Source organism: Garra rufa, chromosome 8, assembly GCF_049309525.1.
Source record: "Garra rufa chromosome 8, GarRuf1.0, whole genome shotgun sequence".
In the NCBI taxonomy this organism is placed as follows: domain Eukaryota; kingdom Metazoa; phylum Chordata; class Actinopteri; order Cypriniformes; family Cyprinidae; genus Garra; species Garra rufa.
The window spans coordinates 1,168,826-1,240,914 of record NC_133368.1 but is presented as its reverse complement, the minus strand read 5'-3'; the positions used below and the strand labels follow the sequence as shown (position 1 = coordinate 1,240,914).

At 38.3% G+C, this 72,089-nt stretch overlaps 3 protein-coding genes across 3 annotated transcripts in view; 1 reads left to right on the top strand and 2 right to left on the bottom strand.

The window, feature by feature from the left end:
* The window catches only part of LOC141340328 (guanylate-binding protein 4-like), an 8,503-nt gene extending 2,726 nt beyond the window's left edge, over positions 1-5,777 (bottom strand). Inside the window, exons 1-4 of the mRNA XM_073845258.1 lie at positions 5,587-5,777; positions 5,350-5,477; positions 4,716-4,825; positions 3,093-3,283 (exon numbers count right to left, since the gene is read on the bottom strand). Coding sequence (XP_073701359.1) covers positions 3,093-3,283; positions 4,716-4,825; positions 5,350-5,477; positions 5,587-5,761 — 604 coding nt within the window. The 5' untranslated portion in view covers positions 5,762-5,777. The remainder of the gene's footprint in view (positions 1-3,092; positions 3,284-4,715; positions 4,826-5,349; positions 5,478-5,586) is intronic.
* Positions 5,778-14,294: 8,517 nt separating this feature from the next.
* On the bottom strand, positions 14,295-20,974 carry LOC141340610 (guanylate-binding protein 4-like). The gene is made up of 9 exons (XM_073845654.1): positions 20,788-20,974; positions 20,546-20,673; positions 20,196-20,305; positions 19,726-19,913; positions 19,346-19,588; positions 18,487-18,767; positions 16,732-16,944; positions 16,488-16,590; positions 14,295-16,203 (listed from the first exon to the last, which is right to left on the bottom strand). Exons 1-9 carry the CDS (start codon positions 20,960-20,962, stop codon positions 15,761-15,763), a joined length of 1,884 nt encoding a protein of 627 aa, XP_073701755.1. The 5' UTR covers positions 20,963-20,974; the 3' UTR covers positions 14,295-15,760.
* A 21,203-nt stretch (positions 20,975-42,177) lies between these two features.
* LOC141340645 (uncharacterized) lies at positions 42,178-53,681 on the top strand. Its single transcript, XM_073845695.1, has 2 exons — positions 42,178-42,640; positions 51,332-53,681. The coding sequence occupies exons 1-2, from the start codon at positions 42,556-42,558 to the stop codon at positions 52,306-52,308; spliced, it is 1,062 nt and encodes a 353-aa protein (XP_073701796.1). The 5' UTR covers positions 42,178-42,555; the 3' UTR covers positions 52,309-53,681.
* Positions 53,682-72,089: the final 18,408 nt, after the last annotated feature.

Sequence of the window (72,089 nt, the reverse complement as noted above, 5' to 3'; positions counted from 1 at the left end):
AGAGGATTCCCAGCTTGAATCCCAGGTTCACCTTACCAATTGAAGATAGCACAACGAAAAATGGAACGCAGCTGTAAGAAAACAAAACCAGAGGTTTTCCGTACAGCCTGGCGTGAATGTAACATATCCTATAGAAAAGCATTAAAAACTGCTAGATCAGATTATTTTTCATCTTTCTTAGAAGAAAACAAACATAACCCTAGGTATTTATTCAATACAGTGGCTAAATTAACGAAGAATAAAGCACCAACAGGCGCTGAATTTTCCCAACAGCACAGCAGTAATGACTTCATGAACAATCTTACTACCAAGATAGACACTATAGAGATAAAATTGTAACTATGCAGCCATCCGCTACAGTAACACAAAACGTTCAAACTGGCTATTATTAAGCCTCTAATTAAAAAAACTCAACTTGATCCCAATGAATTAAACAGTTACAGACCAATTTCAAATCTCCCTTTCTGTCAATGATACTAGAAAAGGTAGTGTCCTCACAATTGTGTTCTTTCTTAGAGAAAAATGGTATCTGTGAGGATTTTCAGTCAGGTTTTAGACCGTATCATAGTACTGAGACTGCTCTTATTAGAGTTACAAATGATCTTCTCCTGTCATCCGATCGTGGATGCATCTCTCTATTAGTGTTACTGGATCTTAGTGCTGCGTTTGATACTATTGACCACAATACTGATTAAATAGACTTGAAAATTATGTTGGCATTAGTGGTAGTGCACTGGCTTGGTTCGAATCGTACTTATATGACTGGCATCAATTCGTAGCAGTGAATGATGAGGTATCATATCAATCACAAGTGCAGTATGGAGTACCTCAAGGCTCAGTACTAGGGCCATTACTTTTTACACTTTATATGTTACCCTTGGGAGATATCATCAGGAAACATGGTGTTAGCTTTCACTGTTATGCTGATGATACGCAGCTCTATATTTCTTCACGGCCCGGCGAAAACATACCAATTTGAAAAACTAACAGAATGTATAGCTGAAATAAAAAATTGGATGGCAAGAATTTTTTACTGCTAAATTCTGAAAAAACAGAGGTGTTAATTATTGGACCTAAAACCTCTGCATGTAATAACCTAAAACACAGTCTAATACTCAATGACTGCTCTGTCAATTCGTTGGCATCAGTCAGGAACCTAGGTGTGCTATTCGATAGCAATCTTTCCTTTGAAAGCCACATTTCTAGCATTTGCAAAACCGCATTTTTTCATCTAAAAAATATTACGACCTATGCTCACGATGTCAAATGCAGAAACGTTAATCCATGCGTTCATGACCTCAAGGATAGATTATTGTAGATTATTGTAATGCTTTATTGGGTGGTTGTTCTGCACACTTAATAAACTCCAGCTTGTCCAAAATGCAGCAGCTAGAGTTCTTACTAGAACCAGAAAGTATGAGCATATTAGCCCGGTTCTGTCAACACTGCACTGGCTCCCTATTAAACATCGTATAGATTTTAAAATCTGGCTAATTACTTTTAAAGCCCTGAATGGTTTAGCTCCTCAGTACTTGAGCGAGCTCTTATCATATTATAGTCCTTCACGTCCGCTGCGTTCTCAAAATTCTGGCAATTTGGTAGTACCTACAATATCAAAATCAACTGCGGGCGGCAGATCTTTTTCACATTTAGCACCCAAACTCTGGAACAATCTACCTAACACTGTTCGGGAGGCAGACACACTCTGTCAGTTTAAATCTAGATTAAAGACCCATCTCTTTAACCTGGCCTACACTTAATGCATTTCATAATTCAAATCCGTTAAAGGATTGTTAGGCTGCATTATTTAGGTCAACCGGAACCAGGGACACTTCCTATAACACCTGATGTACTCGTTGCATCAGAAGAAGAATGGCATCTACGCTAATATTAGTATCTTTCCTTCTTATTCCGAGGTCACCGCAGCCACCTGTATCCAGATCAGACGGTCACTGCAGTCTCCCGGATCTAGTCCGTGCCCATTAGCACCCAGAGATATCCTCTACAGCCCTGAATGTCAGCATGAGCCCCAGAGACAGATCATCAGTGAAGACCTCATCACTTAGACAGCTATCGACACAAGACAGCGAAAACCAGATGAGTCCTCTCCAATCTGATTTTGTGGCAATTTGGAACTCTTGCATCTACATTAATATTAGTCTGTTTGTTTCTTATTCCCAGGTCACCATAGCCACCAGATCCAGTCCGTATCCAGATCAGATGGTCACTGCAGTCCCCCGGATCCAGTCCAAACCAAGAGCAGATGGTGGATCAACACCTACAGCCGAATGTCAGCAGATACCATGTCAACTAGATGAGCCCCAGAGACAGATCATCAAGAAAGAACTCCTACCCTAAACGGCCACCAGCACAAGGCCATGGGAACCAGATGAGTCCTCCCCAATTTGGCTTTGTTGCCATATGGAACTCTTGCGTTATTATTGACATTTAACTTTATTATTTTAATACTGTAAGGTTGCTTTGACACAACTTGTATTGTAAAAAGCGCTGTATAAATAATCTTGGCTTGACTTGACTTGACAATTGTTGAAGTCTCCTTGGGCAAGGCACTGAACAACACTTGCTCCTGATGGTTGGGCTATGGCATATTGCATAGTAGGTAGATCTGACTTTTATGTCCTATAGATGTGACTTGATTCATTTCTTTCAAAATGTATTTTTGACAAAAAATATAGATCCTAACAATGTTCTCTGTCTATACAGACTGAAGTTACGCTTTTTGCTTTTCTTACCTGCTCCATAACACTGGCTAATTATTAATGGCTCTGTACAGGAATTAAAAAAAAAAAAACAGAATTTTAACCCCATGCGCAATATACAATTAAGACTTTTAAACTTCAGAAATATTGCAAAGTTCTATCCTATGCTATGATTTTCAAGAGCAGATAAAACCCTTTTGAAACGGATAGCTTTGTCTTTTTTAGAGAAGTCAATTTAAACTAATTGCTGTACACCCAAAACTCATTTAAATAAGATCTGTTGGCAAACCATTAGGTTTGGAAAAATCCATTACAATTCAAGAGCTCCTTTTGAATAAATTAAGTAACGAAAATAATATTTTGTTAATTTACCAAGTTTCAGCTTCAGAGCAAACTCTAGATAATCATTCTCTGTTGCATCTTTGCCATCAATCTTTCGCTCCAGAGTGAAGTCCCTCACAGCCCAGATGAAACTAGGGAAGAACTTTACAAACTCATTTGAGTCATCAACATCCTCGTCTGATGATTTGACCTTGATGCACTCTGTTAGTTCTGTAACATATCTGGCAGTTTGTTTAGGTATGAACACAAAGTGACTGTCCAACATGATTCCAGTAGTATTTGTATGTATTGTATGTAAAGTGTGGTTCTAGCATGTACCTTTACATAGACAAAAAAGTATAATATTGATTTAATAACATCTAAAACATCAATTATGAACTTTGCAGATTTACACATTTGTGAACACTTATTTAATCTATTTTGTTGTATTTATGATCAATGAGATTATGTTTTCTATTGTATTTAATGCAGTTGAGTCATTCTCATTAATACTGGGGTCCCTAGAGCTTGTCTTCTCACCTATTTTGTTTTCCAAATACACAAATAATGCATAATCTCAACATTCTGTCACTTTTGAAAAATATTAATGACATATCCTTAGTTCCTAAACTCTGCAGGATACCCTCCAGGACAGAGTGTGCCAATGCCTGCACTATATCATATAAGCTACTGGAAGAGGTGCTTCCGGAAGTCATAGATTCTCTTCTCAATATTATTATTTTGTCAATGTCATTAGGATATATTCCAAAAACCTTCAAACTTGCTGTTAAGCCTTTCATAAAAAAAAAAAAAGATAAATTGATTGTAGAGAATTAATTACAGACCTGTCTCAAATCTCTATTTTGTGTCAAGGAAACTCACAACTATGTTCTTTCTTGGAGAAAAACAGTACTTCCAGTCAAGACTTAGACTGCTCTTATTAGAGTTACAAATGACTGCTTTTATCATCAGATCGTGGTTGAGATCTCTCTATTAGTGCTGCTGGATCTTAGTGCTGGATTTGATACTATCGATCACAACATTTTCTTGAATAGACTAGAAAATGATGTTGACATTAGTGGAATTAATTCATAGCAGTGAATGAAGAGGTATCATATCAATCACAAGTACAGTATGAAGGACCACAAGGCTCAGTACTGGGAGCACTGCTTTTCATGCCTTAAATGTTAATGTTGGGAGATATTATCAGGAAACCTCAGGAAATAGCCTCCATTACCACAGACCCTGATCTTTAATAAAATAATCCTTAATATATTAGTCAGTCAAGATTAGTGAGTAGTTTTACTGTTTTTGCTTTTATTGTGTGTATTTGATTGTTGAAGTGCAATAAGTAGTGAAAGAGATCTGAATTGACGATCGCATGCATCTGAGGTGGCTTTACATGTGCGTGCATCAGGTTAATTGTGCTTAATACCTCTTTAAAACATCAAACATGCAGTATTGTATTGTTAATTTTTTTGCCTCATGATTTTTACGTTGTTAAAAAGTGGTTATGTTTGGGGTTTGGGGATATGATTAAGGCACCTAAGTAAGAACTTTTGTACATGTGTGAAATGGTAGTCAACATCTGAATAACCCCTACCCCATTCTCTGTCTCTTACTCTTTCAAAATAAATAAATAAATAATAATAAAAGTAATGTTCAGAAGGATACTGCAGCTCCTCTACAGCCCTGTTGTCGATCGTCCCTCGACTGTTGTAGACCAGAGTGCTGCTCAGTAACACAGCCAGACAGAAGATGTTGGTGTCATGCTTCGAGTCCCCCTGAAATGTAGATTCACATTCATTAAGTAAGAATACAAAACTGGAAATAGCCTTGAATTTGCATTCACATTCTACTCAATAAAAAGAAGGGCCATGACATTTAACACACCATTTAAACAGGGCTATTTCAACACATTTCCCACTTCCACTTTACAGTAAACTGGCAAGTTAGCACAAGACTGAATACATCTGTTTTTTTTTTTGGTTTAGTTTAGTTTTTTTCTCAGAAGCCAGCAACATGCTGAATGCACAACCTAAATCTAAAGTATAAAATATGTTGGGTTCGGACCACTGATTTGTGCACTGGCCTAGTTGACAGCTGTTAGTCTGCGTTTTAGATCGGCTAACTGTAATACTGTATAAGTTTAACATTCAAACTGTGAGCATAAATCTAGACTATGCACTGGTAATTTCAGAGCAAAACATTGTATGGGATTAGTTTGGTATCTCTGCTCCAAAAGTGAAAGTGTTATTGGACCCTTGAACACTAGTTCTTTGGTAATTTGGGAGATTTGTTACTTCACCTTGTCTACATCCCCGAGTCCCTCAGTGTCCAGCAGCACCAGAGTGGTTTCTGGTTTAGTGGGGTGAGGCACACACCACATCCAGATGCCCTTCGTTTTGGACTCAATTGTGCTGCCCAATGCAAACCCTGATAACAACAAAATTCCCACAATTACTGACATGCATGTGAGCTCATTCATTTCAATGGCATGACGTTTCTCTCAAGATAGCATCTGTACTGCTTGTGTGAGTCTAACCTGTTTGTTTCCCTGCCAGTCGATTCATCAGGTAGGACTTCCCGGTGCGGTAGAGACCCACCACAGCCACCACCACCACGGGCTGCTGGATCTGCTCCAGAACCTGCAACGCTGACTGCTGGACAAACAGCTTCCCATCAGACGCCGTCTCAATCAAACATACTGGTTTATCCATGACCGCTGGAGATGGACCTGTTCAACAGATTGAAACACATTTAACTTCATTTAATAAACTGCAGTGCACTAGAAGTGAAAGTTTGAGGACAGGGGGAGGGGATTGAGAACTTCTCTATTAGACAATACAGTGATTCCCCAGATGAGCAGCATTTCCTTTTTGTCTTTGGGCAAGTTTGTGTACAGTTTTTCATAGTGCCTTAACAACACATTCAGAACAAATTACACAAGCAGGCTGAAAAAGACTCATAACAAATTCAGTTTGTGCCCGGCTATGAATTAAAGCTGCTCTGGTCTATATCCTAACTGGGTTTAGTTGATGCTGGTTTCTACTAGAGAGGTAAAATGCAAGTGCATAATGTAATATAAAGAAGGTCCTTTGAAACTCTAGCAAAATATGGTCAGAACATCTGTCAAGACAAGTCAGGTTGTAGAGTTTGCCAATGCACACACATTGAGTGCTAAAATTAAATCATCGACATGAAATCTCAGTCATGTGTAGTTCATTATCATTACACAGGCAAAAATAAACACGAACAATCTGCTGTGTGCTGATGCTGACTGTAAAACAATGTTTTTGTACAACTGACATTGTATTTTTTGCAGGTATAAGAGCAGTACAGGTGCTATAAATGATCCAAATGAAGGAATGTCCCTTACCTGTTTGCTGTAGTTAACTGAAGTCTAACTTCAATCTGAGTTTTGTACATGTTGTAGCTTCCTGATATTATACCCATATTTCTTAGACACACCTTTAGGGCCAGACTCTTAATGCTGATTGGTCTAGAGTGAGTTAGGGGACATCCTGCATCTCTCTCAGTATGTCTCTGGTTATTCTCTATTTCTGACTTGCACCCCCTTCTATTGACAAAGCAAACAATGTGCAGTTTTCAACTTCTGATTTCAGTTCCAAAATCAGCAACTGCAAACTGCAAAACAACTGGCTGCAAATATAAGAAGCTTGAATTGTTTACATAATGAGCAACCACTTAAAGAAAAAAATGTTTTCCTTTTTGTGGTATAGGGCACAGATTGGAATCACATCCTGTCTTGAGCTATGAACAACAAAAGCTGAACAGTAATGTTCCGGAAATAAGAAGAGCAAAGAAGACTGTCAGTTTTAACCGGTGGTAAACCTTGTTTCTGATGAAATGGAAAATCCCAAGAACTTCTCCCTCCAGTGTATCAGACACTATGAAGAGAACTGGGAATTTTTTATGTGTACTCATGACTCCATTAGTTATGCATGACACTAACTACGCAAGAGTTCAGAGTACAGGGAACTTCTCCCTGCTGAAAAAAAAAACAGCATATGCTGGTTAGGAATGTTTTGGTGCTGGGATGCTGGTCCTTTGCTGGTTTATGCTGGTCCTTGACCAACAACATGACCAGCATCAACCAGCAAAGGACCAGCATAAACCAGCTAAAACCAGCATCCCAGCACCAAAACATACCTAACCAGCATATGCTGTTTTTTTCAGCAGGGCTTTGTTCATAAATTGTGTACTTTTAAATTTCTTTAATAACTTAGTTGGGATAAAGGTATCTAGGGGTGGAGCCGAACCCGAATACGGTATTCGGAAAGGCACAAATAATGTGTTTTTTACGAATACTTATTTCGAACAAATACTTTAAAAAATATTTGTATTCGGGAACAAGAAAAACTTTATATCAAAAAGCTGTGTTTCCTAATGAGAACACAGTCAGTGTATGCAGGGCCAGATTAACACTTTGTTGTACCCTGGGCAACAATATTCAAGGGCCCCATCATCACGACCCCAGGATCACCATAATATGGTCAAATATAGAATATATTACTGTAATATACAGTAAATATACTCAATACTTCAAATCCTAACTGTCATCATATTTTGATTTACAAATATTTAAATGCTCATAGAACTACAAATGCACTACTATGTCCCCTATCAAAGACATTCACTCACATATGATGCTATGAAAACAAAACACATCAGCATCTGTACAGTATAATCTGGTAAAATTGACCCACTACATTGAGAGGGAGGGAAGTATCCTCCATTTTCACAAAAAAATGAATAGCTAAGCAACCACTTTCAAACCATTTGCCAGTAGCCAACGTTACTTTTTTTCCCGGTACTTTAGCCTACTTTGTGTAAAAACGAAAACATTTATTTCAGTGAAAAATAAGTCCAAAAGAAGAAAAATTATATTCAGTTTAAAACGTTTAAATAATAATTGTAGTATTTTTTTCTACAATTAAGTGGTTAATCTTGTTGTAATATTTATTTTTTATCATATATATTGTTTTATGTAAATTATTTAAATAAGAATATATAAAACACCTACATTATACTGTACAAAAGGAATACAAGACTAATATTGTTGTTACATGTTGAACCGTATTTTTATTTTGACAGGTTGCCGTGAAGTTTCTGTGTGTACAGTATGATATGATGCTAGTTTTCTTAAATGAAACGGTAAAAGTGACACTCACAGCAGTTTTGGAGATTGAGTTTATTTGTTCATGTGAGGTGCAAAAGCAAAAAATTACCGTGAGCGTCACGCGTGCTTCAGTACGCGCGTAGTAAAAAAAAAAACGCGTCTCCACCATTCATATTAAAATGTTTTTTTTGCATTTCAGTTTTCACAGACACTAGTCCATATCGCGATTTGAATTAAGTGACAGACCAACTTTTGATTTATTAACCCAAAAATCGACGAATTCCTTGGTATTCCGCGCTATAGTAAATTCCGTATTTATGAATGGAGTGCGCGATCCCGTCCGTGTTTTCGCGGAGGAGACATTGTAAATGCGCGACTATGTAGAGACAGAAATGACATGCCTTCGTGTAAATAAGATAAATAACATAAGGCAATTTATTTTGCTTGTGCCCTTGCTGTCCTGGGCCCTTTAGATGTCGTGGGCCCCTGGGCAATTGCCCAGTTGCCCGTATGGTTAATCTGGGCTTGAGTGTATGCCTGCATTAGTGAGTGAGTGACATTCAGGAGTCGGGGAGTGGGGTTAAAAGAGGTGACTGACACAGGCTGCTACACACAGCAACAGAGAAGACTCGGCTGAGCGAAAAAAAGACTTCACTGCATCACTATTTTTGTTGAATAGATTTTTGTACCTTAACTGGGTTCCGGAGGCAGTTTATAGCTTTTGGGAAGCAGAGTTTGATCGGGAGATTATTCCATTAGGGGCCGTTGCGCGCTCAAGTTCGTTGTTTCACATGTAGACGCGCGGTATGCGCGCTCATAATGGAAGCGACGCGCACACGGTACCACGCACTCGTTTTTTCCAGGCGCGTCCGCGCCGCATCCAGATAAATACATCTCAACTTTTCAGAATGCCACAAGCGCACGCAGGTCATGTGACAAGAACCAACCAATCAGCTTCACCCTTTCCCTTAATAACATTGAAAAAACAACCAAGTTGGAGGAACAGCTTATCATATCTGTACAGGAATAACCATTTTTAAATCAATTTAATAGCAGAGCTACTGCGATTTTTAATGCGATTTTTAATGCTGGAAATCCATTTATGCTTTTCTGAAACTTCAGAGTCTTCATTGAGAGATCAGGTCATGGTTGCTTAGCAACGGCAGACGCCACGGGAAAGAAGTTCATTCAAAAGAAGAACAGTTCTTTTAAGTATTATTTGTTTTTATTCCGTTTGTTCAGCGGTGGTGGGGTTCATAATGTTCACAATGGTATTTTATTAGTTGTTGGTTTAACCATGGATGAGGTAATAGCTATTATGTTATTTTCTTTTCAATGACGTTCCTTGTTACATGTTCAAAAACATCAACCAATATTGCATATCCATAATTATTATAATGGATATAATTAAAGAATACTTACACTATAACTTAAATTATAAGTGTAACGCACAAAAAACAGGATTTTTACACCTATTTTGAATTTTACTCGAATACAAATACAAATACAAATACAAATACTTTTCTCCCCTCAACAAATACAAATACAGATACAAATACCGGCTGCTTTGCACACCCCTAAAGGTATCTATAGGTTTAAAAAGAAATGACTGATGATTTTTATACTGGACTGGGCCTCATTTTGATTGGTTGTTTAATGTTGTAAGGTGTGCAGTTATTTTCAGTGAAACGCACAGCTGAAGTAGTTCCAGCCAAGTCTATACCTGTCACATTACATGTCACTTCACCAAAATCTGTTATTTTAAAGGTCCTTACAAAAAAAAAAAAAAACCTCACTACGACACTGACTTCGCATAAGACTTTTGTGTGACTTCACAATATATGTATACTGTGATCTGGTGTTCACATATGTCACTCCTCTAGGTGCAGTTTTATCCATTCACCAACTTCTCCCATTACTGTTTTTATATTTCAGTGTAAAGCTAAGTTGTCATCTGTCTCTTAAATGGTTATTTAATGCACATTCTGTGAATAACAAAGAACTGGACCTTGTGTGCTTAACAGAATCATAGCACAGATTACTCACACTAGTTATGGACTGTGTGATGTGACACGAATCTCTGGCAGAGGTGGGAACATTAAGAACCTACAGTACAGTCTCAGTGACTGTACCACATTTGAATGGCTCGTTCTCAGTGTCTCTGGCCCGTTCACTACTGTCATTGCTCCTCTGTAGTCTGTAGACCTCTTGTTGGTTGTCAGTGCTGTGCATCGAGTTTTTAAGAACTCTCATTTTGGGGGACTTTAACATTGAAAAACTCTTTGTTTCAATATATTGACTGTTCTGCACATATCAAAGGTCACTTATTGATTTTGTCTTTGCTTATTTGTCTTTTGTATCTAATTTTATCTTTGTTTTATGACCAACATGCCATCCTTTTAATAGGGAATTATTATTCTCATATTCTGCTTTATGTGTTTTTCTTTGTAATTTGTAGCTCAAATTAAGATGCCTTATGTAGGAATCTCCACATGTGATAATTTAAAAGGGTTATACATTTCTGCAAAACTGAAAAAAAAAAATATATAAACGTACCTACATATAAAAATTACTGCAGTTTTCAGTTGAAATGAACACTAGAGGCAGAAACAACTTTTATTCCTTTTCACACAAAGTGTGATTTACACAGAGGTTTGATAATAAAGTTTTTAATAAAGCCTAATTTCCACACAATTACTTGCAGAACATTATATAATGGCTTTAAAGCGGGATTTGAAAACTGATACTTTTAAACATATCATCATATTTAAAGCTTCATATGCATACATTTTTAAATTCAGTAGGTTTGTTCGGTAGCTCAGGCGCTACAGCGATGCACTTGAGAGGTGACGAGCTCTGGTACGAACCTGTGAAACTACAGTTTGATAAAACAGCTCAAATTACATGGCTGCCTCAACAAATGCATTTTTATATTACTTTTGCATTTGTTAAAGGTTTAGTTCACCCCAAAATTAAAATTATCCCATTATTTACTCCTAGGTGCATCCTAGATGAATATGACTTCCTATATTATAACTATATTATATATTATATTATATATAATAAAGGTCACCTGTAGCGAATCAACACGGAATCAGTCCTGGTTGGACAATAACAACCAATAGCAGCTCTTCTTTGTAAATTGGCAATAAATATTGTTGTACAGATTGTACAATATTGTACAACTGCGGTGAAATAAGATGTTTTCATGTAATATGTCAGTAAAAAATATTTATATAATATAATTTTTATACTGCGCTCGTAGCACTTGCTCTTCAGTTGCAACAAATGTGGTGGCGCGGACAATCATGTTGTATTAACGCAGAAACTACAAGCATGTAATGTGGAATTGAGAACCACTGATCTAACACACCCTATTCAACTCTTCAGCTCACTAGTAGACTTTAAAAGCTGAAGCATGCGAGAAAAGGTAAAGAGAGTAATGAGAACATACGTATCAGATCTGCATCACTTTCAGCAGTGGCAGCTCTTAAAGTAATAGCAGCCAAATAACCTAATAACTCTGTTAACCCTCAAAGACAGAGACAGCCGCCCGCGGCTAAAAATAACTATTGTTCTTAAATGTTTAATAATTTTTGAACCGCTAATCCAATTTGAATGCTTTAAAAAGTCTCAATGTACAGAGTCCACTCTTTTCGGTGATATCACGGTGATATTGTCTCATTTGGATATTCAGAGGCTCCTTGATGAGCGTGATTACATCATCGCATTTCCTCAACGATGGAAACTGATTTGTCCTCAGCACTGATTTGTCAGATGAAATCAATACGTTTCGATCATCTGAGCCAAACAGGAACGATTGTCAATGCTTAGTCCCACCCCTGTGCCCCGATTGGTTCAAACTGTCATCTATTCAACAAATAAACATAGGTTTTGGTCTTTTGAACCACCGATTAGTATGTTTCTTTGCAAATCTGAACAAACCCAAAATGAAAGCAAAGTGCGTCTTGTGTGCATGAAAACAAAAGCAAAATAACACATTTGCATGACAGTATTCTTTGAAAATGTACAGAAATCTTCACGACTGAGCCCTTTGACATAACACAAACCAGAAACAAGGATAAAACAGCAGGACCTATCAGATAAAGCACTGGGATTTAGGTTTTCGCGTCACTAGGCGATCCCCCGGTAAAATAGATTCTGACGCAGACTACAGTCAGCAGATCCATCTATTCGGTTGTTATATTATGCAACTAATTCTTATATAGTTTGTAAAGATTATTTGCACTATTTTTTGGGGTTGCACTCTGTATATTTCTCTCTCATTTTGTGCGAATTTTGTGAATAATTTGGATTGTTTATTTTTATTTTTTTGTTGCACAAGACAATTTTGTGCAATTTTTCTTGTGCTACTTTCTACCCTGTTCGTGTTTATTGTTCATCCTCGGATTAAGAATATATTTATCTGAAAAAGTAACTCATTTTTACTGTTTTTCTATTATATAACACTGTTTCTGCAATGACTTTACTCCTGAAATGTTTTTGGACAGATCTATATTGTCAATAAACTAAATAGGCCTGTTTTTCCACTGAAAAGCGCCTATAATAATATTGTAATAAATGGGTATAACTTGCTTGGGGAATGTTATATATAGACAAAATTTTATTTGGAAGTGTAAAACACCTAAATACAGATTTCTAAAGAAAAAGAAAAATCAAAAATACAGAAGTTTTTGTTTGAGTACACACAAAAAACACCCAATTGTTGCTAGCGTTTTTCCTAAAATTCTGGAAATTCACAAATTTTTAGAGAAAACAATTGGAAAATTGTAATTTTAAATAAGCTAGGCATAAATTTAAGTTATGTTTATAATGATATATGACAATTGATGCTGACTGCTAGAATAGGTCTGAAAAAAAAAAACAAAGAACTATACAGGTGCCTCGGGTGCCCCAAAAATGTTCTAGGTCTTTAAGGGTTAATCACATAACAAAAGAGAAAGAAAATCTATATCTTTTGTCACTTCAAGGATTCATATATTTAATTTAGAAGTTAGGGTTTGATAGACTTTATTCAATTTCTATTTATTTCATACTTGTGGGAATAAAATATGCGGGGGTTTTTGGAATAGTCTTCCTCTATCTCTAAGATTCAGAATTTAAAGTTAAAAACATACCTTTTCTCTCAGGCTTACAACTGTTCTTAATTTTTATAGTTGAATTTTCTGATTGCTGTTTTTGATGTAAACTCCCTTTATCATTGTTTTGCAAATATTTTATTCTCTCTTGACTCCTTTTAGTTATTTATCCTTTGTACAGCACAATGGTCAACTATTGTTGTTTTTATTGTCCCATCGTTATTTGTCCAATGCTAACGCAATGTAACTATGGGGGCCTGTTCTTCATATGTGGATTACTCAGTTAGCTGGATTTTATTGTTGGTGATTTGACATAATCCAGGATTGTTAGGTAAACTGGATTCACATATACAGGATTAGACCTTGACATTGTAAGTCATTTTAAGTATTCTTTTACATATTAAAAAAATAAATAAAAATTGTAAACTTATTTTTAAAAAAATTACTGAAGTAATCCATATTTTTATGAAGGCTTTCTTTCTTTTAAGTCTTACCTTTGCTCAACCTTATATCTATCCCTGCTCACATTCATCAATAGCCCTTGATTTATCTTATCTTCTTTCTTAGGTTTGACTAGTACTTTTGCTTAAGACATGATTACATCATTGTCATTGTTTCTGTGACCTGTGTGTTTTAGGTGATATATCTTGGTGCCGCATCCATGATGTTAGATTGCGTATGTATCTTATCCTAGTGTGTGTTGTGCTTTTCTTAGAATTGAATATGTTAGGTACACTACTAGAGGTGCTTTTTCTTCAAAGTTTGCACAAGTGTGCAGATACGAGATGTGCTTGCTTTTCTGGAGGGTGTCAACATTTGTTTTTCACATTGGAGTTTTTTTCATTTGTTTTTATTTCTTGTAAGCATCTTTTTCAGTATTGTGTTTTTTGATGTAGTTTCTGTCATGACTTCTTCACCGACTGGATCTCACTGCATCATTGTATAATAACAGACACAGCAATTTTTTCTCATTGAGAGATTTATTCATGAAGGAACAACTATATTAAAATTTTAATAGAGTCATACACACATTACATACAGTTTGTCTGTCATGATAATTCATCTGAACGTTGAGCTTTAATGCAGGTGGCTTTAATGTATCGTAGGAGATGCAGACCACTTTTTAAATCTCCAAATGTTTTTAAGATGCACAGTTCATTTAAACAGTCAGTTATGTCTTGAGGGAATAATATAGCAAACCTGCAGCTCAAACTGAGCTGCCTTCAGACTGTCACATTCAGCAAATTCAATTATACAAATTTAAAAAAGTTATAATTTATCTTGAAAAATCTTGTTGAAAATCATCCTTAATCTTGAATATGCTAGCTAGAACTTTTTTTATGTTTCAAGTCTTTTTCCTTTTGTTATATTGGGATAAATCACATCGGGATGTATGCTACAATTGGTTGATGTTGCACCCTACCCAGAAACATTTTCCACCAGCTGCCACAGCTGCTAAAGTATATTGAGCTCTGTATTGCTTGGCTCATGTCCATTTGCTGATTTAATGATGTTAATATCCAATCATAAGAAACTAGTCTGCTAACTAGCTAAATTATATCTTTACCAGCCACACTTCTATTCATGAACCTTTGACAGAAAATATGTAGCTAATATTTTTCCTCCTTGAATAAGGTTGGTTTATCTATGACTCACAAGGTCATTGAGCTGTGAAATTCAGGGCACCAATAGACTCACCTGGCCAAAGCAACTGAGTACTACTAAGGTTAACCCTGCCTGGTTTAAATGCTTGAAAATAAATAACAGTTGAAAACATTCAATATACATTTAGAAAGTACTCAAAAAGCAACCAAATGTAATCAGTTACATTCCTTTAATAAAGGTTTAAAGGTCCTAAGGTTTTTTTTCTCGATTCCTGTCACGGTGTTTTGGTTCCTTGCCCCTGTTGCCTTTGGCTTGCTTAGTTGGTGACACTTAATTTCTGGCAATATTTTTGACTTGACCACACAGACACTATTTGAAAAGAACTGAACTGAACTGAACTGGACCTCAGTGAATTAATGATGAACTGACTTTAACTGAACTGAAAAACTTACTGTTTACTATTGTCCTCTTGCATTATGGCAACATTTTCCCCCTGTTTAACACTGCAAAGCTGCTTTGATGTGTATTGCTTTGTATCGTATAAAGCACTATATAAAAAAAAAAAAAAAAAAGGTGAAAAAGTTAAACAGTTATGCTACTTATTACATTGTAAATAGAGTAACTTGTAATCTGTAACCTGCTACATTTCTAAAGTAACCTTCCCAACACTAGTCATTGCAATGTTGTTGCTATCAAATACATAATTTAGATAAACGGGCGATCAGCTATTACACATTTCCATACAGCAGAACTTGAAACAGTTATGATGTAAAATAAAAAGCTTTGTAACTATAATGGCAAAACACACCGTGAGATCATAGGCTGTTAGTTATGTTAATAGAGTTATGAATTCAGAATTGTGTAAAAGCAGTTCACTGTATAGTACAGGATCGAGATGCAGGTCTCGGTCTCCTGTTAATTGCTTCTATCTGCTCTCTGTGCTGCTGCCTCAGCACTTCCATGTTCTGTGTATTTCTTTGCTCCTGATCCGCTATCATCTGTGCGAACTCTCTGGACTTTGTCTCCTCTGCCTCTTTATTCTTCCTCCTCAACTCCTCTATCTCGCAGGACATTTTGTTAGCTTTCTCCTGAAAGCCCTTCTCAATCAGGGCAGCCTGTTCCCTCATTTTACTGTCCATGGCGCGCTTTGTCTCCTGTTGTTGGAAGGACATCTCCTCTTCCATCCTCTGTATGACTTGTCTTACCCTCTCCTCATTATTCTGTTGTTCAGTCTCCATCTTCTCCTCCAGCTGACGCTGCCTCTCTTCCTGGGTCCTAATTTCTTGTTCCAGAAGGACTGACCTCTCTCTCTCCTCTGGTCAGCCAAAAAAAAAAAAAAAGTGGTTGAAGAAACGGGTAAATAAAAGTAAATGTTCAGTAAATGTAACAGCCCACAACCTCACCCACATTTTTTGATACACTGAAAACAGAGAGAGTCAAAACTGTCATAAATGTGGAATAAGACCACCTCTGATTCTCTTGCCCATTGACTGGCATCCATCCCCTTACTTTAAATGACCATACAATACCCTTTCATTTACACTAGCCCTAACTGTACACTTGGGTTGATTCTGTTTGTTGAAAACACAAAGCTTTTACCACAAATCCTTCTTTCATTTTCGGTTAGTTTATCATCAGCCTGCAGAATGGCTGTGGTAACTGCAATCTTCTGTTGTAGAAATTTCTCCAACACCTCAGCAATCTAAGAAGCAACACAGAAAGAGTAATCCTGATGTTAAAAATATTAATAGCTGAAGACACTTAGTGCTACAAATGTTGTCTTCACTATCGCAATCATAATAATAATAACATTGTTCTGTGTTAATAATGTAGCCTTTATCACCTTGACTTCTTGACTGGCCAGTGCATTGTACTGATTGACAATGTCCTCCAGGTCCTGGCAAAAGAGATCATACCCACCAGCTTTGGCATAGAATCCTTGATTGATCCTCTCTGTCATTGGTTCAGAGAGAACTGATATAAGACTTTCACATTTAGCCTCAGAAGCCTTCTCATTGTCCCAGAGATACTGGTCATACTGACGATTGATGGTTTCCTAAAACAGCACAAAAACAGAGTAATTCTTAATGTTCATTGTTCACATTTCTGTACAATTTATTTTTGTCTACCTAGTTATTCTGCAGATGCTTTTCTCACAATAATTTACAAACAATATCATATCCTATCCTACTATACAGAGTGGGCCTGTTTGTGGCACATTAGTATCTTGAAAAGTTTGCCCCCTCACATATACTAATGTGCCACAAACAGGACGTTAATATCACCAACCATTTCCATTTTATTAAGGTGTATCCATATAAATGGCCCATCCTGTATAACCAGAATACACTAGGTTTGAACCCCGGACCCTTTTGACTCTAAGGCTATTTCTCTACCCCCTGAGCCACTGTCTTCTAAACAAGAGTAACAAAGTGCATTTGCTTGTGCTACAAATTAGTGTTTTAGTGATTATGATAATAAATTAAAATAATATGATAACAAGTGCATTTGCAACATCACACAAATAACAGATTGTTTTTGCACAGCTAAAATAACTGGAATCAACTGAGACCAAATATCTTGCACATTCAAATTGGCTACACCTGCCTCTGCTTTATAAATAAGATGGATACCACAAGTACAGTGCAGAACCAATGGATAATACAAACATACGCTAAAAACCCCACCCCTTTTTTTCTTTACATAGTACAAGACATATTTTGCAATATGTAACTGAGATTTATTACTGGAATTTTCACAAAAGCCTTATCAAACTTAAAGTTGTTTGGCGTCCTCAGTTTTAATAGTGGGTGTGACTTATCTAATTGTATTGCCTCATTGGTGTATCAGGGCTACTGCAAAAGATTTAGAGACTACATATGCTTTAAAAAATATTTGCTTATTTAGTATTTTCCCTTGTACAAATATCAAATATTTAAACATTCTTGAATCAAGATACTTTTACTTGAGAAGACATATGGTTTGAGATATTAAGTCTTGCTTGAAAAAAAAAAAACTTCAATAAAAGGGTTAAAACCAGGTTTTGATTCAAACTACTTGTTGATCAAAAATAGCCTTAAACATACACTTTTTTGTCTGCTTGTTCTGTCGCATCCATGGAGAACATTCCCTGTCTGTGTGATTGTTATGAGTTCCTTAAAATCAACTTGAAGGAGTTAAGCCCTGTCCTGACTCTATCTTGGCCACCTCCTCTGCTGAACGTAGAGTGATCTCCTGCTCCACTGGCTCTACTATGTTGGTCTTCCACTCTGCTGTTGTTTTCATCCCCTCCCCCGGCTTCAGGATGGTGGTCTTTAACCTCCCCGGCTCCATAATAATCAACTAATCTACTTTATTTCCTGATCAGTTTGCTTCGTCATTATTCTAAACCATGTTAGGTAACTCTAATTGTTACTCATTCTTTAACTTCTCCCATGACATTTAAACCATTGTGTGCATTTGTTGATTAAAGTACATTAGATTGTTATTGAATAATCTGTCTTTAAATTAACTTTGTCACCTATGTTGTTATTGGGGTCCTGGGAAAATGTTTTTAAACCATCTGTTGTTGTAACTTGGCATGTCAAACCCCACCTACCTCTAAAGATGTCAAGTGTTTCCCATCACTGTCCCTGAAGGAGCGTTTCATGAAGGTTTGAATTGCCATGAGACTGAAGCATTGGTGTTCAGAGGTGATTTCATTCAGTTCCAGAGGGAATGAGTTCTTCAGCTTCTCCATTCCACTCTGGTACACCGCAAGGCCCTCCTGAAAAGCAGCCTCATTTTCAATCATTGCCATGGCTATCACTGCATTCTCCAGACACGGCACAGCCCCACTGGAGATGGTATCCACATATGTTTTTGCAAGATGACCTAGAACTTCAGGAAAGCAGAGGATTCAAACTCAAAATAACATTAAATGTTTGCTGGCTGCTTGCACAGTGGCAAAAACAGTCAATCCTATCAACACAGAGAGGTTTCAGGTTTGAAGCAATGTTTTTCAAGCTTTGTGTCATTTAGTTGACAAAGAACAAAGATGCAAAGACAGAAAATGTTAAGAGTACAAAACATAAGGCAAACAAGTATTTGATGACTGTTTGAGGCTAATTTTTTGACTAATTTTGTTTGACCCAGCTAAACATGCTCTTACTAGCCATATTAGAAACTTCCAGGCAGGGGTGTTGAGGAAAGCACCCCTATGCTACACAATGTAATAAATAAAATTTGGCCAGATCTCCAAAAGTGAATCATTTATATCATCAACATGAATCATATCACCCAGCCCTATAACTGCACAAGGTTAAAGCATTAAGCCATTGCAGACAAACCAATATAACTTTCTATAAATCTGTGAAACAACTACAGTGTATGCATTGTGAGAAATGCTATACAAATAAATGTAACTTCCCTTGATTTGATCTCTTGGATTAGCCACTGTGCATGAACCTGTGATTTACCTCTGCCGGTGACTGTGTGTCCATCTTTCAGATTCTTCACTGGGCTCTGGTCAAAGATAAATTGGCAGAAGCGATTTGTGACCTCCAAGAATCGTTTTGATATTTCAGCTGGGTCCAGTGTCTCCAGGTAAGAGACATTGTCTGGATTAGTTGGGAAAGGGAATGTAAAACATTTCCGAGATGGGAAATATTTGCGGATGCACTCTCTTGGAAGGTTGTAATTGTTCACTTGACTCGAGCTACCTGCGGGAGAACACAAAGCTGTCCTTCAGTCAAAGTACACACAGTGCACAAAATGAAAACACAATGACAAAGCACATGTTGATAATCTAGCTGTGCAATCAAAGCTGGTCAGTAAACTGTCAGGCTTTAAATATTACCAAGTTTTAGCTTCAGAGCAAACTCCAGGTATTCATCCTCTGTTGCATCTTTACCATCGATGTTTAGCTGCAGAGTGAAGTCCCTCACAGCCCAGATGAAGCTGGGGAAGAACTTCACAAACTCTGCATCATCTACAACTTCATCAGGTGACTTAATCTTGATGTACTCCGTTAGCTCAGTCACATATCTTTTTAGTGTGAATCAAGGAACTGTTGAACAGTAACTACAATATATAAAAACAATAATATAAACTGAGAAACATTACATAGAGGATCTAATTAAAAAATACTCAAGAGAAAATTTGTGATAAACCCAATCCTGACAACAGAGAGGCAGATGCTTACAGATCTACTAATCTACAGACTACTAAACAGGAATATTCCTATAATGACAGCCATATACAACACAATATATTTCTAGGATCCTGCTTTAAATTGACAAAATGCATACATTATGATCAGAGGGATACTGCAGTTCCTCAATAGCCCTGTTGTCAATAGTTCCTCGACTGTTCAGGACTAGAGTGCTGCTCAGAAGGACAGCCAAAGAGAAGATCCTGGTGTCATGCTTTGAGTCGCCCTGAGACAGACAGGATATGATGGCATGAGACCACAACCCATAACAGACGCACAATTCCAGATATTTTAATAATGATCTGTGATTGTAATTGTGATTGGTGTACAGAGAGGTATTTGTTTACTACAAGCATGAGAGCAACCATACAGACTGTTGTCAATTCAAACAGGCCACTAGAATATACTATATCTGATATATGAACTATATAGATAATATATGAAAATATTATCCTTAATTTGTCACCTTGTCCACATCCCCAAGTCCCTCGGTGTCCAGCAGCACCAGAGTAGTTCCTGGTTTAGTGGGGTGAGGCACACACCACATCCAGATGCCCTTCGTCTTGGACTCAATTGTGCTGCCCAGTGCAAACCCTGATAACAACACACCAAAACCCTCACAATTACTGACATGCATATGAGCTCATTCATTTCAATGGCATGACGTTTCTCTCAAGATAGTATCTGTACTGCTTGTGTGAGTCTAACCTGTTTGTTTCCCTGCCAGTCGATTCATCAGGTAGGACTTCCCGGTGCGGTAGAGACCCACCACGGCCACCACCACCACGGGCTGCTGGATCTGCTCCAGAACCTGCAACGCTGACTGCTGGACAAACAGCTTCCCATCGGACGCCGTCTCAATCAAGCACACTGGTTTATCCATGACCACTGGAGATGGACCTGTCCAACAGATTGAAACACATTTAACTTCATTTAATAAACTGCAGTGCACTAGAAGTGAAAGTTAGGGGACAAGGGGAGGGGATTGAGAAATACTCCAATAATCCTCTGTTAGACAATACAGGAATTTCCCACATGAGCAGCATTTCTTCTTTGTCCTCTTGTGGGGGGGAAGTTTGTTTCACATATCAACATGTGAATAGAGACACACATGATTCAGATTTAAAACACTCCACTATATATAAGCACCCCAAACACACACACACACACACACACACACACACACACACACACACACACACACACACACACACACATGTTGGGTTTACATGTTTTATGGGGACATTCCATAGGCGTAATGGTTTTTATACTGTACAAACCGTACTTTCTATCGCCCTACACCTACCCTACACCTAAACCTAGCCCTCACAGGAGATTGTGCACACTTTTACTTCTTCAAAAAAACTCATTGTGCATGATTTATAAGCCTGTTTCCTCATGGGGACCTAAGAAATGTCCCCACAAGGTCAAAATCTACTGGTATTCCTATCCTTGTGGGGACATTTGGTCCCCACAACGTGATGAATACCAGGATTTTTACAGTGCTAAAATTAAATTACCAACATAAAATCTCAACCATGTATAGTTTATTATCAACTGCAGGAGCAAAAACAAACATCAACAATCTGCTGGAACATTGCAAAACACTGGTAAAACAGACATTGTATTGTTTGCAGTTATAAGAGCAGTACGAGTGCTTTAAATGATCCAAATGAAGGAATGACCCTTACCTTTTTGCTTTGGTTACTTCAGTCTAACTTCAATCTGAGTTGTGTACATGATGTAGCTTCCTGATATTCTGCCCATACTTCTAAGACACACCCTTAAGTCCAGACTCTTAATGCTGATTGGTCTAGAGTGAGTTAGGGGACATTCTCTGTTTCTGACTCCACCTTCTACTGACCAACAACAAACAACAATGTGCAGTTTAACTTCTGGTTTCACTTTCAAAATCAGCAACTGCAAACTGGAAAACTCATGACCAGGGCTGCTGCTGGAATTGCATTGTGGAACCCCATCTCCACCAAATATTATGAAAGTTGAAAAAAAAAAAAACACACACAATAACTAGATGTCAGAACAGAATTAGTTTGATGTAAACCATATACAGTATATTATGAAAATGTTATGCTATTTATTCACTACCAAATAAACATTTAAAAGTGTATTCAATAATGTGTATGTGTTTGTGTGTTAATTAGTTTTTGCTGATCCCTGCTTTGTTTTGCTTCCATGCCATTAGTTGTCATTATTATGGAATTACTTTTGTGTCTGGAAGCTCCATACACCACGATTAATTATATGTATGTGTATTGGCAATAAAGCTCTTTCTGATTCTTACTGTGGTTATCCAAACATACTGTGTTTGAGAACCTAATCGAATTATATTATCATTTAATAAAAATATATTTTTTTTACAAAAATAAAGTAAATCACAAAAAAATGACAATGTGAGAAAGTCATTGTTTTCAGAAATGTTTTCAACACGTTTTCAATTTGGTTTCTGTTCTACTGTCATTGTTTGCCTTTGTTTGAAAGTTGACAGGAAACAAAGTGGGAGAGCGGTTTGGGATTGGAAAGCACCATGAGTCAGGATTCAAACTCAGGTGCAACAGCTCAAAGTGCTGCCTATAAAGCTATCAGCTTGATGAAAGACCTGTTGTGGCATGGAAAGTGTGCATTAGATATAACACACAGGCACTTAATACACAGCGTAATGCCTTAATGAAATCTACATTTTGATCATTTTTATGGACCTTAAACGTAAACGTGACCCTGTGGGCATATTACAGAAAGATCCTAACTTTAAAGTCTTATCCTATTTGTTTGGTAGCCATATGGTCCAGATAGGACCAGATTTAGGACAAAAGCTATTAGAGAACAGCATTTCCTAAGGGTGTAATCTTATCTTAAGTACAGATAGGAATAGGGTATTACAGAAACCTCCTAACTTGACAAAAAATTCAATAATTGGTGCATTATTGTGCCAGCCCTAAGAGGCACAAAATCACTTTCACAGATTTTCTAAATGTACCCTCTTGGTGGATTGACCTGCCCAACTCAATCCCAATCGCTGAGTCCTTAAACATCTTCAAGAATCGGCTAAAAACATATCTCATTAATCTTTATTTGTCCCTCTAACTCTAGCACCCTCTGGTCTAATTCTATTCTTTATAAAAAAAAAAAAAAAAAAAAACATGCCCTTTAACATTTATATTTATTACTGCGTCTTTTCTGCTCTTTTTATATATTTTTCTCTTTATTTATTATACAAATGACAAAAAAGCCTCTAACACTAGCTTGCTTTTTCTTCTTTATTCTGTTTTCTTTTTATTTATTATGGATAAGTGACCTCAGTACCTCAAGTGCGGACAAAAACGACAGCGGGTAAGTTTCTACTCAAATCCTTTTTTTACATTAAGTTGCTGCTAAAAGCACTCATTCATTTATATTCATTTACTTATTTGTTTCTATTTACATTTAGTTGCTGCTAAAAAGCAGTTCTTCGTTTGTTAATTTGTCTTGCTAGTGTTTCCGGACTCGAACAGGGAACGATCAAAGTGCAATGTCGTTGCACTGCTCACAAGGCCATCAGTGCTAACAGGCTAAATGAGACTTGTCATAGCACTTGCATGTTATTGCTATTTTGTTGATTTTGATTGTTTCCATTGTCTTCTTTCGTAAGTCGCTTTTGATAAAAGCATCTGTAGGCTAAAACGATTCCAGCCTGGTTCCCCCTGACCGTCACCAGAGGTCACTGTCTCCGGAATACTAACACACACACTTCACTACATTTCCCATGGATGTACCCGAAATCGCCCCCATACCCTCAAATTGTCAGGCATTCACCACAGCCACCTCCCTCAACCACTGCATCCGAAGCGCCCATCCGATCTACATCACCCGAATTCTAATTACAACCACCCTATAAAGCCCTGGTTCAGTCATTCCCTCTCTGTCTGGTCTACCGTTCGCATCTCCAACGCTAGCTCCAGACCCCACGGTATCTCATTGAACTGCTCTTTCCCGGACTATGCTCACCCACTCTCCTCTTTGGATTCTACTCGGCAATCGTTACAAGGACTGTCAGATAAGCTCATTGATCATCATTTCTCCTGGCAGTTATCATTAATAATTTTGTTCTTAATAAACCTCATTTGTTATTCTACTCAGCTCTGCCTCTGGTCTCATCCCACTCACTGTCAGAGGTGGGTAGAGTACCCAAAATCTGTACTCAAGTAAAAGTACAAGTACTTATGGAAATATTTACTCAAGTATGAGTAAAAGTAACAATCTTAATAGTTACTTGAGTAAGAGTAAAAATTTATCCGATGGAAAAAGTACTCAAGTGGCTAGTTACAAGTTACTTCTTGATATGAAGTGAAGACCCTGAATTTCAAACAGTTTGGAAAGCTTCCGCACACCTCTCTTTGAAAACATTATATTTGTATATATATGTATGTATGTGTGTATATATATATATATATATATATATATATATATATATATATATACACAGGGCTTGCAAAATTTCTGGTAGCCCTTCGGGCAGGTACTCTTCAGTTTTTGGTAGCCCGAAAATTAATTTAACTAGCCCAAATAAAAAAAGACCTTTGTTTAAATATGGAAAATCAGATAGGAGTCAAATCAAAAATGTTTTTAATACACAAATATAAACAAATATCAAGGAAGTAATTTTATTTCATTATATTTATTTCATTTAGTGTATCTGCAGAACTTTTAAAGATTAATTTAAAGCAATGCATAACCATTTCAAGATCTGCAAAATTAAAATAAACAGTAATGGGATTGGACAATGTAAAGTAGAATATTAAGCCATAAAATGGCATGATTTAAAATTCAGATACAGTTTCACACAAAAACAAAATATGTTACACCATGGCATTTCATCCTTTATAACATTAAAAGGGATAAATTGAGTATAAAATGTATTATATTTATTTAAAATATTACTGTACTTGTTTATATTTTTAGAAGGCACCTTAACTTTTTACATTTACAACTCTGTGTTTGCTGCATAAAAACATGGGTCGATAATTGCAATCATTTGACCATAAACAGCTGAAAAAATGTACAACCAATGTACTCTCAACATCTGGAGATAACCCATAATGCATTGTGAGTCACGCGATAACACGCGTCTCACCAGAAGATGGCGCCCGCAGCTCAATCATCCATTGGTTCATTTTACAATGCTCTTGTCCACAGCGTAATACAGCATACAACACAGGTACAAGTTTATTGTAAATTGATAATTCAATTGTTTAACTAGGGTTTATACGTAATTTCCGTGACATCATTTAGATAAATCATTTAATCTTACTACTGGAACTGCCCATTTCAAATGATTATTAAACAGCAAGCAAACTATGCAAAAGCAGCAGTCCTTCCGGTGAACTTAGTGTCCGAATTCACTCAGGCCATGTCCACACTAATTCGTTTTCGTTTGAAAACGCTCTCCAAAGTGGATAAATTTGAAAACGCCGTTTTCACGTTGTAGTGTGGACTGTGAAAACGGAGGCTTTTGAAAACGATGACGCATATTTATAGTCATGTGACGCATACTGTACCAATAGATATCTATGTTTACAGCAGTAATTGTGCCTGTGCTATTCACTGTCACTCTGCTGCTAAAGAGATTTACCTTGTAGACTCCTCAATTACAGTCCTGAAATGATGACGGAAAATTTACTCACAGTTGCTGTCCTGCAAAACATGATGACAACTGCTTTTCAGATAAAATATGAATGAGCGCGATATAGACGCGTCAGTGGATGATGAGATATTTCCGTAAATTATCCCGCCAGAAGAATTGTGTGAAAACTTATTATGTCTGTATAATTTTGGAGGCTTTACACATGCGCGGCAAGGCCAATTTAATGTTTTCCTACGTTTAAATGTGGATGAGAAACTTTTGGAAAACGCTTGGAAACGCTAGTGTGGACGGAGAGCGTTTTCAAATGAAAACTCCATTTTCAAATGTATCCGGATTAATGTAGACGTAGCCTCACTCGTTTTCATTCACATCTGGAGACGACATAACCAATACGATGCAATAGTGATCTGATGGGTTTTGAGAATGATCCCTCTGGTTTCTGTGGGGTGGATTCTGCAATGACTGTTCTGTTTTTATATGAGCAACATTGTAACGATCATACTAACAGGCTGGGTTACTAAGTTTATAATGGGGTCAAAAGAATGACATAAAACAGAAATAAGTTAAAGAATGTGTATTTACAAAGTTTGCAGGATTTTAAAACAACACAATAAAACCAGGAAAACTCAGTCTGTTAAAAGCACACAGTCCATTGCACCATACCCTAAAACAGTCCAAGAATCCTAATGTGCTGAAAAAAGTCCCAAGGTGTCCACCTGTGTAAATACAATCCAATTTGATGCAAAGTTGTGACTGAAATAGTAAATCCACAGTTTGGTGACTCCACCATCCAAGCGTGTGAACCTGTTAATTTCTTTCTTTCTTTTCTTTCTTTCTTTTGTTAATGGCGGATTGCAACCAGCTTAAAGGTGCATACCACCACCTACTGTACAGGAGTGTGTAACATTATGTCGTTGTGCCTTTATATTCTATTTATTAATCCGGTATTTTTAAGAAATGTAAATAATGCTTCTCTAGTGTTCTTTATCCCTTCTCTCTCTCCTTCTGTTCCCAGTATTCCTATAAAATTCCACTCCCTTCCTGCCTCCTGAACCCTATTCTGGAGTACCCACCTTTCCTCCTTGTGCAATGCACAGTGAAAAATAATATGTTCAGTGTTTTCTGTAACCCCACAGTTTTCACAATTATTATTATTCCTTTTCCCCATTAAAAACAATGTGCTATTTAGTCCTGTGTGATCCACTCTCAGTCTTGTTATTTTCATACACTCTCCTGTTCTTTATCATTTTTAATACTGACAGACTTTTGTACTTTATAATATCCTCTTCCCTTCTAGTTTTCCTCCCACCATCTTTGCCATAATTCAATGCCTTTCGTCTTGATTATTGCTTTTCCCTCACCTTTTCCAAGTGATATTGGAACTGATATTAACCTAAAAATTGACGGAGCTGTATGAGACAGCAATGTGTACTGTACTATTGCTGAGAGACTTTGACTTTGCGGTGTGCTGAGAGATAATAAACAGGCCATGGCGAAGCTCAAAAGTCTGAAAAGTGTTTACATAAAAATAAAAGACCACAACAACATGAGTGGAATGCCTGCCAAGTCATTCGCTGTTTATGACATGTGCAATAATATCTGGGGACATCTTCCCCCTGTGCTTTTCCAGTAAATACTGTTGGATGCTTGAGACAGACGAAGATGGAGGTGATGAAAACATTTGTCAGCAAACAAGGAGTAAGTTTTCTGATTTCAGTCTCTAATTATTTTTACGTTAAGATGAAAATTGTAATATATCATAAATGGCTAGTTTTAAAATGATCACAATTATTATATGCTATATTAGCATGTAGCATATTTGTGTGATGCAGGCCTAAAGTAAATTATTCTAAAACAATGTTCATTTATGAATACCTATACTTGTTATTTAATTCTGTTGTTTCTACTGAATTGCATTAGCCTATTACATTAATGTATGAATACTGAGTAAATTCCCATGTGCTTTTCTTTTAATGATCCCCATTTTTAATTATATAAACAGCAGTTATTTTGAATAATAAAAATATCATTATTATACATGTGACTTTAGCCAAATCCTATCTAACTTAAGTACATATCACTGAATTATTTTTTTCTCATCTACAGGCATACCAGGTATGACAAGCCATCCCCCTGTGAAAAAAAGAAAAATGTCTAAGGCAGACCATACTCAGGCAATGAGTGTGGCATTCCTAAATCACCTCAATGAGTCAGAGAATTGTTTTCGTTATAATGTACTGATTCAAATTAGAATTGATTAATAACTATTATTTTACCTCTCTGAGAGCCTCCCCTGACATGCTCTCACCAGTGGCGTAGCAAGTCAGCCCATTCTTGCTCCAAGTCTTTTTATTATAATCTTACATAATATAACAATTTTACAAAAAAAGGTGAAAAAACAACAACAGAACCCCCCATCCCCACCCACAGCACCATTGATATACATTACATTATGCACACTTTTAATATATTCTATACCTATATATTGTTATGTATATACATGTACACATAGATACATATACATGTTCATTTAAAAAGAAAACAATAGGAGGGAATGAAAAGAGGGGGAAAAATGACAACATCAAGATTAAACAGAAAACATTAAATTTGGATCCATTCGTTTTATGTATGTCAGCACTGGCTGCCAGATAGAGTTTTGCCATTATTTGTTTTCTGTGCCTTTCTGAAAACAAATATATATATATTAGTGTGTTTCTAATATGGTAAATGCGCGGGGGAGGGCTGAGCCCATTCAGAACAGCTGGAGCCCAGAGAGGAGCGTCGGGTGATATTAAAGGAACTGTACAATCTATGTTCTAACTGAAATGTGGTATTACACCGTGTCTACACCGGACCCGACAGTTGTTGTGCTGCAGCTAAAGTTTATGTACACTGGACTCGACAAAGTCCAAAAGTATTTGGCTAATCGCCATTAGTAAATTTTTGCGATACATAATTACTTCGCAAAACATCTCTCGTGAAGCAACAGAAGAAGAAAAAAATACTGTGTAGGACTCGAAACTTGCCATTGGAAGCTCCTTGTAGCAGCCTAGGTTCCCGCTGGATCCTGCAGCTTAGCTGGCAACCTCGAGTCAGGGGGGAGGGGGAGGGGGAGGGGATACACCATTCTACAGTATTTTGAAAGTGATTGCAGTACCAGTTTTGGCCACAATCCTACATACGGTTCCTTTAAAGAGAAAACCGAATTTCATTCAAACAAATCGATGTAAACTACACATTCGAGTTAATGGATAAAATTGATTTATCGCCCAGCCTTAGTTCTAGTGATAATTATCTTATCGTGCCGGAAAAAAAAAAAATAAAAACATGGGGAACTTGTTTTTCGGTTCAAATACTATACCAGGCTTTTCATTGGTCTGTTAAGAAGAGATATTTTTATTGGCTACCAAAATGCCGGTCAGTGGTTGAAAAATTAATTCAAATTACAGTACCCTGTAACGAATTGTGATTTTAAAAGAAATTAAGTAAATTACTCAGGTTAATTTGTACTCAAGTACTAGTTAATTTACGGATTTAAAATTACTAGTACAAATAAAGTACAAATACCCCAAAAATGTACAGTAACGTGAGTAGTTGTAATTCGTTACCTCCACCACTGGTCATAGACAAACTGAAGTTGAATGAATCTTATTTATAAATATCTTGCCATGTTTCCTCTGAAAAAAGCCAATCAAGTTCACTTTCCCATTGTTGCTTTAATTTTGTTAAAGATGTAACATTTTGTGAAGAAATCAGAGAATATAGCAAACCTATATTATTTTTAATACATTTTTAAATCCATAGTGTTAGATATCATAAAGCTATGAATCTGTACATATCTAAAGAAATGTGTTTGTGGGAATATTATATTTTTCTCTTATTTGCTAAAAAAGCTTGAATGACTATAGACCTTTCAATGTGGCAAGTCCTTTCTCTACCCAGCAATTACAAGCAGCATCTGTAATTGAACAGAAAACATGATTTCTCATAATAAGAGCCTGCATTGAAAGATCAGTAAGTGAAAAAGCTTGTCTAAACTGGTTCCGTATTTTAAAAGATGCTCTAACAATTGGATTTATAGGATGTTTAGATACTGGGTCAGAAAGAGGAATCTTTGTACAAAGTAAAGCAGATAATGCAGATTTACAAGAAGCTTTTTCTAACAACAGCCATGCTGGACTGTCAGAAGGATTAACCCAGTACAACATAAATTTAATATTAGAAGCCCAATTGTTTCATGTCTCATAGTGTTTTTTCTCCTTGGATAGTTATGTTTTGGCTTTTCCCATCATTTTTCTGTTAGTATTGGTTTCTCCTGTTGCCCATGTATGGATTTCCTCTTCTTGTTTGTGTTAATTTGCCTTATTGTCTACACCTGTCATAGTCATTAGTCTCGCTCTTTATAAGTCGTTTGTTCCTGAGTTTCATTGTGCTGTCTTAACGTTTTGTGGTTGTTTATTTCCTGGATTCCTGTTTCAGTTTATTAAATATACGTTTGTTGGATACTCCTGACTCCACGTGTTTCCCTCTGGCTCCTCATCTCCTGGCAACCGTAACAGAAGACAGCACACAAAATATGAACTGGGTTGAGGACTTTCTCATGGACTTCAATCAAGAGGAAAGGCCATTGGAACATTGTGGAGGAATTTTTGAGCGTTTCACATCTGGTGAGCTGGAGTGATTCTATGTTGAATGCTTGCTTTCGGATGGGACTAAAGGATGATAATTTGTTTTGTTTAGGTACTCCAGATAATTATCAACCTCAAGCGGATTTCATTAATTATGTTCTTATGTTGGGGGCAGCCGTGGCCTAATGGTTAGAGATTCGGACTTGTAACCCAAAGGTTGCAAGTTCGAGTCTCAGGTCCGGCAGGGATAGTAGGTGGGGGGAGTGAATGTACAGCACTCTCTCCACCCTCAATACCACGACTGAGGTGAGTCCCTTGAGCAAGGCACCGATCCCCCAACTGCTCCCCGGGCGCCGCAGCAATGGCTGCCCACTGCTCCGGGTGTGTGTTCACGGTGTGTGTGTGTTCACTACTGTGTGTGTGCACTTGGATGGGTTAAATGCAGAGCACAAATTCCTTGTATGGGTCACCATACTTGGCCTCACTCACCCCCTTTCCTTTCCTTTCCTCCTTTCTTGATCTCAATCATTCTAAGTTCTATGTTGATGTGGAGGATTCCAATCCTCCTCCCATCCGAGAGCATGCATACACTCCAACTCATCACAAGCCAATGTCCTTCACCTGCTGCTCCAATAAGCTCAATCCCTCCATGTCTCCCATGCTTCCGCATGTCCTTCAAAGCTCCATAATACTCCTCAGCCCAGAACAGCCAGCCGCCGCCCATCTTTCAAACCCACCGGCTGCCGCCCAGCGCACAGTAAAGCAGGCCTCCAAGATGGCGGCCTTGCCTAAAACTCTGGCCAACATGGCGGTCCAGACTGAATCTCCGGCCAAGATGCCGGCCTCAACCGAGTACCCGGTCAAGATGGCGGCCTCTCCTGAGTCCCCAGCCAAGATGGATATAATGAACTTAAAGGACAATGGAGTTCACTGCAACCATTCTCTCTCCAGAATCTCCACTGGTCCCGCCTAGCCCTCCCGAGTCTCCACTGGTTCTGTCGAGCCCTCCCGAGTCTCTGCTGGTTCCATGGAGCCCTCCTGAGTCTCTGTTGGTTCCGCCTAGCCCTCCCGAGTCTCCATTGGTTCCGTTGAGCCCTCCCGAGTCTCTGCTGGTTCCATGGAGCCCTCCTGAGTCTCTGTTGGTTCCGTCGAGCCCTCCCGAGTCTCCATTGGTTCCGTCGAGCCCTCCTGAGTCTCCATTGGTTCCGTTGAGCCCTCTCGAGTCTCCGCTGGTTCATGAGTTTTTGCTGGTTCCGTCTAGCCCTCATGAATGTCCGCTCTTCCAGTGTCTGCTCCTCCAGAGCTCCTTCCAGAGCCCGCTGAGTGCTGAGGCCAAGGCTGTAGAGGCTGACCTGCCATGGCGCCCTGAGCTCACTGAGCTCTCTGACCCGCCATGGCCTCCTAAGCTCCTTGATCCGCCATGGCCTCCTGAACTGTCTGTCCGGCCATGGCCTCCTTAGCTCCCTGACCCGGCCTGGAGGCTGTCCCTGTCTCGGTGTCCCTGTCTCCTGTGTCCCTGTCTACATGGTGCCCACCCACTCTACCATGTAGATGTTATACGGCACAAGATGTGCCTTTTTGAAGGGGGGTGTAATGTTACATGTCTCCTAGTGTGTTTTTTTTCTCCTTGGACTGTTATGTTTTTCCCATCGGACTCCACATGTTTCCCTCTTGGCAACCGTAACACTAATAGTATTGTTAAATTCGATAGAGACAGTCCACCACAAGAAGGGTGTCTTTGTAGTTTTCCTATTCTAGATAAAATCAGGTAAAAGGTTGTCTATGTTCATAAAAAAGATTTTGTTAAATAAATAGGGAGACTTTGGAACAAAAACAAAAATCCAGGTAGCATATTCATTTTGACTGTTAATTCTACCACCTAAAAATAATAGGAGCAGGTTCCAATGGTCAAGATCCTGTTTTAAATTTTTTATAAGTGGGCAGAAATTTGCTTTATAAAGTTCATGATTTTTATGAGTGACCCAGATACCCAAGTATTTAAATTTTTTCAGCAAATGTAAAAAAAATGTAAAAGAGTTGGATAGTATTGAATGTGATGTCAAATTTATGGGCATTAACTCACTTTTCTGCATATTAATTTTGTATCCAGAAATTTTTACCAAAGTCGTGTAACAATTCAATCAGAGCTGGCAAACTTGTATGTGGATGAGACAAATACACAATCATATCATCTGCATAGAGAGAATCTTTGCTCAATATCTCCCAATATGTATTCCCTTAATGGTACTCCTCTCATGTAAAGCCGCGGCTAGCGGTTCAATTACCAATGCAAACAAAAGAGGAGACAAAGGACAACCTTGTCTTGTACTATGTTTCAGAGAAAAAAAAAGTAGAACCGAGTACCCGGTCAACCTGGTTCTTGCTGCGCTAACCGAAAGGTGCGCACTTGCGTCGTCTTTATAAATGCACATGACAACCGGTGGTGCTGCTGATGTAGTGGCTCTTGTTGACAAGAAAGAAGGAAGAAGCCACATATGGCAGTACTTTGGATTTGCAGCTGATGACAAAGGAAACATCATTGATAATCAGAAACCAGTTTGCAAACAATGTCATTTAAGTTTTCTCTCAAAAGGAGGAAACTCGTCCAACTTAATGAAACACCTCAAAGAAAAAAACATCAACATTTGTTTAGTTAATTGTTAGCATAAGCGTGGCTAACATGAGTATTAGAATGATGAAAAATGTGTGTTAGAGAATGTATAAATGTATGCAAGAAATCTGAACGAGATGTTGCTGAATTCATATCTATAGACCAAGTGCCAGTTTATAAAGTTAAAAAATGTGGATTCCAGCAAATGCTTAATCACTTCAACCCAGAATACCAGCTTCCAAGCTGAAACTTCTTTATGTACACTGAGATTCCTCGCATCTACAATGACACCAGAGACCTCATAATCCAGCATCTTGGAGAGGAACAGTTTTACAGCTGCACAACAGATGTTTTGACAGGTAGAACTTCAGACACTTTCATGTCTGTAACTTGGTAGTACATTACTAAATCATGGGAAATTCAATCCTGGTGTCATGGCTGCTGTGGTCTTAACACAGATCACACTGCTGAAAGTTTGAAGTTGGCCTTTGAATAGAAACTTGAAGACTGGAAGTTGGACATTGTAAAAATGTCAGGAATCACAACAGATAATGCCACAAATAACAAAAAAAGCCGTACTATACAGAATATACATAGACTATACCTGGGTTCCTTGTTTTGGACACAATCTCCACCTTGCTGTTGATAAGGCATTAGAGATTAACAATGTGTCTGCGGTGCTGTCAAGGCTTCGAATCTCTGCCTTCACAAGATAACCAAACCTTTCATGACAGTTGTTTAAAAAACAGACAGATCTGTCCTCTCCAGAACATAAACTCATTCATGATGAACCCACTCTATGGAAATCTTAATATGATATGGTGGAACGTTTCTTGGAGCAGCAGCAGGTTGTCTGTGCTGGCTGAAGGCAGGAAAATGGTATCTCAGACCAAAAAACTCAGACATTACAGTTTTTGAAACTGTTAAAGCAGTTCTTGAGCCACTCAGTCCTTTTACAGATGTTCAATAATGAACAAAGTGACTGCATTACCCCAGGAGATGAAGAAAAAGATAACATCTTCAGCATCGCTATGATGACCTGCAGCTGCAGTTTCTTTTGAATACTGCAGCTTACCTTGATCCGAGATTCAATAACAGTTTTGTTTCTCTTAAGGATGATGTGAAGCAAAGTCTCCTGGATGAGGTGAGGAAGATAGGCAATGAAAGAAGTTCATCTCTGGTGTCTGGAGAGTCAAGTTAAGTCATGCCATCAAAAAAATCCAAATCTGACCTGAAGCATCTGCTTTCCACCATACAAGGGGAAGAGAAAGAAAAAGGAGAACCAACATCCTCAAGTCAAGCACAGCTTTCTGCAAGTGATGGGTTAAATTGTGAGTTCTTGGTGTATGCGGTTGTGGTTACTTCAAGTTTGGACAAATCAACTATGTGGTCAAGCCTTTTTTTTTGTCTAGCCTCCAAAGTGGATGCTTAGCCACTACAAGAGAGTAAGTGTAGATGTTGAGAGTATAGTACAAAGTTTTCTGCCTTATATAATATGTAAATTGCAGAAAATGCATATGAGGTCACGAGTGAGAACGTGGAAAAAAAACCTTATAAATGCGATTATTTAAACAACTGTCATGAAAGGGTCAATTAGGGTCAATTAGTCTGCGCTTATGCTGCAGACTAATTGACAAATAGATAAAGAAAGTGCGCTTTGATGCATCCAGTGTAGAAATGGCATTAGGATGTGGCAGACCATTTTCTTCTGCAAGTTTCAGCTCAAACATATTCGATTTAAACTCGTCTTAACCAAACGCCCCCCAAAAACACCTCAGCGCCCCCCTTTCAAAATTATTGCTTTCAGTGCCCCCCAATGCTCTCCCAATGCCCCCTGGGGGGCAGTACCGCCCCCGTTGAGAAACACTGATCTATAGATTTAAATTTAGGCGAGTCATGATGATGTTAGTTATTGGCACATCAAGATATAATGCATCACCCTACAATGTTTTCCTGAGTCATTCAAGAAGCTTGTGGAAGTACATTCATGTTACATTAAGGTACAGTAAACATTTAATTATTGAAAAATATTAAAATATAAATATTACAAATATTTTGCTGTTTAAGTTGTATACTTAATGGAATTATGTGACAGTCTATGCACACCTTGCAGTTCTTTTAGGCTCCGTCCACACGAAGCCGGTGCGTTCCCTATCCGATCATTTTTTTCCCTCGTTCTAAAAAAAGTTCCGTACACACGAAACCACTGAAAACGGTGTAGTATATATGCCAGACCAATGTGGGGTGCTGTAATTCTGCCATAGAGATACACTATACACGGAGAAGAAGACTTTGAGCATTCGCATAAGCTTGCACGCTGTATACGAACTAAGAAGAAGAAGACGAAGATGCGAACATTATCGCTTGTTGCTCATAACAGTTGCATAGAAGCAATAGATTTTGCTGTAATAAAGCTAGTAGGCTTAGTAGCAACACGAACACAATCATGTAGTCCGCCATTATTGTTGTTGCTGTTACGTGTGACGCAGCCGACACGTGATGTGATGACATCATCGTTTCACAAAAAAATACGTATTGGCTGTACACACGAAACCGCGAGGGTGTCGTTTTCAGATTTATCCACTTTGGGACCCGGTTTAAAAAAATAGCGGATTCAGTCTCCTAAAACGATGGATCCGTGTGGATGAAACGCCAATACGATAAAAAATGTATACGTATACAGCGAAGCGCGTCTCCGTGTGGACAGGCCCTGCAAGTGGGCAGAACTCGTCTTTCACGAGAGGAAAAGGAGAGTTGCAGGACCCTGGAAGTGTGGCACGCAGGAGCACATTGCTGTGCAGTGTCCATTAAAAGCCAAAGCCTGTCAGTAGGAAGGAGGTTACTGATGGGTGGGGTTGCATTTGAAAAATCTTCATTTGCTGCTACTTTGCTCCCTGTGAAACTACAAAAGATCATGCTTTCTTCACGTGTCAAGCTTTAATTGACTCTGGAGCAGAGGGTAACTTTTGGATTTTAGTCTCGCTCATGAACTAGGAATTTCTGTGGTTCTGGTCACCCACAGAGGATATTCACTTTCTTCTGACTGACTCTACCTTGGCTCCAGTAGTTCTGGGTCATCCCTGGCTCCCACTCCATAACCCCAACTTAAACTGACAACAGAGTACTATCTCTTCATGGAGTGAATCTTGGAGGCCATGGAAAAATATATTTCTGATTCTCTGGCAGCTAAGATCATCCGTCCTTCCTCTTCTCCGGCTGGTGCAGGTTTCTCCTTTGTGGAAAAGAAAGATGGTTCCCTGCATCCTTGCATTGACTATCAGATAATAATAAATTGAAGGGATTGTAAGTAGGGATGTGACGGTGAGTAAATTTTCCCACTGGTTAACTGACGTGACAACACAGGCAATACCAGTATCACAGAGGGGAAAGGATGGGGGTAAGTTAGTTTGTAAGAGTTTTCAGGGGTTAAAGTAAATAAAAATCCTGAGCCTGAACATTTTTGGGGGGGGCGCACGAGTATTGCAGGGGGTCATAATCAGCGGTCTTCTTCTTCTTAGTTCGTATACAGCGTGCAAGCTTATGCGAATGCTCAAAGTCTTCTTCTCCGTGTATAGTGTATCTCTATGGCAGAATTACAGCACCCCACACTGGTCTGGCATATATACTACACCGTTTTCAGTGGTTTCGTGTGTACGGAACTTTTTTTAGAACGAGGGAAAAAAAATGATCGGATAGGGAACGCACCGGCTTCGTGTGGACGGAGCCTAAAAGAACTGCAAGGTGTGCATAGACTGTCACATAATCAGCGGCCCATCAGCGTAAACAGCCAAAGGATGTAACGAACGGGAGATGGATCGGTGTGTGAAAGAGAAGAGAAAACCATAGATGAATTAGCACAGACCCAGACAGGGGCTGGTCATTCAAAAGCTCGATGCAGGGCTTCAAAGCTGCATTTATTGTCTACACGACTAAGAAAGAACTGTGTCGTTTATGTTTTGCTATTTATACTGTAGATTCTTTAAAAATAGAGAAAATAAACATCTTGTTCATGTACTCATATTTTAAGTTATTTAAGCCTTAAGGCGTAAAATAAATATAAAAAGGCTTTCATGATCAGCCCATTTGCTTGTAAAACATCTGCAACCAGAATCAGCCATGAAGAATCAAGATCGACACATTACTAAAAATAAAATTGGGTGCTCCTATATTTTTTTTTTTTGTGCTCAAACTTTTTTCATGTGGTAGCACTGTAAAAAAGTTAATTTCAAGCCCTGCTATGCCTTAGGACAGCATGAATCCTACAAAAAAAATATATGAATAAATAAATAACATATAGAATTATAATAATAACAGTTATTCTCCCTGTGCTATTTTTTTTTAATTAAGCTATTTTATTTCAAGTGTTGCATGTGTTTTTAACTAAGAAAGCATTAATTTTTCATCAAGCTTAGTAAATTCATTTATTAGTCTTAGGTGGGATAGGTATTTTTGGGAGGGAGGCGCCAGATTTTTTTAAAGGTTTAAAGGGGGGCGCGATCAAAAAAGTTTGAGAACCACTGCCATAATGCACTGTGAGAGTCACGTGCCGATTGAATTCACAATCCGCGTCTCACCAGAAGATGGCGCCCGCAGCTGAATCATCCATCCGTTCATTTTACAATGCGCTCGTCCACTGCGTATTACAGCGTACAACAGTTACACGGTCATTGTGAATTGATTATTAAATTGTTTAACTAGGGTTTATGCATAATTTCCGTGACAGAGTAAAAGATAAATCATTTAATCTTACTACTGGAGCTGCCCATTTGAAATGATTATTGAACAGTAAACACACTATGCAAAAGTGGCAGTCCTTCCGGTGCACTTAGTGTCCGAATTCACTCACTCGTTTTCATTCACTCCTTCAAGTGGACTGAATGAATGGACTAATGTAAGGAATTGTGAATAGGGTATAGGGGGCGTAGGGCTGGGCAATATATCGAACGATATTGTGAGGCGCGTTTAGTCAATGAAGCCGGTGCTTTGATTAGTAGTAAATCTCCATCACGTACGCTCCGCTCAGGTTCCGCTGGAGCGGCAATTGATACACAAAGTTGTAAATATAAGTTCTTTGGCCATATCGAGCTTAATATCGCATTCGATATTTAGCTCGATATGGCGTAGCTTCCTCGAGCAAATCGTGCAGAAACAAGCCCCGGGCTCTCTTAGTTTCTTGCACCAACTGCCAAAAGGCTCGCCATCTCTACTTTCTTCAATCCACGCCCAGCGCCATTTATTTTTGAGTCCTTTTACTATTGCTAGGACATCATCCCAGGCTTCATAAACTTGCGCTCCACTTTTTTTTCTCTGACAACACTAACGTGACATTGACGTATGAGTGTCAATCATACTGTGTTGCAAGGACCCGCCCTTCTCTGCTTCTGATAGGCTTGTAATGTTAGTTAAGGCTGCGCTCCTCTCATATGATTGGTAGGTGAAATAAATTGTCTCGAAAATATTGAACCGCATGCGCAGGCTCTAAAATATATATATATATATATATATATATATATATATATATATTTTTTTTTTTCCCTCACGGCTGCACGCCGGAGATCCGGCACGGTGCCGGAATACTTTAAGCCCTGAGTTTTCCCACGTTCCCACACTTTTCTTTGTTTTTAAATAGCTTGTAAATGCCTGTGAGCATTTTACTTTTACTTTCGAATTAGTGGCAATTCAGCGTCCAGTGATTGAATGGATGACACCAAAACAGTACGACTAACTCACTTAGTCAATATTAAACACATAATTATTAATTTATTAACAAAAATAAAATAACTGTTAAATAACTTACACAAAGTGTATTTATATATAAAAAACAGGCCTACTGACAATCAGCAAACACAGTGGAATAAATAAGAACCAAATGTTCTTCCAATGAGCTTCCAAAATCACCTTTTAGATAAACAGCAACAGTCAACAGGCCTTTTAAAAATCCAAAATATACTCGACTCCAGCCGCGGATCAGTGATGCAACTCTTGAGCAGCAGTGTTCAGTGAACTATATGATTTTTATTACTATAAAAAAAATCAAAAAGTGGTGGGCAAGCGACGAAACTGGTAAAGGAATATTTCAGAATGACCAATGCAACATTTTTGATGCTGTGAGACAAGATGGGTCCGCTGGTTAGTTGAGTCATCCCGTTTAAATTTAGGCGCATTTTCATCCTAGATTTATGCGACATTCCAAAATGCACAAAAAAATAGGTGGATGGAAATGTGATGCAGTCTTGGCGCCGGCTTCCTTTTAAATATGTTTAATGATTGCGCCTGATGCGCCCATCACCGCTCCGTCAGCGGAGGTGCGCAGATGAAAAAATAATTATTGATTACCAATTTGAATCAGTACATTATAATGAAAATGGTAACACTTTACAATAAGGTTCATTAGTTAACCATATTAGTTAACATGAACTAATAATGAACTGGACTTATACAGCATTTATTAATCTTTGTTAATGTTAATTTCAACATTTACTAATACATTATTAAAATTTTGTTAACATTAGTTAATGCAGTGTGAACTAACATGAACAAACAACGAACAACTGTATTTCCGTTAACTAACGTTAATGAAGATTAGTAAATACATTAACAAATGTATTGCTCATGGTTAGTTCATGTTAGTTAATACATTAACTAATGTTTAACTAATGAACCTTATTGTAAAGTGTTACCATGAAAACAATACCTTAAAGTGGTCTCTTTAAACCGGTGAACCCCTTTAAACTTTTCAGTCCAAGAATTAAGTAAATGAATGCATTCAAACAGTAGGCCTAAGTTTAAAACGGCTCTACAGAAAAAAACCCCGGCTGATTTCATGAAGAGATTGCGGAGAATCATTCAGCGTTCAGTTCTATTTCAGCAGCAAAAATAATTTCAAAGACAGCTACCCAAAGCGCATTTCAGAGCAACCAGACGATTCATTGCTGAATAATTTGTTTTGTAATTTGTCTTGAACAAATCAGTTGAGTCAAAGTTTCACTATCCAATGCACAAACATCTGATGAATCAGTCGAACTGAATCGAACAACGAATCGTTGAACAACTCACTCATTAGACACTTGCCATCACCTACTGGTGTTTTCATTTGGTTTAAAAGTATAATCCCCTCCATAATTTCTTCTGTATATTAAAAAAAAAATACTTAACAATCTCAACAATACTCTCAAAGCAATAACATTATTTAATTCAGTTGTTCATATTTCATATTATGTAATAGAATTAATGGATCAAATGTCAGAATTTTAAAAGAAACATGAAGTATTAATGAAGTTAGGGTAAAATATAAATGTAAAAATTAAATATTAAAAATATGCAGATTTATGTCACAGCTGATAGAAAACCAATGAATATATATATATAGCCTGCCACCATAGAGCCTCCCCCACACACACATAACAAATCCCAATTTAACCCCTGCCGACATAGTGTTTACAAAGTGAACATACAAAGAAACTCAAATGCCCTTTACAAAAAAAAAAAAAAAAGGTAAAAACAGTATTATAGGACAATTTTGACGTTGGAGACATAAACGAGATAGGAGTTTTTAGACATGCCCTAACTGCATTGACCCAAATTATATTGACTACACATTCACTGCACAGAGACCAGCCAAGACCAGCATTTGAGGTTAAAAAGTATATAAATTGACAATTGGTCTCGAAAAAACTGATGGTTTCGCTAGATGAGACCCTTCCTCCTCAGCTGGGATCATTTTGAGCCGTTTGAAGCTGCATTTAAACTGCATTTCGGAAGTTCAAACTTCGAGGCGCCATGCATAAACATTATAAAAAGAGAAATCCTGAAATGTTTTCTTCAAAAAAACATAATTTCTTTGGGACTGAGGAAAGGAAGACAGGGCCCTACAATCTTTTTCTTCCCCAGAAATGCTTGTGTGTTTTAATTTTTCTGATAACCAAATGAAGGCATTAAACATTTATTTATATAATATTAACAGCTTTTTGAGGAAATGGCTTATCGTTTAATGAATCAACAGCCTATCTGCTAATCTTCGACATGTTTTACACTAAACAAAACTTTAGATTGGACTATTTTTCTATGAGAAGTCACTGACTTTTTGCGACAGGAGGGATTCAGCTTACGGCACCAACAGTGGTGACACTTGAAAAGGCAACAACAAAAGCAAAACGAGTAAAAACAAACAATAAATAAATTTAAAAATTTCAATAAAGTGCCATTATTTTACATGAGATTCTTTACACAAAGACCTTTGATGTAGAGCACTCTTAACAGTCTTTATAGCTTTCTTATTAGAAGTCACATTTAAATAATTATCCACGTCTCTTAAAAAAAAAACACAAAAAACGTTGTGACTGTACTGGTTTTGGACTGAAACCGTTTGGTTTGCAGAGAGGACTTTTATTTCGCTCTGGTGGCGTGACGTCACAAGGCTGCGCCGCGCTCAGCATCTGTTATGATTCGGCTGGGGAAAGATCGGATTTTAAGTATTTAAACTGATAGAAACCGCTCAATCAGTTTTATAGTTTATAAGCGTTGCAGGGTTCATTATTTGCTCTTGTGTAACCCCGTAACATGCGTTATCTAACATTAGTAGACGTTATTTGGTGTGAATAAAAGGCATCCGCACATCAGTAATAGAAGAGGAGCGTCTCATTTCGCTCTCTGTGTCCTGAATCAGTTCATCATAAAGTAGAAACTCCGAATCATAACAGTGTATATGCAGTGAGGACAACAAGCTACAAACCAGCTGGAAATGTTTTAATGCAAGTATATGTTGACTAACCATGCAGTGTATATATATCATAACTAAATATCTAATGTATGTATAATTTGCAGTGCTAGTTTTTTTGTAATAATTTTTTATTTTATTTGTTATTTGAAATAATAACATTACAGAGCTTGAGTGACAGCATGAGTACCAAAGAAAAAAAAAGAAACACCAAACCACAAGTGCAGTGATTAATACTAAATAACTCAAAAGGAACATACAGAAAAACCACAGCAGCAAATTTCCGTACAGAATAATAAATCTTCAATTTAAAACAATTCTTTCAAATCTTGGGCTATATTGCTCTAATAGGTGACAGTTTGTATTCTAGCCCCATTAATCCTTGCAGTACTACGTATTAAACAAACAATATGATAAAAAATAAGCAGACAGAATCTTTTAAGATCCATGTCAGGTGTAAACCATTGCTGTATGATTGTTTCGTTAGCAGCAGTGAAGTCAAACATTAACAGTCTTCTCGGAACTAATGTAAAGAATCATCATTTAACAACATAAGACAAGGATCAAGATCAAACTGTAACTTTGTGATATACTTTAGCACTTGAACTACATGTTTCCAGAAATTAGATATCACTGAACAGTCCCAAAACATGTGCATAAAAGTACCTTTATAATGATTAATTAGCAGCGCTAGTTTTGAGTGTTTTGGTCGAATCGGGTGATTTAACTCTGACTACTGAGCTGGGGAGCTGATTAAGACACACAGAGATTTAGTTTGGGTTTATTTTGAATTCTGTTTATTCTTCTCTTCATTTTAAGCAGGATAAAGCGTTCAAACACACCGACAAACTCTGAAGCGACTGAGGTCCACATATTGATAAAGATGGCATTTATTAAGGAGGAGATTGAAGACATCAGGATTGAAGAAGTATTCAGTCTGAAACAAGAAGATACTGAGGAACAAACAGGTTGGTTTTCAATCTCACAGCTCAACTCCCTCATTTGATCCTTAAAATGTCCAGCTTTACAGAAATGAAAGATGTGTTTAAGGAATGTGAGATGAACTTTTTTCCCAAAGAATTGTTAGATGCCAGTGTTCCCTGTCGTAGCTATGCAAGGGTTTGATTTCAAAAGCAGTATCATAACCTATAAACTATGTCTAAATCTGTATTTAACCTTAAAATCTTAAAAGCAGTAAAAAGTAATAGGCAGTCTTAAAGGAAAAAGCGGTGCTAAAGTCTGATTTTGTGGTGGCTGTGCTTTGAAATATTTTTATTTTTCATGTTAAAGTGATGAAGGATTCTGAAAGTCTGAGAGTAATCGGTGTTAATTATTACTGTAAGGTTAACCCTGCCTGATTTAAATGCCTCAGAATGATTATCAGTTGAAAATATTTGTTAGATAATTAAAAAAAAAATACTCAAATGCAGTCAGTTACTTTAATAAATTAATTAAACAACTTATTACATTTTAAGTAGGGTAGCTTGTAATCCAAAACCCTCTAATCACATTTCCAAACCTTCCCAATATAAGTCTCATGTGGCCGCAGAATTTGTCTGTGAAGTTTCAGCTCAAAATACCCCACAGATTTTATATATATATATATATATATATATATATATATACATATACAGTGTTTCCACAGTTACTTTGAAATAGTAATCGAATTACTGACTACTGATTGCTCCTTTCAAAAGTAACTTGGTTACTTTACTGATTACTTTATTTTAAAAGTAACTAAGTTAGATTACAAGTTACTTTATTAGTTACTTTCAGCAGCTGCCAATAACCCCCCCCCCCAAACATAAAGACGACAACGGTTTTGCCAATGCTTTCTTTATTGTTGGTGCATTTTAACAGTAACGTCAACAATGTATCTCCTTCATTTTAAGTTGAACTTAAAAACTATTTCCTGACACAAATACACGTTTGTATAAAAATAAATAAAGACAGTCTTTCTTGACTTCATTTAACATAAATACTTTTTAGAAAAATAAGTCTTTCTTGACTTCATATAACCAGAGGTGTCAAGTAACGAAGTACAAATACTTGGTTACCTTACTTAAGTAGAAATTTTGGGTATCTATACTTTACTGGAGTTATTATTTTTCAGCCGACTTTTTACTCTACTTTTTTCAAGCAATTATCTGTACTTTCTACTCCTTCCATTTTAAAAATAGACTCGTTACTCCTATTTCTTTTTTCGGCTCAATTGTGTTCATTCATGTCATCGTTCAAAAAAGAATAAAACTATCCAGATAAATTGCGCCATCCACATGAATTTGTGAATTTGGTTGTGGTTGGATGAGAAGTGTAAACACATCCCATTCCGACACCCTATTGGTTTGTACGCGATCCATCACACCCGCACGTGACACAAATCATGTCACACTCCAGCAGGGATGTACTGGCCATCGGGGAGAACCGGGACATTCCCAGTGGGCCGACCGCCGTAGCGAGGCAGACCTCCCCCATATTAGGCGCTGTTTTAAATGACATTCGAAACTGCACATAGCCCAAAAGTGTGAAGCGGCGGGATCAGTCACCGGCACAGCGCTGACGAACGTACGCTGCGCTTCCACCGCGATGTAAAGTGATAAACAGCGCAAGTTGCTTGACGCATCAGATTTAAAACAGAGTTGTGTTTGGCAGTTGTGTGATATGAGAACATTAAAGGTTCTGAAGGTTCTGCTGGGTAAAGTGATAAACGCCAATACATAATTACTGTCATTTTTATTACAAATTTTATAGTTTATTATTATGAATTATAAAAAAAACATATAACTATTGTAAAGTTTTCTTGTGATGATATCTTACTAATACTAGTCAGTTAATATCTGGATTTTAAGTAAGGGATAATGTACAGGCAGCCGGTAGTTATTGCAGAAATAAGCCCCGACAGTGTGATCAGGACCCGACTCGAAGCGGAGGGTCTTGTAACACCCTAAAGTGGCTTATTTCACAATAACTACAGGCTGCCTGTACATTATCCCGCTTATTACACGGCTACTTGCCACATAAGGAAAAAAACTGGACATGAATATGAATTTGAAACCTTTTATTGGCATATTTGTTTTAAATTAACATTTTTATCCTTCCGCGAAACGATATAGTACCACGTGACTAACATTCAAACTATGTACGTTAGTAAGACAATTTAAATAGATTAATGTCGAAATTATCCATTGTTAATTGTGGTTGTCCAGAGTTTGTCACAAGATGGCGCCAAACGGTAATCTTTGTTGGCACGGAGGGATTTTAAACATACAAGTAGTACCGGCTATGCGTTATTACTTTGGAGCGGCGATTATTTGAAAAGAACGAACCTGCAAATGTCTCAACTGACCAATCAGAATCAAGCATTCCAAAGAGCCGTGTAATAAGCAAAAATAAAAATTGTCATTATATACAACATCATGTAATTTTAATCCTGTATGAACTTCTTCATTCTTCTGTGGAACATAGAGGAAGATACTCTGAGAAATTCAAAAATTTTGTCTTTAGAGTAGAAATCAAGGGTAAATGAATATCTTTGGTTACATTCTACAAAATGTCTTTTGTGTTCTACAAAAGTAAGTAATTTTTACAGAATTTATTAGCAATAAATGTCCTGCATTCTAGCTCAAAATCAGTGATTTACTGCATGCATTACTATGTGACAAAAATGCATTATTCTTTTGTTGCATTTGAATTCAGTATCTATCATTATTTGATTCTGTCCTGTTTTATTCATACATTTATTTACTTCTATTAAAGGCCCTATAACCCAAACAAAACTCACGGGGGAACTTGTGGGCTGGATTTGTCCTAGGCCAAATTTTAACCCCAGTCCAGCCCTGCACTCCAGCAAGGATATAGCCAGTGTCCGGGTCGTTACTCAAAAAAGATGATTTCTTACAAGATATTATTTCTCCACTACTAGCTTATTTATCAAACTGGTGCTTTCTCTTCATCCTCTGCAAATGAAGCTACAGTAGGTAGTTTGGTAGAGGGATGTTTGAATAAATTAGCGTTTGCGATTGACAACGCGATTGACAATGTTGTGATAACACAATACTTATAGTCAGCAACTAGTCATCATATCTCCCGCTTCGTGAAACACGTTAATGCTCAGTAGTACACATTTATGGTTCTTTAATGTATTTGCATTGCAATAAAATTGAATTAATTTTTATTGGGCATATATGCGGCTGAAACAGGTAGCCTAGTGCATCCCAAATTTTTCAACATTAACATTTTAATATAACATAGTCACTATGGCCTTTAGAAATGTTTTTTGGGGAGGTGGGGTTGTGCACAATAGGCCCCTGTGGCGCAGCCCAATCTTTTGTCCTTAATGGCAATACTTTTTTACTTCAAGTAGTTTTGAAACCAGTACTTTTATACTTTTACTTGAGTAAAAAGCTTGAGTTGATACTTCAACTTCTACAAAAGTCTTTTTAAATCCTAGTATCTATACTTCTACTTGAGTAATGAATGTGAATACTTTTGACACCACTGCATATAACACAAATACTTTTTAGGGAAACAAGTCTCTCTTTTTTTTTTGGCGTGCTGCGACTCCAAATGTTTCTTCAAGTTTGACGTAGTGTTTTTAAAGCTAGATAACACTTTGTCGTGTACAACGAACCTTAATATTATCGTCTTTGGCTGATACAAACTCAAAATAGTGACTATATTTCCAGCTAGAAAACGCATATCTCTCTCCTCCCTCCATTGTTGTTCGTGTGTCGCTAGCCGCGGTGCTTGTCCTGAAAATATGACCTGTCGCATACATGACGTCACTCCCCGAGACGCAAGAAGAAAAACCAAATAGGTTTTGCTTAAAAAAATTAAAGAAATAGTAATGCACAGTGGCTTGGACAAGTAATCTGATTACTGGTATGGAAATAGTAACGCGTTAGATTAGTCGTTACTGGAAAAAGTGGTCATATTAGAGTAACGTGCTACTAAGTAACGCGTTACCGGCATCACTGTGTGTGTGTATATATATATATATATATATATATATATATATATATATATATATATATATATACACATGGGTCAAAACTTGTCCAGAAATTTAGTTAATAATAAAAATATTTTAAAATTGTAAATGTTATAAGGGCAAAATTATCCACTTCATTTAATGGTATTATTATTATGTCAATTGTTATTATGAATTATTCATAATCATTGAACCTTTTATAAGCAATAAAATAAATTATAATGTTTGTTTGTGTTTCTAAAAGAAAATTAGCTTGTTTAATCAAAAGCATCACTTAATAAAATCTTTTCAAGGACACATGCATGTTTCATAAGGTTTCAAAGTTGTGTCCCTACAACACCGTCAGACATTCATTAAAATGTAATAAAATCAGTGAATGGGTGCCCATACCACATTTACCTCTGCAGGGTACATCAGTGTCAGACAGGCTCTACTACGTTTTGGAATATTTTTAGATACTAATGTTAATATTTCCTGTGTCACAACCGTGATATGTCAACTCCATTGTATTCTCCTGAAGCAGGTTCTATTAGCGTCTAGCATCAACAGAGAAAACAAAATGGCTACTACATGAACTCCATTTGTTTCGTGAAAGAAATGACAAATTTGCCGTCAAATGTCACCACTGCAAGATTTTCTGACGGTGGTGACGGGCCAGTGAGTCGTCATATTTTGGTGGTTTTCAAATAATTTTCTGTTGTGTTAAATATAGTGTTTATTTTTTTCTAATGTGTAAATACTAAATATACAGCATATTTGTGAGTTGATATTTATCACTTCTATCAGAGTAAGGGTTGAGGAACCATAAGACATCATTTTTAGACCATTTGTAATGTAAGTGGATAAAGATAACTAATTGTTTTATTTGTTAATTTAACTGTTAAAAAGTTACCCTGTTTCCATAGAAAATGCACAGCAGACATACTGTTTTGAGATCAGAGAAAATTGATTATTTGTGTTCCAATGATGTCAAAAACTTAAATTCGAATCTTGAATAAAAGCTTTATGAACACTAGTATACTGTTTGTTGTGTTTGTTTTAATACAGAAATGAATTAATTATGTTAAAATGACTACAAATTCAGGTTTTTGTCACCACCGTCAGATGTGTCAACTCTGTCAGGTCTATGTTACCTTTATCAGATGAATATTTTGAGAATATTTTCTATTTGTTGAGGAATTGTTGGTCACATGTGAAAATGTAATCTGCCTGCTAACATGAGAAATTGTTTTGAAATTTTAAAAACATCTTGATTGCAAAAGAAGCGATGGCAAGCACATTTTGCATAAAAAAAAGTTGTGAGGTTGAATCAAAGCACAGCTCAGTAGCTTAGTACATGTAAGATACAAAAATGTAGTTTCATTTGTCTAAGTACAAGTTTTTTTTCCAGCATTTCACCCTGTTTTGTTTACAAAACAGTCAGCTATGTCTACAACATTTCTTATCTGAATGCTGTTTAAATAGAGGATTGTACGCAGCTCACTCAGGGCAGGGTCTTCGTTAATACAGCAGTAGCCATCAACAGTTGTGGGTGGGGCCTGTAGATGTGTAGGATTTCTAAAATGTAATGTCACATTTTACAAATTTTAAAAAGAAAGAGAAAAAAAGGAGCAGATGTATTTTTATAGGGATGTTGTGTATACCCACTACAGACACATTTACGTTCAAAAATGTAAAATTAGGGCTATTCAATTCCAATAATTGATTTTTCACTGTTGCTTTCAATTCTTTTTTTTCTTTCTTTTTTTTTTTTTAATTTGAGGAAGCTAATTTCACAATGACTGCAGGATATAAAGGTCGTAGAAAATAGCCTTCTCATAATATGAAGCTTAATTTGTATGAAATTAAAAAAAGTCTATTGCTCTGAATGATTTTAAATTGTAATTCTGTCTGTTTTGCCTATGAAATTAGTCATAAACCACAGCTCAGCTGTAGACATGCATTTATTGCATTAATAAAACAAGACATGAAGTCTACAGTTCAGCTGATTGAGGTTTACGTTAACAGTATGTTTTGCACAAAATTAGCAAACTATACACTAAAACAAAATAAGCATCTTTAACAACATCACTGATATTAGAGCTCGAGGCAATCAGATGCACTCTCGGCCACTGATTAGGGCTCTCTGCGTTTTCTTTCAGAATTATCATTGTCTGGTAGAAAGGTTAAAAATATAATTTATTTAAGATGTAAGTAAGATCATGTGATTTATTCTGTTGCGCAGCGCTCAAAATTGTGGACAATGTGAGACAGTTCATCTGAACTGGTTCATTAAAACAATCTTTTTGACCAAACCTTTTCATGGAAACGAATCAGACTTCTAATAACTATTAGAGAGCAAGAGGCAAATTAATGGGTGCTTCTCAAATAGAAGGCTGCATCCACAAACTCAGACGAGCTCAGTAATGACTGGTTTTCATTGTTTATTTTCATGAATCGACATTCAGCGACGTTTGATGACTGGCAGCCAAGATAGGTAGCCTTTGTGGGATGCAGCCTTACGTTTGTGAGGGACCCATATATACGTTTTTTTAAACTGAAAACTGCTCTGAATAAGGAGCTTTCTAAACTTTGGAATCGACTCTCGATTCCCAATGCGTTTGAGAGGCACCAATATATACGTTTTGTTGAATTGAATGAGAAAACGATTCTTTTTGGAATCGATTCGCATGCCCTATTTAAAAGTGAATTTTGCGTAATATGTGAGTGTGGCCAGGACACACCAAGTGAGCAATTGACATACAGTATCTTACAAAAGTGAGGTTTTTTTTTAAAACCCCATTTTTTAAACATGTTATCTTTTCATATTTTCTTCACAACACTCAAGAAATTACACTTTGCTAAAATGTAAAGTAGTGAGTGTACAGCTCGTATAACAGTGTAAATTTGCTGTCCCCTCAAAATAACACACAGCCATTAATGTCTAAACCCAAAAGTGAGTACACCCCTTAGTGAAAATGTCCAAATTGGGCCCAAATTGTCAATATTTTGTGTGGCCACCAATATTTTCCAGCACTGCCTTAACCCTCTTGGGCATGAAGTTCACCAGAGCTTCACCTTCTGTTTGAGGATGCTCCACAGAGGCTCAATAGGGCTCACCTTTACCCTCAGCGTCTTTAGCAAGGCAGTGGTCATCTTGGAGGTGTGTTTGGGGTCTTTATGTTGGAATACTGCCCTGCAGCCCAGTCTCAGAAGGGAGGGTATCATGTTCTGCTTAAGTATGTCACAGTACATGTTGGCATTCATGGTTCCCTCAATGAACTGCAGCTCCCCATTACCAGCAGCACTCATGCAGCCCAAGACCATGATGCTACCACCACCATGATGACTGTAGGCAACACACAATTTTCTTGGTCCTCCTCACCAGGGCATCACAACACATGCTGGACACCATCTGAAGTAAACAAGTTTATCTTAGTCTCATCAGACCACAGGACATGATTCCAGTAATTCATGCTTTTGGTTGTCTTCAGCAAACTGTTTGCAGGCTTTCTTGTGAGCCAGCTTCAGATAAGGCTTCTGGGATGATGCCTATGCAAACTGACTTGTTGCAGTGTGTGGCGTATGGTCTGAGCACTGACAAGCTGACCTTATACTACTGCAACATTAAAAGCAATGCTGGCAGAACTCATACATCTGTTTTTTGAAGCCAGGTTCTGCACCTGACCCACAGAACGAGTGCTCAACTTTGTTGATCGACCCTTTCAAAGCCTGTTCTGAATGGAACCCGTCTTGGAAAACCTCTGTATGACCCTTACCACTGTAGTGTAACTGGGTTTCAGGATGTTACTGAACCTCTAATAGCCTTGGCCATCTTTGTGAAGAGCAACAATTCTGCTTCTCAAATTCTGAGAGTTCTTTGCCATGAGGTACCATGTTGAATATCCAGTGGTGAGTATGAGAGAATTGTGGTTAAAGCACCAAATTTTAACTGCTCTAATACAAGACGAAATATAAACATGATTAATAGGACATGTGGCTTTGCATGATTAAACAACATACTGCTGTAATCACTTAGGGTGTTTGTTGCCAGCTATTTTGACAATAATGGCTGTATGTTGAGTTATTTTCAGAGGACGGTAAATCTATACTGCTATACAAGCTGCACACTGATTACTCTTTAAATATATCCAAGTTTCATTTCTATAGTAGTGTCCCTTGAGAAGATACACTAAAATGGTTGCTGAAATGGGAGGGGCATACTCACTTTTGTGAGATACTGTATATTGGAGACACCAGTTAAGTGACACCATTTTTCTAATATGTTAAACATGAATAGCCCATTTAGGATTGGTCTATAATAAAACCGTTATCCTGGATCAAGTCATAAGGGGTTTGTTAACTAGCCTATGAATGTCCTAAAGAAAGTGCCAAGTTAAAAATATTGAGAGGTTCTGAGATTACAAGTAAGACCTCTTTCAGTAGCTTAGTGCTTATAAGATCTAGTATGCATGTTGTTGGTTTTGATGCCTAAGGTCTGGGACACAACAAGCCGATGGTGGGCCATCGGTGAGCGTTTGTCGGGCTTAAACATGGATTATCTCATGTCTACTTCAAATTTCTTTTGACTTTTAAAACTTTTACCAATGCAACACCCTTTCATGTTGGTTTTGACATCTTTTGCTTTGTGGCTTTAAACTGTAGTTAATTTTTTTTCTTTTCATTTTAGACCTGGTGCTGAGAGAGGATAATAGAGATCCATATGAAATGGAACAGACAGATCAGTATGAAAAACCCCATGATGGTGAAAAAGCCACACAGACTAAAACGACTTCCATACAAAAAAGAGTTGAGAAAACCAAATCTAACAGGAGTTTTAATGAAAAACAAAAACTTGAAATGCAGGAGAGAGTTAACACTGGAGAGAGGCCATACCCCTGCCAACAGTGTGGAAAGAGCTTTACTCAACATGGAGCCCTTAAACGGCACATGAGAATTCACACTGGAGAGAAGCCTTACACCTGCCAACTGTGTGGAAATGGTTTTACTCAAAAAGGACACCTTAAAAACCACATGCGAACTCATTCAGGAGAGAAGCCATTTATCTGCCAACAGTGTGGAAAGAGTTTCACTCAAAAAGTACAACTTCAAAAACACATGAGAATTCACACTGGAGAGAAGCCTTACACTTGCCAGCAGTGTGGAAAGAGTTTTGCACAGAAAGGTACTCTTCATTCCCACATGACCATTCACACCGGAGAGAAGCCTTATACTTGTGAACAGTGTGGAAAGAGATTCCCTATAAAGCAAAGCCTTACAGTCCACATGAGAGTTCACACTCGAGAGAAGCCTTACTCTTGCGAGTATTGTGGGAAGAGTTTCACACATACATACACCCGTAATTACCACATGAGAATTCACACTGGACAACAGCTGTACACATGTGATCATTGTGGAAAGACCCTTGCAACAGAATTTAGCCTTAAATGTCACAAGATCATTCACACTGGAAAGAAACCCTTCAAATGTGATCAGTGTGGAAGGCATTTCATATATAAGGTAAGCCTTAATTACCACATGAAGACTCACTCAGCAGAGAAATGCTGGAAATGCCATCAGTGTGGAAAGAGTTTCAGTCATAAAGGTAGCCTCAATGTTCACATGAAAAAACACAGGAAGCCTGTGGGAAGAGATTATCACAAATAGAATATCTTAAGAGTCACATGTAAAGAAACCCACATGAGATTTCACTCAGGACAGAACTATTTTTGTATGCCATCATTGTGCGAAGTGTTTCACAGTCAAATGAAACCTGCAGACTCACATAGGAGTTCACACTGCAGAGGCCCTTCAGGATCATCCTGGAAATGATGTGGGTATTTTCTGTAAATGATGTTCTGTATCCACACCTGACTGTCTCCTTTGCTGTAGTTTTAAATGTTGCAGTAGACACACTCTAATTTTGATTGTACGGAGTAGGGCTGCACGATATTGGGAAAAAATTACATTGCGATATATTTTTTTCCTGCGATATATACTGCAATGTGTACAAATTAATTTATGTTCATCAGGTGTTCTGAACTGCTTAAAAATCAAATAATAATTCAAGAATAATTGGGGTAATTTTGTAAGCATTTTCAAAGAATAAAAAAATGTAAAAGTATAATCAAAACCCTGAAATAAAATATTTTATAAAGCTTATTTTGGGTTGTTTCGTAAACAGATTGACTCAACCTTATTCACTGTCAATTCAGGCAAATCAAGGCTCTAATGTTATGGAATTAATAATGAATGTTGCTTTTACCCTGATGAAAGGGAACTCATTTTGTGAATGAAAAGAGGACACTTCATTATCAAATTAAGGAATTAACATGAGTGACAATATAACTAATTTAACAACTTCTTGAAAAGAGATTAGTAGATATATTGTCACAAAGTTTGAAAAAAAAAAAAAAACAGCTATGCACCAAACCCCAGAGTGGTAACAAATAAATTGTAGTAAGCTAAACTTAACTTGTTATAATGACAATAACAAGTGTTGTTAACAATAATTATCTTACAATCTAACAGTTTCACTTGTGATATAACCAGGTCATGGTTGCTTAGCAACGGCAGACGCCACTGGAGCTCAAGTTACAGAACGCTTTGGAAAGTAGGAGAAAATACTGCGCCTAGCGTTCTCCACACGTTTTTAGGCGCGACATGTGAACGGCCCCTTAAATTCATAGTGTTTCCTCGAGGTGTTGCAACAACTGCCAGGCGCTCCCGACAAAGCACCTGTTTTTGGTCAGCAGCATCCTTTTTGTATCCAACATACTTCCATATGACCGTCGTGAATATAGAAAGTACATTATAAATCAGACACATATATATATATATTTATTTTTTTTTGCCCTGCATCGTGACTGCCGCGATGTGACTACCGTGTATGCGTACATCGCGATGACGATGCTGAAACGATATATCGTGCAGCCCTAGTACGGAGACATCGTGTCATTCCATTTACTGATAACTTGGAACCAAAATATTACATTTCTGTCTTACAATGAAATGCCACAATGTAAGTAAATGATTATAAATAAAATGGGAAACTGCATGAATTAATAAACATTGCACTGAATTATTTGATGCATCTTTAGTGAGAAAATGCTCATATAGCCATGTCCTCAGATAGACATGTTCTTGGGAAGGGGTACCCACTTGAAATTTGGTAGGATCACCAACAGTGGGCTGTCTGCTTAGAAACCCTAACAGGAGAAACAGCATTGTATAGGCAAGGGCTCAAAGAGACCGCAACCTAAATATCCTAGTAAGAGGAGCAGTCTCCGAGCTGGAACACAACTATACTCAGAAAGCTATATTCCAAGGATCCTAAATGAAGATTGACAGGACCACAGAGAATGGTGCTTTCCACTACTTAAATACTCTAACAAGGGGAGCAGTCACTGAGCTGGAACACAGCTATCCTTGAATAGCAGACAAGCTCTTATTTGAGAGTGCTTGTGCCAAGGAAAACGCAACTTAGTCATAGAAGCCAAGCTAGAACATAGCTGCCCTCAATAGGTTGTATTCCAGAGCAAAGTAAGTTTGAGCTGGAGCATAACTATCCAAAGACAACTACACTCTGAGCAGGGGCTGATCACTTAAAGCCTTGTAGAGGGGGAACTGTCTACTCAGCCCAAACTTAATAAGTGGGATTCAGAGGGACCAAGCTTTCTCATTGGAAATACAGAGTGTATTCAGAGCCTTTGAGCATCAAACGCACAAACTCCCCACTAAGATACATAATGCGCAGGTTGGCTGTGTTCGAAACCGCATACTTCCATACTATGTAGTAGGCAAAAAGCAAAAAGCGAGTGAATAAGTATGTTTGAATCTTCAGTATTCATAAAAGAGTAGGCGAGAATAGTAGGCAAATGCACTAATTCCCGTGAGATTCGGACAAACATATACTTAATTTGCGTTCAAATATGCCTACTTACCTACTATATAGTTGGGAAAAAAAAGAGTATGTGAAGAAAGAAGTACGTTCGAACCCTTATATACAGTCGTGGCTTACAAATACTGGAAATTGAAAAGTTGCTGCTTAAGTTTTTATAATAGCAATTTGCATTTATTCCAGAATTTTATGAAGAGTGATCAGATGAATTGACTTAATCCCGGAAAAAAAAAATAATAATTCCACTGCATTTCATTGCTGTCATTAAAGGACCTGCTGAGATCATTTGAGTAATCGTCTTGTTAACTCAGGTGAGAATGTTGACGAGCACAAGGCTGGAGATCATTATGTCAGGCTGATTGGGTTAGAATGGCAGACTTGACATGTTAAAAGGAGGGTGATGCTTGAAATCATTGTTCTTCCATTGTTAACCATGGTGACCTGAAAAGAAACGCATGCAGCCATCTCGTTGCATAAAAATGGCTTCACAGGCAAGGATATTGTGGCTACTAAGATTGCACCTAAATCAACAATTTATAGGATCATCAAGAACTTCAAGGATAGAGGTTCAATTCTTGTTAAGAAGGCTTCAGGGCGTCCAAGAAAGTCCAGCAAGCGCCAGGATCATCTCCTAAAGAGGATTGAGCTGCGGGATCGGAGTGCCACCAGTGCAGAGCTTGCTCAGGAATGGCAGCAGGCAGGTGTGAGCGCATCAGACGCACAGTGAGGCCAAGACTTTTGGAAGATGGCCTGGTGTCAAGAAGGCAGCAAAGAAGCCACTTCTCTCCAAAAAAAACAAACATCAGGGACAGATTGATCTTCTGCAAAAAGTATGGCGAATGGACTGCTGAGGACTGGAGCAAAGTCATATTCTCCGACGAAGCCTCTTTCCGATTGTTTGGGGCATCTTAAAAAAGGCTTGTCCGGAGAAGAAAAGGTGAGCGCTACCATCAGTCCTGTGTCATGCCAACAGTAAAGCATCCTGAGACCATTCATGTGTGGGGTTGCTTCTCATCCAAGGGAGTGGGCTCACTCACAATTTTGCCCAAAAACACAGCCATGAATAAAGAATGGTACCAAAACACCCTCCAACAGCAACTTCTTCCAACAATCCAACAACAGTTTGGTGAAGAACAATGCATTTTCCAGCACGATGGAGCACCGTGCCATAAGGCAAAAGTGATAACTAAGTGGCTCGGGGACCAAAACGTTGAAATTTTGGGTCCATGGCCTGGAAACTTCCCAGATCTTAATCCCATTGAGAACTTGTGGTCAATCCTCAAGAGGCGGGTGGACAAACAAAAACCCACTAATTCTGACAAACTCCAAGAAGTGATTATGAAAGAATGGGTTGCTATCAGTCAGGATTTGGCCCAGAAGTTGATTGAGAGCATGCCCAGTCGAATTGCAGAGGTCCTGAAAAAGAAGGGCCAACACTGCAAATACTGACTCTCTGCATAAATGTCATGTAATTGTTGATAAAAGCCTTTGAAACAAATGAAGTGGTTGTAATTATATTTCAGTACATCACAGAAACAACTGAAACAAAGATCTAAAAGCAGTTTAGCAGCAAACTTTGTGAAATCTAATATTTGTGTCATGCACAAAACTTTTGGCCACGACTGTACATTAAAGAGTAGGCGAGAAATCCCCGGATGTCCTACTGCTTCAGCCCAGATTCTGAAGTGTTCATCCATGGACACTTTTCAGTCCCAGGAGGCCAAAACGTCATCGTCGAACATGATTGAGAAAAGCGACGAGAGTGTTTACAAATGTGAGTATTACAGAGATCAAATGACTATGTGCTGTTAAAATGACAGCTTTTGTATTATATTTGTGCATCTTTCTATGATCTGAAATGTCTGCAGACTGGTTTGTGCAGTGAGAAAGGAGAAATCCACAGCAGCATCATGGAAATGGTCTAGTGCCATGGATGAGATGCTTCATCCCTCCACCTGCCCTTTGCCTCATCTGGACCAGATGTTGCTGTGGTCTCTTCAGAATAAAGCTGTGTTCCATGTGTCTTTGTTTATGTTCATGGTTACTTTTATTTATTATTTAACTAATTTAGTCATGTTTCCTGCTGTTGTCAGTAAATAAAAATATAACAGTTTCATTCATGTATGCATTTATTCATTACTTACTTGAAGAAAAAAAAAACATGCTTGTTTTACCAAAAAATAGAATTAATTATTAGTCAGCATTTATCATTGTTATTGTTGGTCAGTGTTGGAGTGGGCTAATCTGAGATAATCTTAATTTCTAAGTAGTAATACTTATATTTGTTGAGTGTCAAATCAACTGTCTGTCACACCCCTGGACTGTTTAGTTGGTTTTTCCCATTATATTGCCCCCTGCTGCTCTGTGTTTTGGTTTATCCCTCATTGTCTGCACCTGTGTTTGTTAATCAGTCTGTGTATTTAGATGTGTGTGTTTCACCTCAATCCTTGTCGGTCTTTAATGTTTCCATCCTGTGTTCCTGTGATTTCTGTGTTTCCCTTAAAACTTAATTAATGAAATACATTAAGTTTTTCTAAGTCGTTGTTCGTGTGTTTCCTGTCCTGACAGAAAGACCGACCGAAAAGAGTTTTTTCTCCGCGTTTGCCCTCATTTTGTTTAACGTTCTTTTGTCTCAGTCCTTTTGTTTCTGTGGTGTCATCATTATGAACCTCCTACTCCGTCCAGAATTCATCCTCCTCCGGCTGAAGCAGGGGGATCTACCGCTCGAGGGATTTACAGTCATGTTCAAGCTTGTAGCAAACACCACCAGCTACCCGGATGACGAGCTCTGTGCATTTTATGACACTAGCCTCAATGCGTCATGCAGAGCACCGTCGTCCGAGGACGGCCCTCAAGCGGATTTCGCTGCATTTGTGGAGTGGACACTGGCAGAACCCAGCCAGCCACCCCGACTTGCTGATTGCGAGCCCGAGCCCACCACAGATGAACCCGAAGCTACCAATATGACCTAGAAGCCATCACCCATCGGAGCGACAGAGCGAGAGATCGCCACGGAGCTGGAGGAATTTGCATCTGACCAGGTGCGACAGCCGGCCACAATTCCCGCTACGGTGGTAGTGTCAGCAGAGCATGAGAACTGCATCACCCACTGCCTCTGTCGCTCCAGCGCTCCGGATCCTCTGTGTTGCCCAGGGTCATCGGCTCTTCGTCTCTGCCTCGGGCTCTACCACCACCTGCTCCACCTCTGTCGGTCGGCCCCATGGAATCGTCATCCTTTCCTCCATCAGCTCCACCGTGGGGTTCCATCATGGCTGTGGCCTGGGTCTCACCCGGCTCCTCCTGCTCCAGCCCCCTCCTCTCACCTCCTTGGATCCTCACTCCATCATCACCACCCTGGACTGTTCTGTCACCTCCCTGGACTCCCTGTATCTTGCCCTCCTTCCGGGAGTCCGTCCTCCGCCGAAACCCCCTCCTAAGCCTTGATTTAGTTTGTTTTTCTTGTTTGTCGGCGAAATGACGCACCTTCCGGGAGGGGGATGTAATGTCACACCCCTGGAATATCTAGTTGGTTTTTCCCATTATATTCCCCCCGCTGCTCTGTGTTTTGGTTTATCCCTCATTGTCTGCACCTGTATTTGTTAATCAGTCTGTGTATTTATGTGTGTTTCACCTCAATCCTTGCTGGTCTTTAATGTTTCCATCCTGTGATTACAGTTTTCCCTTTGGATTTATTAAATGCATTCTGTTTTTCTACGTCCTTGTTCGTGTGTTTTGTCTGAGTCCTGACACTGTCTTCTCCAAAGGAAGATCTTTGAGCAGCTGATATTGTAAACATGGAGGAAAACGTACTAGGTAGGGTTGCCGTGTTACGGATGAAGTCTTTATGCAACTGTCGCTCTGATTTTTGTAGGATTATTACTGCATTATTTATAATTGCATACAAGCTCAGGGAAAGACTAAAGTATCTTTTACAAAGAACAATCATGACTGAAAACATAACTATGATGGGTTTGCGTACATCGTATTACAAGACTATATATAGAAAAAAGGATTAAATATCTTTGAAAAAGTATAATATTCATGAAATCATAATGAATTAAAAATTGCATTTGTATATTTTGTTATAAGTTTCAGGGATGAAACTAAATATAAATTTAGCAAGAAAAAGGAAAACAAATATTTAAGAAAGTTTTGCATGTGGTTTAAACAATTTTGCACATTAACACATTCAACAACAATCACAACAATTTGGGGTTTTCATAATGAAAAATAATATATTTAGGGATTAAACTGGATCATTTTAGTATTATTAAAAATATAAAAACTTAAATCAATCCAAAATAATCTAATTTCATCAACATCAAAATATTTACGGATGAATTAAATCTGTCGCTCATATTGTTGCGCTTGTTATAACGTCATAGGTCACATGATAACGTCAACATGGCGGAACGCATTCATACTCCACGAGATTTGGCTGTTGAGTAGGTACTCTTTTAGCGCTTGTTAAGTAAGTACTTATTAAAATTAAGTACCTACTCATTGAGTATGCAGTTTTGAACGCAGCCTGTATCTAAATTCAGGGTCTGCATCCTTCGGAGGACTCTTTTGAAGGATGCTATGTCACAGCGCCGCGATAAAGGCTGTCCAAATTTGTAGGATCCTTCAAATGCGGCCAACAAATACGTCCTCCTTTTCCCTGAATTGGAAGGACAGGTCTGGTGGATCCTTTTCCGTCCTACCTATCCCATAATTCCTTTCGGCAGAGCGCTTCCAGAATTTTCAAATAATGGCGGATGAAGCGAGCGGTAGCGGAGCGTCAGAGGAATATGCTTTTCGAAGTAAGTTTTTAAAAAACTGGTGTTTCAAAAAAAATTTTTTACAGCAGTTGTCTAGTTAGGTCTTTGGTTTTAGCGTTAAACATTTTTTTTTTTTTTTTTACATTTGTACGTTTATATGTTATAAAAACATCACTTTCGTAAACTAGCTTCTTTCTTACTGCCTGTGTGAATATCCCCTTACACACCGCTAATTTCTTGTTAGTAATTGAAGCTGTTTTTTTGTTAGCTTCAGTTGTTTGAAATAAATTGTTTGACAGAAATACTTTTCATTCATTCCCAGCCAGCAATGACATGTGGGGCCCAGATGAGGGCTTCATGGGTGACAAATGTGGGCCCCATTATGGGCTTGCACCCGGGATCCACATTGGGGCCAGCCATGGAAGCCCAGACGTACTAAAAGAACATGGGACAGTTTCATCAAAATGTTTAATCAAATATATGTTTAACTTAAAACTATTAGAAAATATTTCCTGATAATTCACTCACCCCCATGTAATCCAAGATGTTCATATCTTTCTTTCTTTAAGTCGAAAGTGTAATTTCCACTGGAAAGCTCGAAAATTTTTATGATACCCGAGTTGCCGAGATGGGATAAACTTTGACCTTTCAACATGGCGGACAGTAACGAAACCATAATGAATGGTAAACATTGCACGATGTTAAAAGTAAAAAAACTTATATAGGCTATATAAAATATATATACTATATATAGGCTTATATAAAAACGTATATATAGGCTAGCTAAAATAACCATTAGTAAGTATTGTCTTTAAAACAACTCTACTATTCATGATCAATAAGATACAGCCTATAATTTACCGTTTGCGTTTTGATGCATCCTGTAGCAGATGCATTAGGGAGTTTATAACCGTTTTAAAACTTTTACCTAAGTAGCATGTGAGGACAAATTCCGAGTTCGCCATGTTTCTCTTCACTACGACAACAAAAGCACCTGAATACGACACACTGGTAATTTCCACTTCACAAGTGGAAAGCATCATCTTTCCCATATCACATGAAGGCAGCATAAGAACAAAATGCACAGATCCAGTAACTGACACCTAACCTGGTTTGTTAATCTTGAATCAAATTATTAGCACCTGTATTTAGGTCAATTACATCTTGTGCCACAGCCATATCACCCTGCAGCCCAAGTCTGGTTATTCACTGAAGCTAAGCAGGGCTGAGCCTGGTCAGTACCTGGATGGGAGACCTACTGGGAAAACTAGGTTGCTGTTGGAAGAGGTGTTACTGAGGCCAGCAGGGGATGCCCCTGTATATGTGACGGGGACACTATACTGTAAAAGGCACCGTCCTTCGGATAAGTCCTTAAACTGAGGTCCTGACTCTCTGTGGTCATTAAAAATCCCATGGCACTTCTCGTAAAGAGTAGGGGTGTAACCCTGGTGTCCTGGCCAAATTCCCTCCACTGGCCCTAGTCAATCATGGCCTCCTAATAATCCCCTTTCATTGAATTGGCTCCATATCTCTCTCCTCTCCACCTGTAGCTGGTGTGTGGTGAGCGCACTGGCGCCGTTGTACTGTGGCTGCCGTCGAATCATCCAAGTGGATGCTGCACACTGGTGGTGGTTGAGGAGAGATCCCCCATATGATTGTAAAGCGCTTTGGGTGTACGGCAATACACAATGAAAGCGCTATATAAATGCATCATTCATTCATTCATTCATTCATTAAACTGTCTGTATTTGACTATTCAAGTGAGGTGCAGATTTATTTCACTCTATATATATTCGGCAAGACATAAATATAACGTTACCGCCTAGCCGCAGCTAACAGTATTAGCTCATACTAACAAAACACAGTAACACACTGGTAGGATACTAAGATATGTAATCGCGATTAGCATATCACTTCAGTACACTGTATCTTAATGTAACTAGCGTTATAGTCTATAGAACTTTATATAATCGTAAAAGGTACTTACCTTTTGCGGTTTGCATGACCTTTAGCTGCCGGTAAAAAGTCCATATTCACGTTTGTTCTCAATCTTCATTCCACAACCAAAACTCGCTCAAAATATGAATTAAACAGTCAGATGTAAAATAATCCATGTGAAAGCCGTTGCTAGAGGAACGACCGAAGCAGACTGCAACAGAAGCCGATCAGCATATTCAAATTTGACCGGGAAACGGCTCCCTACTAGTCATTGGCCAGAATAATTAATGGCAGCGGTAATCAAACGCTCATTGGCTGTCGCCGGTACCGTCATAGATTGTGACTTGCCGTGTTTCCGCCGGTAATGCGTGATTTAAATAAGAAACGCGCGTCAACTGAGCGATAGTGAATTCGCTATAGCTTTTTCAGCATTTAACAACTTAAACTATGCACTGCTCCCCACACTAAATTATCATCCTACTGTATATTCCACCAGAGAGGACTGCAAACGTATTGTCATTTGGACTACTGTGGTATTGCTTTTTGACACGACTTCTGCAAATAAATTATACACTCACTCTTTATCGGTTTATTTGTTCTTTATAAAAATAAACCATTTTTAATGCAATACATTTTTATTGCATGGTTACATGATTTGTGGATTTTAAGACTGATTTTCTATTTTATACATATTCTACTTCTGTTTTATATAAAATTACAGTGTTTTAATGTTGTTGGCATCCTTCTGTCTCGAGAGACAATGGTTTGGAATCAGAGCCCCCCCGTGACAGAGCCCCCCCCCCCCAAGGAGCGGCTTCCAGACGCTCTAACCACATAATGAAACCGCAGGGTGGTGGAGCGGAGGCGGAACAGGGAGAGGGATGGAGGGCCAGGTCCATGTGGGGGTAATGGAGCTATGGACTGATGCGGGACCGGCGGAGGGAGAAGCCATGGTGGAGGAAGGGTTGGCTCCTCCATGGGGCCGACTGACGGAGGTGGAGCTGGTGGAGCCCAAGGCGGAACCGGAGAGTCGATGGTCCTGGGCGACACAGAGGATCCGGAGGGCCAAGGCGGAACCCAAGGCTCTGGCGACTAAGGCGGAGATGGAGGTCCGGAGGTACACGGCGGAGCCGGAGCGACAGAGGACCGAGGCTGTGCCCACGGGAGGGAGGAGGTCCACAGAGCCGGTAGGACGGAGCGACGAGGCGCAGCCGGAGGAGTAGAGTCCAGAGGCGAAGGTGGGGCAACGACCGACCAGGGCGGAGCCGGTGGGACGATGGAGCCCGGTGGAGCTGGTGGACCGACAGCGGAGACGAGGGAGCAGAGGCGGGGTGGAGCCGCAGGGTCGGAGGGCCGAGGCGGAGTCCAGGACTCTGAGGCTGGAGGCGATGGTGAGGGATCCTCCAGCCAGGACACCGATTGAGACTGGCAGACCCACGGCAACTCCTCTGCACTGAAGGTGGGTTGAAGGTGAGCCGAGGGACTGTCAGGAGACAGAGGTGGTGGGACTGGAGCAGTAGGGAGGGTGGGTGGAAAATTAGACAGTCCATACATGGCCTCCGTGGCCAGAACAGGGCAGACAGGAATCTCAGGAAGGCTGGGCGGAACCAGCATAGGCTCTTGACGACTGGACGGAACCAGCGGAGGTTCTGGAAGGCTGGGCGGAACCAGTGGAGGCTCTGGAAGGCTGGGCGGAACCAGCGTAGGCTCTGGGAGGCCGGGTGGAACCAGTGTAGGCTCTGGGAGGCCGGGCGGAACCAGCGTAGGCTCTGGGAGGCCGTCGGAACCAGCGGAGACTCTGGGAGGCCGGGCGGCACCAGCGTAGGCTCTGGGAGGCCGGGCGAAACCAGCGGAGACTCTTGGAGGCTTACTGTAACTTGCTTATTTTCCGTAAGTGTTGGGGTGTCTTGACCTGTCTCGGAATGTAAAGCCATGTCCTGGCTTGACTCAGGATGTGAGGTCGTGTCCTGGCTTGACTCAGGATGTGAGGTCGTGTCCTGGCTTGACTCAGGATGCGCTGCTTGACCTGACTCAGAAAGCGAAGTTGCTTGACTTGGTCCAGGAAGCGAAGTTGCTTGACTTGGCTCTGAAGGAACGGCTGCTGGAAGGACAGCCTTGATAGTTGCAGACTCAGGAGCAGATGACATGACGTGAACTGGTTGTGGCTTGGCTGACGTGATATGAATAGTCTGTGGCTGGGCTGACCTGACATGAGCAGGCGCTGACTCAACTGATGTGGCATTAGCAGGTGGTGGCTCGGCTGATGTTGACAGTAAGAGACCGACTGTTCTTGCTGACAGCAGTGGTGGGTCCTCCAAGTTGGAAATCAGTCTCTGGTAAGCCACAGAAACATGAGGGTCTGATGCTGCAGCCGCCATTTCGACGACAGACTTAGGCGTGGCGGCCATCTTGGGTGCAAGCTCAGGCGTAGTTGCCATCTTGGCAAGAAACTTAGGAACAGAAGCCATCTTGGCCGGGAACTCAGGAACAGAAGCCATCCTGGCAACAGGCTCAGGAAGGGCGGCCATCTTGTGAACAGGCTCAAGAGGGGCGGCCATCTTGTGAACAGGCTCTGGGTTGGCAGACATCTTATGCTGTGGCTCTGAGCTGGAACTTACTGTGGGAAGATGGTCCTCCTCCACAATTCCCACAGTAAAAGGAGAGCCACACAACAAAAGAGCAAGATCCATATAATATTGCAAAGTCCAGTCAGGTTCAAACATTGGCATGAGGGAAGCCAATGGCTCTAAGAGTCCTCCACGGAAGAAAATCATCAGGCAAGCCTCATCCATAGTAGACTGATTTGCCAATTCAATAAAGTCCATTGCATACTCCTCAACAGACTGCTCACCTTGTTTGAGACGCATGATCTGTACTGTTGAATTCGTGCTGGAACCGGATGACACCATACTAGCTGCTGGATCCTTGTAGTGGCGAAGTCTTCTGTCACAGGGACGGTCTGAGACGATCGGATCCATTCGCAGCATTTTATTGGTACAGACAAACCAAAACAAACACACAGGGGCAGGCAGAAATCGTAGTCAAAACACAGGCAGAAAGGTCGGGGCTGGCAGCGAGAATCAAACACGGGAGGGAGTCCAGGAATCAAACATGGGAAAACAAACACGGGAAGAAACGCTCAGAAATGCAGCCAGGGCAATACAAGACTTCGCGAAGAAGCTGAGTGTGAGAGTGGCTTAAATGCAGTCCTAGAAATGAGGTGCAGGTGTGAGCGGTAATCAGTGCAGTGAGAAACAAGGAGCAGGTGAATGCAGTGATTAGTGCAGTGGCTTGTGGGGAATGAAGTCCATGATGTGTAGTGCAAGAGTTTATGATGACAGGACGACTCAATTCGTGACACCCATATATGTGTTCCCAGATCAAACCCATGGCCACTTTGCCCATAAAATGCCATGCAGGACCCATATATGCATTCCCAGTTCAAACCCATGCCCACTTGGACAATGCCTGTCCCTTATGTGGCCAATGTAATCAGCTCATTTGGGCTTCCTATGTGGGACTCATACTACAAAACCTACATGGGACCCACTGATTTCACCCAGCCAAAGCCCATGCTCACACAGTTCCCATGGAACCAGTAGTTAAACCAGCTGGGCCCCACATGTCATTGCTGGCTGGGTTGTATTTCTTTTTTATTTTCATAACTTTTCAAAGTAAAAGGAACATTTGTAAAGAAAATTAAGTGTATAATTATTTTTAATAACATTCAGAAAAAAATGAGGTAAAAAAAATTCAAGAAAATACAGAAAGTATTAACAGAACTTTTGACAGGACTACAGATTTTAACAAATCACTGCAGGATTAATCTGAGTGACCAGGCATTGGACCATTTTTATGTTTAATTACAGCGGAAGTCCCTGGCAGTGTTGCTGGAGCCGTTGAAAGGATAAGAGACATGGATGGAGTGCAGCAGGGATCCATGGCTGGTCCTCTGGTTGGTGAGTGAAACATCACAGGGTGGTCTGCAGAGAGCTTCAGGATGTCTCCTCCCATTGTCCACTACATCGTCCACCACCAGAGTTTGCAGAGCGACTCAATCAACAGCTGTCACAGCTTTAACATGCATTAATAAATATGTAAACAGGAGAAATTGAATCCAGTTCTCTCATGACAAAGTATTTTCTAAATAAGATATTAAAGTTATTGTTTACTTGCTTGTTAAAGGTAGTCATGACCTGGTGGTACAACCTCCAGGGCAGACACCTCAGCACAGAGTTGGTCCCGCCACTGAGCACAACTGATGGCCTCTAAGTCAGCTTCCCCATCATCTTCCTCCACATCGTGTAAAATATTTGAGTAATTTTACTTGATTACTGTACTTAAGTATTATTTCGGGAGATTTGTACTTTACTCAAGTACAAATTAAACTGACTACTTGTACTTTTACTTGATTACATTTGTGAAGAAAAAACAGTACTTTTTACTCCAATTTTATTTCATCTTGAAAAGTACATTACATTTTTATTGTATCTTATGCACATTAAATATGGTAAACAGAAGCTCAAACGTGCATGCCTGACGTGACAATCAATGATCAGTGTTTTCACGCATCAAGCTCACACTTCTCAAGCTTCTTTAGTTATGACTTTTATCAGGTAAATGGCTGGCTTAAAACTTCACCATCAAATCTGAGGAAGCATATTGACGTAGCAAATTTTCATTTTCCCCCCAAAAACATTTATTCATTATTCGTTCATTAATTTTATAGAGCCATTAGCTGTGTAATATATTAGCTGAATGCACAACATTGAGTGTAAATGAAATCAGTGATATGAATTTAAATACAATTAATATTTTTGTGGGATTTTTTTTTTTTTTTAAATAAATCTCATAGTAACAAAAAAAAGTATTTAAATAAACATTGCATGTTAAATTAAATGTAATTCATGTTTAGTCATGTTCTAACCAGATAGTTGCATTTACAATATGTCATTATATGACACATTGAGTAGGAATTAATATTTTTTGAATCTTAATAATTACATTATTTGCTCATTAATTAATCTAATTAGTCGCAAATAATTATTTATCAGTATTTGCTGGGAAAAAAACAAATGTCCCAAATAAACATTTAAAAGTTTAATTATCCTTTTAGACAGTGATGTTGACAGGACCACTTCAGAAACCACCCAAAGTGAACACAACGGTCAAGATTAATATATTAGTATTTGTAATATATTATATTAATATATTATTCTTCTTCGTTTCACTTAAGAGGACCCTGATTCATTAACAGGGGTTGGATAAATTCCTGTCATTTTCAGTGTTGGGGGGCGCCCAGGACCAGGATTGAGAAACACTGTTTGCACTTTCCTCATTTTCCAGTAATATCTAGTAGTTTCCTCATTTGGTAATTAGTCTTGCACATCTGTTCTGTTTTAGTCAATTATCTGCTCTTAATTGTATCCCAGTGTTTCCTAACCTTATTGTCCAGTCTCGTCTGTGCTATGTGTAGTTGTTATTCTTTTATGATCTTGTGAGTTTACAGTTTGCAGGTTTATAATACTAATAATAAACTATTTTTCTCTATCTCCTTTGTCATGCATTTTACTACAGCCATAGTAAAGCAAACAGAACCTATGAGCAAGTAATCATTAACATAGCCATAACCACAGCTCACATTACGGTACTGTAAAATAAGTCAATCTAAATGTTATCTTATGTGCGTAAATCACTTTCAGAATCTACAGCATTCTAGCCAGTGTTGAGCAAGTTACTTCAAAAATGTTACATTATATATTACTCTCTTTTAAAAGTAATTAGTTACATTACAGTATTACTGTCTCAGAATTGTAATGAGATGCACTAGTATGTGTTACTTTTGAGTTACTTTAACCAAAATATCCACAGAAATATGACTAGGAATTCTAAAATGCTGAAATGTAGTTAGAAATGTAGACTGCTGCTTAATTTTATAGTTTTTGGGTCCCAGTGTGTAGTTCGACATTAATGTTACATTGCAGTTTAGGTTAAACACATTAGCACAAACCACATTTTTATGGGTAAATAAAGCAAATGTACATTGCACATTGTACATTGTAATGTACAATCAATAAACACAATACCTAGCATATAGGATAGGATATAAATTTTTCAGAACAAAACAAAAATGAAGAATATAATTTGCTTAACAAGCCAAAACGAATTAAGCTACTTTAAAGTGAAATTCAAAGCAAACTCCGTTGTTCTCACTACCTCTCTCATTCGGCATGAATCCAATTAAATGGTTCCATATTCGCGATATATTTGAATGCCAAATTATTATGTAAACCAGGCTTTATAATTAACACGCTTACAAATATTCTTGTTACATGAGCAAATATGTGTGTGGCCCGAGCTCAGGCTGAATGGCACAGATTATATTACGCAGTACTCACCATTTAAATTAACCAGTGTATCCGGACTATGATTTAATAAATACAGATTTGTTGTTTTTAGTGAAACGTAATTTCGTTGCTCGTCTGCACTCGTCTGCTGCTTTCTTTCTCTTCTCCGACCCTGCAGCTCTCTCCCTTATCTTAGTGTTACCAGAAAGTAAGTAATTTAGTGGCACCAGTCCTGTTGTTTCCAGGAATTATTTGCACTATTTCTCCCTGGTTGAGAGTTTGGTGTCACACATAGATTGCACCTGCATTCTTGTCCTTTTCTCTGATGAACTGAAAATAACGGAAGTGTGCCCATCTCACAAATGTAGAGACTGCCTCCATCATCTCAACCATCGAATTCTAGCAACAGGAAATAGACAGACAAACTGTTTGACACAGTTTTTTTCTCTGGTGCAGGTTCTAGCTGGTTGTAGTGATATCATTGTTGGATAGCCTCACCTTGACACTAAAGAACAATCATGGAAGATTGTTGAATAAATAAGAATTAAGTAAATTATAGAAAGTTGTAGTCTGACCAATCTGAAGGATTTGTGAGATATTGTTAATTTGTAGAGCCTCTCACTGCATTCTTAACACAAGCAAGACACAGGCGTAATAAAAGGGGTTTTATTACTACTAAATGCTAAATAGATACAATGAATGGACAAAGTGCAAAAGATTGATAAATGCAAGTGGACTGAGTTGGATGTTACTATGTATGTTATCTTATGGAAAGATGCATTCACGCCATATCGTAATTACCGTAATTTCGAGATGACAACACATCCTTGGACTTGAAATTATGTTTTTTCTATGGCAACACTATCAATGAATAAACAGAATACATTGGTCCGGTTGTACGGCGGTCATGTGGTACAAGTCGTAGCTCTCAGAAGACTCCCAGTTCACAAGTTGTAATTACAAGTTCTACGAGGACGTAAACACTTTTTACAAGTTGGAATCTGGTAATTACGGGAATTCTGATATGGCGCGAACTCACTTTTATTCTAGGTTATTTTCAATTATTTGTCTTGAAGAGAACCTTTAACTTTTTCCTGAGAAGGAGGAATTTGCAATTGGTGCCTTTCAGTACCAGGGTTTTAATTTGCGGATGCTGGCGGAGATGGCCATGGGGTGGTCCCTCTGATATGAAGTCTATTTGCATAGCTTAACCCTCTAGGTGTTTGGGGCCCTGGAGAAGTTTTGACATGCCCTGACATTTGTGCTTTTTTCAGTATCTTAAAAACATTAATGGCTTAAGTCTGATCATGCTGTTATCTATACTACAATAATAAATGTCAGCAACATGAATGTTTGTGTTTTTGAGAAAACAAAGTTTATGTGTAACTGGTGAAAAACTAAATAAGTCACTGAAATAAGGCCACGAAACATAGAACATTTGTTCATAATAATTTTGAGAACTGGACGTGATAGACAAGGTTTTTTTTTTTTTTTTTTTTACAAAATTATGTGAAAATCATCCTGTTGACATTTGACAGAAAACACTAAAATGATTTAACTTTTGTAAGACTCAAGGGTATGACAATGTATATTTAGTGATTCGCACCTGAGAGACAAAGGGCCCTCCCCTACTGGCCCATCATGACCTGACTGTGGCTGTCAGGTAAGAAGTAATGTTTTAGACTGTTTGTATTTTATTTACAACACAATATAATCAAAACATACAAAATAAAGGTCAAAGACACATTATTGTCACCGAGATTTGCAGTCATGCACCTTTATGCCATTCATAAAAAAATCCTGTTCAACTTTTGAAACAAGTAAACTACCTGTTATTTCCAATGTTTGCTTCTTCTTTCCTTTGATTCAAGAAAAAAAAAAAACAATCATCTGTAGTCATGGAGCTTATTTTATCATCACATTCATGTAGAACTTCAGCCCAGTGTAGTTGGTACAGTGCTCTGAGAGAAAAAACAGTAAAGATTGGTCTAAACATTCTTTACATACAGTTGTAAACACTCATGCCTGTCTTCATACGAATTTACTTTTATGTTGTATTGTTTTATAGCATATAGAACGTCCTCACATCATACAACATTGAGATGCAATAAAAGGTTGCCTATTTCAAAATGTTGCACTCCATTTCACACATTTCAGTCTGGAGTTATAGTTTGGGAAAAGTCCAACTAGTAAATGCGTTAAAGCTTATGTCACAATAACATGTGATTTAAGGCCAATCTGAAACATTACTTACTCGGTATGAATGATCTCCTCTGCTGCCTTGCATCGTGTTGTTCTTCTGAGGTAAAGCTTACTCCTCTCAGTGTATCTTCTTTCAGAAGACCATTAGAAATAATGGGAAAGACTATAAATTGTGTTGGTTTCATACAGATTACTTTATTACAGAATATTTGTTTTTGCCATGACTTACCTTATTTAAAAGTAGACACTCTCTCATGTCTGTGTGTCAAGTATTTGAGGGTTATGGTTTATTTTTGTGATGCGTTTCAGACAGTAGTTCACAGAGAGAGAAAAGACGTACCCTGTTTGTTTTCCTTATTTTACAAAAGCACAAAGTTGTGTTGTTATTATGAGTATATATCAATAAAAGTAGACCCTTTACAGATTCAAGTGATGTATTGCTGTTATCTGGATGATCATAAATGATGGAGTAATTTAAGTATCTTTAGGAGCTATCAGAAAAAACTTGTCATAAACAGCACTCATTATGTATATAAATGGATGAAGAAGGTTTAATTTCGATTTTGTGTCCATTTTGTATGAATGCATGTGAAGACACAAGGCAAAAGCGGTTTGGTTAGCCTAGTGAGTGACTGTTTCAAGAATGAAGAACTGTGATCAGTGAGAGACTGCATTGTGATTGGATTATGATCATTGTTTGATCAATGGAATGCTAAAGTCCTTATCCTGCCTTCCACAAATGATAAACTTGAAGGAGAACAGAGCAGTTCCTGCATGGAGGGTACAGTGTGTTAATGTTAACCCCCCTCTCTACAAGAGGTAATGTCATTTATCGGAAGGCAAAAGTCATCCCTTTGTTGTCCACAAAGACTGATCTAATCAGAAAATAATCAGTTTTGTAATCTCGACCGCTGTTCACTACATCATAAAAAGTTGTAAATCAGGTTTATAATTAATGCTTTAAAGTATGTAATTTAATTTAATTTGACGAGTTTTGTGTTAAAGGTCCCATATTGTACACATTTCTGGAGGTTTATTTTAGTTGTTGATGTCCTTAAGAATATATATTTGCGGTATAAGTGCCAAAATCCATCTCAATATATTTTTACAGCTCCTTTTTTAGGAGCTCTGTCAAAAAGAGGTCGATTTTGGCCCATCTAATTAATATTCATGAACCTCTCTTCTGATTGGCCTGTTGTTTTCTGAGTGACGCACAACCAGGCCAATCACAGTTAATTACTGTCATGTATGTGTTACAGGTCCCTGGCAGTCGGGAAGACTGTAAGCAGTAGTCTTATCAGTAAATAAGAGATAGACAAAAGTTAGGTTGTTACTTTCACGGATCCTCTTTGTTGTCTTTTATTATACATACACATTTGTGCTTTAGAGTCAGTAAGACACTTTAAATCTCAAAATGATTCATAAACATGTTGGGATAATTAACACACACTGTATAGACACTTGAATGAAATCACATCTGAATAAATAAATCAATGCACAAATAACAACATGAAACCTTAACCATATGTACAGAAATAATCCTTATACAAACTGGCTGAATTAACATTAGTGTGTCAGGTAGACAGCTCAGGTAAGTAGTTACAGTAAGTAATAAACATTGATCACTCAGTTGGACACATGAATAAATTTCTTTATGACATAGACATCTTAAAATTATTAAAAAAATATGCAGTTGAAACAAATTATATGTACATTAAAGCATGTAAATTACAGTTTGATAAGATATTTAATTAATTTAACTAACCTTATCAGTAAATAAGAGAGAGACAAATGTTAGGTTGTTACTTTCACGGATCGCTGCAGTCGCCGTGGTAACCCAACTCTCTCAACTGCCACTCAGAATTCAGAAGATGCAGCTGAACTGTTCAGTGCAAACTCACTATTCATGTTTTTAAGTAATTTAAATACAGCTTATATACACAGATAAATAGAAATACACAAATAAAAGTAAAATATTTTAATCTGTGACCCAAACTATATGTGGGATGGTCACACTCTCCCCAACAAAGAAACTAATGCCTCCAAATATTGCTTAAATACCCATATTAGTTTTGTTAGTTCCTTTTCATCTTTTAATAGGCAAATATGGGGTAATTTAATGGTGTCATGGTATGTAAAGAGGTATGTAAAATGATGGTACGTATGCTGGTGTTGGATAAGTGTAGTATTGTAAATAACTGTTTGCTGGCATGGCTGGTGTCTCATTAAACCCTAAAGTATTGACTGATGTGTGTGTCTCTAATGACCTAAATGAATCTAATCTAAAATTTCATATATTAA

Excerpts from the sequence above, each read along its gene's own strand:
- LOC141340610 (XM_073845654.1), bottom strand. The coding sequence starts at position 20,962 with ATGGATAAACCAGTGTGCTTGATTGAGACGGCGTCCGATGGGAAGCTG. Across the intron at positions 20,674-20,787 it reads ACTGGCAGGGAAACAAACAG|GGTTTGCACTGGGCAGCACA; the intron begins GTTAGACTCACA and ends TGTTGTTATCAG. Across the intron at positions 18,768-19,345 it reads ACACACAGTCACCGGCAGAG|TTCTAGGTCATCTTGCAAAA; the intron begins GTAAATCACAGG and ends GCTTTCCTGAAG.
- LOC141340645 (XM_073845695.1), top strand. The coding sequence starts at position 42,556 with ATGGCATTTATTAAGGAGGAGATTGAAGACATCAGGATTGAAGAAGTA. Across the intron at positions 42,641-51,331 it reads AGATACTGAGGAACAAACAG|ACCTGGTGCTGAGAGAGGAT; the intron begins GTTGGTTTTCAA and ends TTTTCATTTTAG.